At 33.0% G+C, this 72,089-nt stretch overlaps 2 protein-coding genes and 1 long non-coding RNA gene across 5 annotated transcripts; all 3 read right to left on the bottom strand.

The window, feature by feature from the left end:
- Nucleotides 1-5,415: 5,415 nt before the first annotated feature.
- LOC133190070 (uncharacterized) lies at nt 5,416-8,281 on the bottom strand. Of its 3 annotated transcripts, none has more exons than XR_009721561.1 (5): nt 7,858-8,224; nt 7,279-7,487; nt 6,619-6,980; nt 6,074-6,222; nt 5,421-5,495 (listed from the first exon to the last, which is right to left on the bottom strand). It is a non-coding gene; the product is annotated as an uncharacterized LOC133190070 (long non-coding RNA). The 3 variants fall into 3 exon arrangements; XR_009721562.1 differs by lacking the exon at nt 5,421-5,495 and adding an exon at nt 8,247-8,281 and having other exon boundaries at nt 6,070-6,222; nt 7,858-8,141; XR_009721563.1 differs by lacking the exon at nt 6,074-6,222 and having other exon boundaries at nt 5,416-5,495; nt 7,858-8,220.
- A 10,655-nt stretch (nt 8,282-18,936) lies between these two features.
- LOC133189942 (translation initiation factor eIF-2B subunit delta-like) lies at nt 18,937-25,216 on the bottom strand. Its single transcript, XM_061325382.1, has 11 exons — nt 25,177-25,216; nt 24,521-24,749; nt 23,903-24,195; nt 23,655-23,769; nt 22,517-22,593; nt 22,046-22,148; nt 21,757-21,890; nt 21,458-21,549; nt 21,229-21,314; nt 20,679-20,859; nt 18,937-20,106 (listed from the first exon to the last, which is right to left on the bottom strand). Exons 2-11 carry the CDS (start codon nt 24,728-24,730, stop codon nt 19,898-19,900), a joined length of 1,500 nt encoding a protein of 499 aa, XP_061181366.1. The 5' UTR covers nt 24,731-24,749; nt 25,177-25,216; the 3' UTR covers nt 18,937-19,897.
- A 28,868-nt stretch (nt 25,217-54,084) lies between these two features.
- On the bottom strand, nt 54,085-67,031 carry LOC133190069 (uncharacterized). The gene is made up of 4 exons (XM_061325542.1): nt 66,965-67,031; nt 63,986-64,119; nt 59,171-59,504; nt 54,085-54,400 (listed from the first exon to the last, which is right to left on the bottom strand). The coding sequence occupies exons 2-4, from the start codon at nt 64,079-64,081 to the stop codon at nt 54,354-54,356; spliced, it is 477 nt and encodes a 158-aa protein (XP_061181526.1). The 5' UTR covers nt 64,082-64,119; nt 66,965-67,031; the 3' UTR covers nt 54,085-54,353.
- Between the last annotated feature and the right edge of the window lie 5,058 nt (nt 67,032-72,089).

Here is a 72,089-nt window from a genome sequence, read left to right as displayed (position 1 = left end):
CATAATAATATCTTGAAAAAATATTAAAATACAAAAAAGTTAAAAATTGACCTAACACAAGTTCACTTCCGGTTCGGACAGGAAGTACCGGAAACACAGGAAAACAACTTCGAAACAAAGAGAATGTCATGATCTAATATTCCTGTAAATTTCACATCTTTACCTCAAACCGTTTCCGAGAAAAACACCGGACAAAAGTCCATTTTAAAATTGGAAATTCGGCCATAACTTCGGACCGGAAGTGAATTTTTCAAAAAACGGAATTTTATATAAACTTCATATATCAGCCTACTATCGTGTGAAAAATTGTGAAAATCTATCCAACCATCTCTGAGTAATCGCGCTCACAAAATTTGGGAGGAATAATAATAATAATAATAATAACTAGACTCCTGTTGCCATGGCAACAAAAAAGTCTTTCGTTCTTCTAAATCTGTAAGAATTTGCTTTTTTCTGTGTAAAAAACATACATATCATATTTACTGTGAAAGAAAAAAATAACTGGAAAAAAAGTCCTTTCAGTACTTAAGGTACTTTGATTTTCATTATCAATCTTGTATAATACATTTGGCACCTATAAGAGATATACGTATATCATTAGCAATTAAAAAAAAAATGTTTGCAATCATTTCTAAGACAAACAAACAGACGAACGAACACCGTACTATCATGTATGTTTTGGGATAATTGTGTATGGTGTTATAAAAAAATATAATGAATTAAGTTAGTATCACATTAAACGTAAAGTCACTGAGTTTTGTAAAGTTGTAATATCAAGATTTGACAGCATACCTATAAGACAGATTATTCAATTACAGTAATTCTTCAGCAATCGATTGATTGATTATACGTATGTTGTTTAACGTCCCTCTCCAGAATTTTTCACTCACATGGAGACGACACCACTCTCCGGTGGAGACTGTAAATTTTTGTCCTATACTTTGGCACTTACCACAATTTAGCAGAGGGGAATCTTTTTTATGCCAGCACTTTCTGCGACAAGGGACCTCGATTTATACGATCTCATCCAAAGGACCGGTCTCCACGTCCCACAATCGAAGTTCATAATACCGAGATATTTTTTTTTTATTTTATTCTATTTTTTCACAAGTTTGTTGCATCAGATTTACTTAAAAATCATACTTCAAGATCATTTCGAACTCAGGCTACTTAATTGCAGTGCATACAGCGTCAAGTGATTTTGATTGACAGGTCAACACAGAGGCACTTCGTGTGATACTTTTTAAGCTGAAAAATATACAGGATGTGACCATGACTGACTATGAAATCAGAAAACATTTAATAAAGAATGGGTGTGACCGATATAGAACTAATTTTTAGTCTATGTAAATGGATAGGAGGATCGGGATTAAGAGGGAATCTCTCTCTCTCCTCTCTCTCTCTCTCTCAGACGTAAATTGAACATTTCATAATGACAAATCTACCATTATAGAATATGAAATTCTGTATACATGTAAATGGTAATTATATTCACATGTTCCAGATTTAAATCTAAAACGAATATATAATTCAAATGCCTAGCTGCACGAATGTCTCCAAATATTAATCAAGACGCGGGGGGGGGGGAGGCTTCAAAGGAATTAGATAGTTTTATGTTTTATGAATTATAAGGAAAGGTACGGACATCAGTTGCATGTACATAATTATATATCATTGCATAAAATTGTGTTCATTCAGGTATACTTATCCCACATATCAAGAGACCTGTGCAATTTTTTTTATCATGTTTTTTTTTTTTCAAAAGAAACATATAGCATAGCATTATTTCACACAGAATCGCGTTTTCACATATTTTTTTTTAACTCTTTGAGTATTTCACAAGAATCCAAGAATCGTCTTTTCACATCTTTTATAATTTCTTGGGTATATAGAGTATAGATCATGTGTCATAAATAATTTAACTTTTTTATCAAATATACATGTACTAACCAAATCTAATCTATAGATTGATTTTCTTTCTTTTAAGTGGCAGATATAAATTTATTTATAAAGGCTTAAAGCCTTTAAAACAGTATTGTATTACTGTAACAAATTTCTATCGCTCAATTCCTTTTTGAGTGTATGTAATATTTTTTAATATCGAAAATAAAACTCGGAAATCGGGAAAATTTCGCATTCAAATCATAGAGAATGATAATTCGTCTACATTATGGAAGGCTTATAACTATCGTATTCTGAACTTACTATACGAGATAGATAAATTGCATGCCTGCCCATCACTATAAATGTATATTCAGTGCTTATAGTATATTTACTTGAATTAGCTACCTAGCATATATATTAATTTTTTTTAGATATATTCATGTGTAAATCAATTAACTGTCAATACAGACTTACACTACACTGGCAACTTTAAACTATACATGCACTGGAAGCGGTAACCAACGTACTCTTACATTTAGAAGAGTGCATATGGAACGTCTAAATATTTTTGATATGGAGAGTGTATATGTCTCTGACGTCATCGATACTATTTCCGCCTTTATCTCGAAAGTTCTATTCTCACTTACAAGTCAGAGTTATCTTTCTTTGCCCATTGTATACACACTAGGTAAATGGGGAAAATGACGGTACCTAATATCTAGAAAATGCGAAATCCAATTTTAAAACAATTTATATGTTTAGTATTTGTAGAATAACCTCTGTTATACATAATAATTTCTTGAAAAAATATTAAAAAACAAAAAAGTTGAAAATTGACCAAACACAAGTTCACTTCCGGTTCGGACAGGAAGTACCGGAAACACACGAAAACAACTTCGAAACAAAGAGAATGTCATGATCTAATACTCCTGTAAATTTCACATCTTTACCTCAAACCGTTTCCGAGAAAAATTCCGGACAAAAGTCCATTTAAAAATTGGAAATTCGGCCGTAACTTCGGACCGGAAGTGAATTTTTCAAAAAACGGAATTTTATATAAACTTCATATATCAGCCTACTATCATGTGAAAAATTGTGAAAATCTATCCAACCGTCTCTGAGTAATCGAGCTCACAAAATTTGGGAGGAATAATAATAATAATAACTAGACTCTTGTTGCCATGGCAACAAAAAAGTCTTCCGTTCTTCTAAATCTGTAAGAATTTGCTTTTTTCTGTGTAAAAAACATACATATCATATTTACTGTGAAAGAAAAAAATAACTGGAAAAAAAGTCCTTTCAGTACTTAAGGTACTTTGATTTTCATTATCAATCTTGTATAATACATTTGGCACCTATAAGAGATATACGTATATCATTAGCAATTTAAAAAAAAATTGTTTGCAATCATTTCTAAGACAAACAAACAGACGAACGAACACCGTACCATCATGTATGTTTTGGCATAATTGTGTATGGTGTTATAAAAAAATATAATGAATTAAGTTAGTATCACATTAAACGTAAAGTCACTGAGTTTTGTAATGTTATAATATCAAGATTTGACAGCATACCTATAAGACAGATTATTCAATTACAGTAATTCTTCAGCAATCGATTGATTGATTATACGTATGTTGTTTAACGTCCCTCTCCAGAATTTTTCACTTACATGGAGACGACACCACTCTGCGGTGGAGACTGCAAATTTTTGTCCTATACTTTGGCACTTATCGCAATTGAGCAGAGGGGAATCTTTTTTATGCCAGCACCTTCTGCGACAAGGGACCTCGATTTATACGATCTCATCCAAAGGACCGGTCTCCACGTCCCACAATCGAAGTTCATAATACCGAGATATTTTATTTTTTTATTTTATTCTATTTTTTCACAAGTTTGTTTCATCAGATTTACTTAAAGATCATACTTCAAGATCATTTCAAACTCAGGCTACTTAATTGCAGTGCATACAGCGTCAAGTGATTTTGATTGACAGGTCAACACAGGTGCACTTCGTGTGATACTTTTTAAGCTGAAAAATATACAGAATGTGACCATGACTATGAAATCAGAAAACATTTAATAAAGAATGGGTGTGACCGATATAGAACTAATTTTTGGTCTATGTAAATGGATAGGAGGATCGGGATTAAGAGGGAATCTCTCTCTCTCCTCTCTCTCTCTCTCTCTCTCTCTCAGACGTAAATTGAACATTTCATAATGACAAATCTACCATTATAGAATATGAAATTCTGTATACATGTAAATGGTAATTATATTCACATGTTCCAGATTTAAATCTAAACCGAATATATAATTCAAATGCCTAGCTGCACGAACGTCTCCAAATATTAATCAAGACGGGGGGGAGGGGAGGGGGAGGAGGCTTCAAAGGAATTAGATAGTTTTATGTTTTATGAATTATAAGGAAAAGTACGGACGTCAGTTGCATGTACATAATTATATATCACTGCATAAAATTGTGTTCATTCAGGTATACTTATCCCACATATCAAGAGACCTGTGCAATTTTTTTTATCATGGTTTTTTTTTCAAAAGAAACATATAGCGTAGCATTATTTCACACAGAATCGCGTTTTCACATATTTTTTTAACTCTTTGAGTATTTCACAAGAATCCAAGAATCGTCTTTTCACATCTTTTATAATTTCTTGGGTATATAGAGTATAGATCATGTGTCATAAATAATTTAACTTTTTATCAAATATACATGTAATAACCAAATCTAATCTATGGATTGATTTTCTTTCTTTTAAGTGGCAGATATCAATTTATTTATAAAGGCTTTAAAACAGTACTGTATTACAATTTTCTATCGCTCAATTCCTTTTTGAGTGTATGTAATATTTTTTTAATATCGAAATTAAAACTCGGAAATCGGGATAATTTCGCATTCAAATCATAGAGAATAATAAATCGTCTACATTATGGGAAAAGAGTACCAATTAATTTCCCATAGAACTCAATACAAATCTTTGGCCCTCTCAGTACTTACCTATGGTAATTTCAGACAAATCCTTGGTATCATTTGAAACTTTGTTCTAAGCACTTACAAAATATACTTAAAAAAATATAGGGTCCCATGGCGTTTGTAGGTCAAAATTGCCCTTGTTTACAACTTACAGCGATCGGCAGTAAATGACACTCTACATCAAAAATCAACCCCCACTCCTACAACTTCCCCTGCTATTTCTATACTTTCTATAATATTTCCTCATTCCATCATTTATTTCAAACATTAATATTTTTACTTTAAAATGAAGATAATTACATACCTGAATTCAGCCAATCAGGTAATGCCTACCCATTCAGTACTCTGCTCTACTTAGTGTAACAAACAAAACCACATGTTCATCCGGGGATTTGGTACTCTCATTCCTATACTTACATTCTTACCTACCTTGGAATTAGTCACTTTTGTAATTTTCAAAGACTTTACACTTACCCGAGTACATGTATGAAATTGGAGTCCTGCAATCTCAGCGTCTCGGATACTGTGACCATGTGAACATGTGACCGTACTGCGGCCAATGGTGTTAGACAGAGTGAATGACTTTCAGACTTGTGATCACATTTGGATATATTGAGGACTGTAATGAATAAAATAGTTATAAACTGCCATGTTTCTGTTGTTTAATGAAAATAAAATGATATTAAATCACAATTGAGTCATTTTTTTCATAAGGGTGGATTCCACCCAGAATTTGAAAATAGCTGTAAAATTTAATGCAAATCTAGCAAATAATGCAAAATTTCAAGGTTTCAAATAGACTAATTAGCAAACTTTTTGATGATTATGAAAAGTCATTCATTAATGTTTCTAGTATACTAAATGATCTTTATCTGGTCCTCCCTGCTGATTAAGTATGTGCGAAAAGTTTCACTACCCCCCTATCTAATGCAACTTTGAGAAGTAGCAGGTGCCCCCCATCTTCTTTGTTTATAATTAATATAGGCAAGAGAAAATCCCCAATTTTGATAACACATTACAGTTCAGTCTCTGTAGCTTTAAACAGCACTGACCATTTATCAATTTCTTGGGATAAGAAGTTTAAAAAAGGAGAATTCAAAACCATGCCAAAGTTTAAAAAAGGTCATAATTATGGTTTCAAACCACAAAATGTACCTCATAATAAGGGAGTGGAAAATAATGATGTGAAAATTTTACCTGCACCGTATAACAGACTGTCCCCGCAGATGCATCAAATGGTTTCGGAGACTCCGACAGCTGCAGAAGGACATGAAATGCTCCTGCGGCCCATGTGCCACCATCTCCTTAGGCCGAGGAGACCGAGAGATGAAAGCTCTCCACAGTGTCTAAATAAAAATGAATCAGAACAGTAAGTCAAATTTTGTATAAAACAATAAGAATAGAGCAATAGTTCTTAAATATTCTTGCAAATCAAGTCTTACTTACCTTTTACATAACTAAATATAAAAAAAATGGACCCTACTAGGGTGGGGTACATGTTACATACTATTACATGTAAATACATGTAAATACATGCAAGGTCAAATGTAATACATGCAGTTGAAAGTCATATAGGTATTTAAGAAAAAGAATCAGAAGCATTCATTCCAAAGAATTAAATTTACAATATGTTAAAATTTTCTATGTCTTGTCAGATAGTCTAAGGGAAGTAACTCTAATATCTGCTCTCATGCACTGTCTACAGTCAACTGTTTTAAGCAAATGAAAAATTGTATATTTACCTAGATTGGCCAATCAAAATTCCCATCGATTGCTACATCTTAGGAAAACAGCAGAAATGTGGAATGAGGTGATCTCTCTCCACCAGCAAGCGATACCGGGGTGCGATGGACCGCTGGAGTGGGATCTGGCCTCCGAAGAGAGGCGCGGCCTGGGAAGCAGAATGGGCCTTCGATGTACCAAGTGTCTATATGTATCGAGGCGGTACAATTTGTACGAGGAGGTAGAGACCAAATCCCCGGGTAGGAAAGCTGCCACTGTAAACTATGGGCTTCAAGTTGGCCTTAGTCAAACCCCTATAGGCAATGATGGGATGAGGAAAATCCTTCTCTCTACCAACACTCCCCCTCCTACTCGCAAGTCTCTACAAAAAACATCAAACAAAATTATGCCAATTATTGAGAACCTAAATGAGGCTGACATGAGTAACAGGTGTCGCCAGCTGGTGGATGTCAACACTCTTAGGGGAAGTGACTCCCCACGTGCCATCCCTGTACAATGTGATGGCATGTACAATAACCCCTTGTACTCGGGGGTGGGTGAGACACCCTTTCAGCCGGCGACACAGACTGTATACTCATTTGCCGAGAATGTCACTTCAAAACATCAAGTAATTAAAATGGTTACTAAAAACAAAATTTGTTCTAAGCATGGGCACTTACTGGATGAGGGCACTGCTAACCACCACTGCAGTCCCAGGGTTTGTGGGGCAAATCTACCAATGCACCATACTATTGGGGATGAGTTCACTTGGGCTAGGGAGGGGATGGCGGAACTCCTCTGCAAAGATGGCCTCGAGGTAAGGGAGGTAACCACTGACCCGGACAGCTCTGCCGGTCGAGCTGCAGATTCCCTCTACAAGGACGGTCTGCTGCAAAACATCCCAGTTCACTATATTGACACTCGACACTTGTCCGAGTCAATCAGAAAGGCAATTAAAAAAGATCAAAAACTTTTAGAGGTCATGCCAAAGAGAACCAAGGCAGAAAAAACCAAACTTTTGCATAACTTTGCCCTTGATGCTGTTGACAGATGTACAGCTGAGATAAATCAAGCTCATGCAGTATACGCTGGAGATGCAGCTAAATTAAAAAACAAGCTCTCATATGCCAAACATGCAATAGTGAAATGTTACATGGGAGATCATGCATCATGCAGAAAACACTCTCTGGTGTGCAAAGGGAAAGTAAATAATAATTGGGTTAGCAAGAGTTCCTATTTAGGTAAAGATTTTACAATACCATCTTCCGCCGAGAACGAAGCAAGGCTCCATGCCTGCATCTCAAAGAGGTTGTCTCCAGCTGTACTGGACAGGACAATCAAAAATAGCAATTCACAAAAGGTCGAAAGCTTCAACAGAACTCTGCGACGATCCCTTCCCCGTAATGTCACTTTCACAAGGAACTTTTCCGGTCGGGCGCACAGTGCAGCTCACTCATCAAATCATGGTCCGGGCAGCTCTCTCCGAAACCTCTGTGCAGGGGTTGGTGCCCCTATCCCCACTGGTGGCCAAGTTGACCAAACCCTAGATAAAATACAAAATGATCATGAATTAAATAAATCATATCAGAAATCTCAATCGTACAAAACAAAAAGGGTAATTAAACGTAGAAAATTGTATAAACTTTACGAAAAACATCAGGAAGAAGTTAAATATAAGAAAAACATGATGTTAGCTGAATCTCGAGCCCGAGGCAATAAAAAAAAGCTCCCTGAACACAACTATTCAAAACCAAGAAATTAACATTTTAATATTCATGAAAATTTTTTATGGGTTACTTTAAAAAATGCATTTTGGGTGGTGACCCTCACAGCAAAACCCCTGGATATTGCAGTGGATCCGCTCCTGGTTGGTTGCATGCGACTCTAGAGTAAGGTGCATCGGGTTGATGCATAACTTATTGTGGCAGAGATGACTGACCTCCAGGCCTGCACCTGGAAACTGTGACTTAGTCAGCCTCATCTCTACCATAAGGGCTACCCGATGCACCTTCTCAACTGCACTGCCCTCCTCTAGCCAATGTACCCTTATCACCCCATACCCACTGCTAGCTATCCCCCCTCTCCAAAGCAAGCAACCCCCCACTTTTTCACTTTTTAAAGCTAATTTTTCTTTGAGAATCTGAAATATGTCTGTCATCTTCCTTAACTTTGTCAAACTCTTTGACTGGATTGAATAAAACAACTATTTTGGTCTTTAAAGTCACATGACATTTCAAAAAGGGGTTCTCTATAGGGAAAAGAGTACCAATTAATTTCCCATAGAACTCAATACAAATCTTTGGCCCTCTCAGTACTTACCTATGGTAATTTCAGACAAATCCTTGGTATCATTTGAAACTTTGTTCTAAGCACTTACAAAATATACTTAAAAAAATATAGGGTCCCATGGCGTTTGTAGGTCAAAATTGCCCTTGTTTACAACTTACAGCGATCGGCAGTAAATGACACTCTACATCAAAAATCAACCCCCACTCCTACAACTTCCCCTGCTATTTCTATACTTTCTATAATATTTCCTCATTCCATCATTTATTTCAAACATTAATATTTTTACTTTAAAATGAAGATAATTACATACCTGAATTCAGCCAATCAGGTAATGCCTACCCATTCAGTACTCTGCTCTACTTAGTGTAACAAACAAAACCACATGTTCATCCGGGGATTTGGTACTCTCATTCCTATATAGAAGGCTTATAACTATCGTATTCTGAACTTACTATACGAGATAGATAAAATTGCATGCCTGTCCATCACTATAAATGTATATTCAGTGCTTATAATATATTTACTTGAATTAGCTACCTAGCACATATATTAATTTTTTTTAGATATATTCATGTGTAAATCAATTAACTGTCAATACAGACTTATACTGCACTGGCAACTTCAAACTTTACATGCACTGGAAGCGGTAACCAACGTACTCTTAAATTTTGAAGAGTGAATATAGAACGTCTAAATATTTTGATATGGAGAGTGTATATGTCTCTGACGTCATCGATACTATTTCCGCCTTTATCTCGAAAGTTCTATTCTCACTTACAAGTCAGAGTTATCTTTCTTTGCCCATTGTCTACACACTAGGTAAATAGGGAAAATGCGGTACCGAAAATCTACAAAATGTGGAATCTGATTTCAAAACAAATTATATATTTAGTATTTGTAGAATAACCTCTGTTATACATAATAATATCTTGAAAAAATATTAAAAAACAAAAAAGTTGAAAATTGACCAAACACAAGTTCACTTCCGGTTCGGACAGGAAGTACCGGAAACACACGAAAACAATTTCGAAACAAAGAGAATGTCATGATCTAATACCCCTGTAAATTTCACATCTTTATCTCAAACCGTTTCCGAGAAAAATTCCGGACAAAAGTCCATTTAAAAATTGGAAATTCGGCCGTAACTTCGGACCGGAAGTGAATTTTTCAAAAAAGGGAATTTTATATAAACTTCATATATCAGCCTACTATCATGTGAAAAATTGTGAAAATCTATCCAACCATCTCTGAGTAATCGCGCTCACAAAATTTGGGAGGAATAATAATAATAATAATAACTAGACTCTTGTTGCCATGGCAACAAAAAAGTCTTCCGTTCTTCTAAATCTGTAAGAATTAGCTTTTTTTTCTGTGTAAAAAACATACATATCATATTTACTGTGAAAGAAAAAAATAACTGGTAAAAAGTCCTTTCAGTACATAAGGTACTTTGATTTTCATTATCAATCTTGTATACATTTGGCACCTATAAGAGATATACGTATATCATTAGCAATTAAAAAAAATTGTTTGCAAACATTTCTAAGACAAACAAACAGACGAACGAACATCGTACTATCATAAACTTCACTGTGTGTATCTTTTGGCATAATTGTGTTGGTGTTATAAAAAATATAATGAATTAAGTTAGTATCACATTAAACGTAAAGTCACTGAGTTTTCTAAAGTTATAATATCAAGATTTGACATCATACCTATAAGACAGATTATTCAATTACAGTAATTCTTCAGCAATCGATTGATTGATTGATTGATTATACGTATGTTGTTTAACGTCCCTCTCCAGAATTTTTCATCCACATGGAGACGCCACCACTCGCCGGTGGAGACTGCAAATTTTTGGCCTGTGCTTTGGCACTTAGGCCTATCGCAATTGAGCAGTGGGGAATCTTTTTTTATGCCAGCACCTTCTGTGGCAAGGGACCTCGATTTATACGATCTCATCCAAAGGACCGGTCTCCACGTCCCACAATCGAAGTTCATAATACCGAGATATTTTATTTTTTATTTTATTCTATTTTTTCACAAGTTTGTTGCATCAGATTTACTTAAAGATCATACTTCAAGATCACTTCGAACTCAGGCTACTTAATTGCAGTGCATGCAGCGTCAAGTGATTTTGATTGACAGGTCAACACACGTGCACTTCGTGTGATACTTTTTAAGCTGAAAAATATACAGGATGTGACCATGACTGACTATGAAATCAGAAAACATTTAATAAAGAATAGGTGTGACCGATATAGAACTAATTTTTGGTCTATGTAAATGGATAGGAGGATCAAGAGGGAATCTCTCTCTCTCTCTCTCTCTCTCTCTCTCTCAGACGTAAATTGAACATTTCATAATGACAAATCTACCATTATAGAATATGAAATTCTGTATACATGTAAATGGTAATTATATTCACATGTTCCAGATTTAAATCTAAAACGAATATATAATTCAAATGCCTAGCTGCACGAATGTCTCCAAATATTAATCAAGACGGGGGGGGGGGGGGGGGCTTCAAAGGAATTAGATAGTTTTATGAATTATAAGGAAAAGTACGGACGTCAGTTGCATGAACATAATTATATATCATTGCATAAAATTGTGTTCTTTCAGGTATACTTATCCCACATATCAACAGACCTGTGCAATTTTTTTTTCATGTTTTTTTTTCAAAAGAAACATATAGCGTACCATTATTTCACACAGAATCGCGTTTTCACATATTTTTTTTAACTCTTTGAGTATTTCACGAGAATCCAAGAATCGTCTTTTCACATCTTTTATAATTCCTTGGGTATATAGAGTATAGATCATGTGTCATAAATAATTTAACTTTTTATCAAATATACATGTAATAACCAAATCTAATCTATAGATTGATTTTCTTTCTTTTAAGTGGCAGATATCAATTTATTTATACAGGCTTTAAAACAGTACTGTATTACAATTTTCTATCGCTCAATTCCTGTTTGAGTGTATGTAATATTTTTTAATATCGAAAATAAAACTCGGAAATCGGGATAATTTCGCAATCAAATCATAGAGAATAATAAATCGTCTGCATTATAGAAGGCTTATAACTATCGTATTCTGAACTTACTATACGAGATAGATAAAATTGCATGCATGTCCATCACTATAAATGTATATTCAGTGCTTATAATATATTTACTTGAATTAGGTACCTGGCATATATATTATTTTTTTTTTAGATATATTCATGTGTAAATCAATTAACTGTCAATACAGACTTACACTACACTGGCAACTTTAAACTATACATGCACTGGAAGCGGTAACCAACGTAGTCTTACATTTAGAAGAGTGAATATGGAACGTCTAAATATTTTGATATGGAGAGTGTATATGTCTCTGACGTCATCGATACTATTTCCGCCTTTATCTCGAAAGTTCTATTCTCACTTACAAGTCAGAGTTATCTTTCTTTGCCCATTGTTTACACACTTGGTAAATAGGAAAAATGACGGTACCGAAAATCTGCAAAATGTGGAATCTGATTTCAAAACAAATTGTATATTTAGTAGTTGTAAAATAACCTCTGTTATACATAATAATATCTTGAAAAAATATTAAAAAACAAAAAAGTTGAAAATTGATTAAACACAAATTCACTTCCGGTTCGGACAGGAAGTACCGGAAACACACGAAAACAACTTCGAAACAAAGAGAATGTCATGATCTAATACTCCTGTAAATTTCACATCTTTACCTCAAACCGTTTCCGAGAAAAATTCCGGACAAAAGTCCATTTAAAAATTGGAAATTCGGCCGTAACTTCGGACCGGAAGTGAATTTTTCAAAAAAGGGAATTTTATATAAACTTCATATATCAGCCTACTATCATGTGAAAAATTGTGAAAATCTATCCAACCATCTCTGAGTAATCGCGCTCACAAAATTTGGGAGGAATAATAATAATAATAACTAGACTCTTGTTGCCATGGCAACAAAAAAGTCTTCCGTTCTTCTAAATCTGTAAGAATTTGCTTTTTTTCTGTGTAAAAAACATACATATCATATTTACTGTGAAAGAAAAAAATAACTGGAAAAAAGTCCTTTCAGTACTTAAGGTACTTTGATTTTCATTATCAATCCTGTATAAAACATTTGGCACTTATAAGAGATATACGTATATCATTAGCAATTTAAAAAAAAAAATTGTTTGCAATCATTTCTAAGACAAACAATCCGTACTATCATAAACTTCACTGTGTGTATGTTTTGGCATAATTGTGATGGTGTTATAAAAAAATATAATGAATTAAGTTAGTATCACATTAAACGTAAAGTCACTGAGTTTTGTAAAGTTATAATATCAAGATTTGACAGCATACCTATAAGACAGATTATTCAATTACAGTAATTCTTCAGCAATCGATTGATTGATTATACGTATGTTGTTTAACGTTCCTCTCCAGAATTTTTCACTCACATGGAGACGCCACCACTCGCCGGTGGAGACTGCAAATTTTTGTCCTCTACTTTGGCACTTATCGCAATTGAGCAGAGGGGAATCTTTTCTATGCCAGCACCTTCTGCGACAAGGGACCTCGATTTATACGATCTCATCCAAAGGACCGATCTCCACGTCCCACAATCGAAGTTCATAATACCGAGATATTTTATTTTTTATTTTATTCTATTTTTTCACAAGTTTGTTGCATCAGATTTACTTAAAGATCATACTTCAAGATCATTTCGAACTCAGGCTACTTAATTGCAGTGCATACAGCGTCAAGTGATTTTGATTGACAGGTCAACACAGGTGCACTTCGTGTGATACTTTTTAAGCTGAAAAATATACAGGATATGACCATGACTGACTATGAAATCAGAAAACATTTAATAAAGAATGGGTGTGACCGATATAGAACTAAATTTTGGTCTATGTAAATGGATAGGAGGATCGGGATTAAGAGGGAATCTCTCTCTCCCCCCCTCTCTCTCTCTCAGACGTAAATTGAACATTTCATAATGACAAATCTACCATTATAGAATATGAAATTCTGCATACATGTAAATGGTAATTATATTCACATGTTCCAGATTTAAATCTAAAACGAATATATAATTCAAATGCATAGCTGCACGAACGTCTCCAAATATTAATCAAGACGGGGGTGGGGGTGGGGGCTCCAAAGGAATTAGATAGTTTTATGTTTTATGAATTATAAGGAAAAGTACGGACGTCAGTTGCATGTACATAATTATATATCACTGCATAAAATTGTGTTCATTCAGGTATACTTATCCCACATATCAACAGACCTGTGCAATTTTTTTTTCATGTTTTTTTTTCCAAAAGAAACATATAGCGTACCATTATTTCACACAGAATCGCGTTTTCACATATTTTTTTTTTAACTCTTCGAGTATTTCCCAAGATTCCATGCCCAAGAATCGTCTTTTCACATCTTTTATAATTCCTTGGGTATATAGAGTATAGATTATGTGTCATAAATAATTTAACTTTTTATCAAATATACATGTAATAACCAAATCTAATCTATAGATTGATTTTCTTTCTTTTAAGTGGCAGATATCAATTTATTTATAAAGGCTTTAAAACAGTACTGTATTACAATTTTCTATCGCACAATTCCTTTTTGAGTGTATGTAATATTTTTTTAATATCGAAAATAAAACTCGGAAATCGGGATAATTTCGCATTCAAATCATAGAGAATAATAAATCGTCTGCATTATAGAAGGCTTATAACTATCGTATTCTGAACTTACTATACGAGATAGATAAAACTGCATTCCTGTCCATCACTATAAATGTATACTCAGTGCTTATAATATACTTACTTGAATTAGGTACCTAGCATATATATTAATTTTTTTTTTTTTTAGATATATTCATGTGTAAATAAATTAACTGTCAATACAGACTTACACTACACTGGCAACTTTAAACTATACATGCATTGGAAGTGGTAACTAACGTACTCTTATATTTAGAAGAGTGAATATGGAACGTCTAAATATTTTGATATGGAGAGTGTATATGTCTCTTACGTCATCGATACTATTTCCGCCTTTATCTCGAAAGTTCTATTCTCACTTACAAGTCAGAGTTATCTTTCTTTGCCCATTGTTTACACACTAGGTAAATAGGGAAAATGAGGGTACCGAAAATCTGCAAAATGTGGAATCTGATTTCAAAACAAATTATATATTTGATATTTGTAGAATAACCTCTGTTATACATAATAATATCTTGAAAAAATATTAAAAAACAAAAAAGTTGAAAATTGACCAAACACAAGTTCACTTCCGGTTCGGACAGGAAGTACCGGAAACACACGAAAACAACTTCGAAACAAAGAGAATGTCATGATCTAATACTCCTGTAAATTTCACATCTTTACCTCAAACCGTTTCCGAGAAAAATTCCGGACAAAAGTGCATTTAAAAATTGGAAATTCGGCCGTAACTTCGGACCGGAAGTGAATTTTTCAAAAAAGGGAATTTTATATAAACTTCATATATCAGCCTACTATCATGTGAAAAATTGTGAAAATCTATCCAACCATCTCTGAGTAATCGCGCTCACAAAATTTGGGAGGAATAATAATAATAATAATAATAATAATAACTAGACTCTTGTTGCCATGGCAACAAAAGGGTCTTCCGTTCTTCTAAATCTGTAAGAATTTGCTTTTTTCTGTGTAAAAAACATACATATCATATTTACTGTGAAAGAAAAAAATAACTGGAAAAAAGTCCTTTCAGTACTTAAGGTACTTTGATTTTCATTATCAATCTTGTATAATACATTTGGCACCTATAAGAGATATACGTATATCATTAGCAATTTAAAAAAAAAATGTTTGCAATCATTTCTAAGACAAACAAACAGACGAACGAACACCGTACTATCATAAACTTCACTGTGTGTATGTTTTGGCATAATTGTGATGGTGTTATAAAAAAATATAATGAATTAAGTTAGTATCACATTAAACATAAAGTCACTGAGTTTTGTAAAGTTATAATATCAAGATTTGACAACATACCTATAAGACAGATTATTCAATTACAGTAATTCTTCAGCAATCGATTGATTGATTGATTGATTGATTATACGTATGTTGTTTAACGTCCCTCTCCAGAATTTTTCACTCACATGGAGACGCCTCCACTCGCCGGTGGAGACTGTAAATTTTTGTCCTATACTTTGGCACTTATCGCAATTGAGCAGTGGGGAATCTTTTTTATGCCAGCATCTTCTGCGACAAGGGACCTCGATTTATACGATCTCATCCAAAGGACCGGTCTCCACGTCCCACAGTCGAAGTTCATAATACCGAGATATTTTATTTTTTTATTTTATTCTATTTTTTCACAAGTTTGTTGCAGCAGATTTACTTAAAGATCATACTTCAAGATCATTTCGAACTCAGGCTACTTAATTGCAGTGCATACAGCGTCAAGTGATTTTGATTGACAGGTCAACACACGTGCACTTCGTGTGATACTTTTTAAGCTAAAAAATATACAGGATGTGACCATGACTGACTATGAAATCAGAAAACATCTAATAAAGAATGGGTGTGACCGATAAAGAACTAATTTTTGGTTTGGATCGGGATTAAGAGGGAATCTCTCCTCTCTCTCTCTCTCTCTCTCTCTCTCTCTCTCTCTCAGACATGTAAATTGAACATTTCATAATTATAAAATATGAAATTCTGTATACATGTAAATGGTAATGTTATTCACATGTTCCAGATTTAAATCTAAAACGAATATATAATTTTATGAATTATAAGGAAAAGTACGGACGTCAGTTGCATGTACATGATTATATATCATTGCATAAAATTGTGTTCATTCAGATATACTTATCCCACATATCAACTGACCTGTACAATTTTTTTATCATGTTTTTTTTTCAAAAGAAACATATAGCGTACCATTATTTCACACACTCTTTAACTCTTTGAGTATTTCATAAGAATCCAAGAATCGCCTTTTCACATCTTTTATAATTCCTTGGGTATATAGAGTATAGATCATGTGTCATAAATAATTTAACCTTTTATCAAATATACATGTAATAACCAAATCTAATCTATAGATTGATTTTCTTTCTTTTCAGTGGCAGATATCAGTTTATTTATAAAGGCTTTAAAACAGTACTGTATTGCAATTTTCTATCGCTTAATTCCTTTTTTGAGTGTATGTAATATTTTTTAATATAAAGTAAAACTTGGAAATCGGGATAATTTCGCATTCAAATCATAGAGAATAATAAATCTCTGCATTATAGAAGGCTTATAACTATCGTATTCTGAACTTAATATACGAAATAGATAAAACTGCATGCCTGTCCATCACTATAAATGTATATTCAGTGCTTATAATACATTTAATTGAATTAGCTACCTAGCATATATATTTTTTTTTTTAGATATATTCATGTGTAAATCAATTAACTGTCAATACAGACTTACACTACACTGGCAACTTCAAACTTTACATGCACTGGAAGCGGTAACCAACGTACTCTTAGATTTTGAAGAGTGAATATAGAACGTCTAAATATTTTGATATGGAGACTGTATATGTCTCTGACGTCATCGATACTATTTCCGCCTTTATCTCGAAAGTTCTATTCTCACTTACAAGTCAGAGTTATCTTTCTTTGCCCATTGTCTACACACTAGGTAAATAGGGAAAATGACGGTACCGAAAATCTGCAAAATGTGGAATCTGATTTCAAAACAAATTATATATTTAGTATTTGTAGAATAACGTCTGTTATACATAATAATATCTTGAAAAAATATTAAAAAACAAAAAAGTTGAAAATTGACCAAACACAAGTTCACTTCCGGTTCGGACAGGAAGTACCGGAAACACACGAAAACAACTTCGAAACAAAGAGAATGTCATGATCTAATACCCTTGTAAATTTCACATCTTTACCTCAAACCGTTTCCGAGAAAAATTCCGGACAAAAGTCCATTTAAAAATTGGAAATTCGGCCGTAACTTCGGACCGGAAGTGAATTTTTCAAAAAAGGGAATTTTATATAAACTTCATATATCAGCCTACTATCATGTGAAAAATTGTGAAAATCTATCCAACCATCTCTGAGTAATCGCGCTCACAAAATTTGGGAGGAATAATAATAATAATAATAAAAAGAAACAATACAATCACTATAAGTCTTCCGTTGTGAACGGAAGACTTAATAATAAAAAGAAACAATACAATCACTATAAGTCTTCCGTTGTGAACGGAAGACTTAATAAAAAGAAACAATACAATCACTATAAGTCTTCCGTTGTGAACGGAAGACTTAATAATAATAAAAAGAAACAATACAATCACTATAAGTCTTCCGTTGTGAACGGAAGACTTAATAATAATAAAAAGAAACAATACAATCACTATAAGTCTTCCGTTGTGAACGGAAGACTTAATAATAATAAAAAGAAACAATACAATCACTATAAGTCTTCCGTTGTGAACGGAAGACTTAATAATAATAAAAAGAAACAATACAATCACTATAAGTCTTCCGTTGTGAACGGAAGACTTAATAATAATAAAAAGAAACAATACAATCACTATAAGTCTTCCGTTGTGAACGGAAGACTTAATAAAAAGAAACAATACAATCACTATAAGTCTTCCGTTGTGAACGGAAGACTTAATAAAAAGAAACAATACAATCACTATAAGTCTTCCGTTGTGAACGGAAGACTTAATAATAAAAAGAAACAATACAATCACTATAAGTCTTCCGTTGTGAACGGAAGACTTAAAAAGAAACAATACAATCACTATAAGTCTTCCGTTGTGAACGGAAGACTTAATAATAATAATAAGAAGAAACCGAGTAAAAACAATATGTTCCCAAACTCCGTTTGGGGAACATAATCAAGAAACGAATACTAGAAAACAACAGGTAAATGTGATCTAAAACAATGATGTTCAATTTGATTACTAGATTCACAATTATAAACTGCTTCAGACCCATGTTATAACTGAGAGTACATGAAAAGCTGGTTATTTATTATGATGTTCAATTTGATTACTAGATTCACAATTATAAACTGCTTCAGACCCATGTTATAACTGAGAGTACATGAAAAGCTGGTTATTTATTATGATGTTCAATTTGATTACTAGATTCACAATTATAAACTGCTTCAGACCCATGTTATAACTGAGAGTACATGAAAAGCTGGTTATTTATTATGATGTTCAATTTGATTACTAGATTCACAATTATAAACTGCTTCAGACCCATGTTATAACTGAGAGTACATGAAAAGCTGGTTATTTATTATGATGTTCAATTTGATTACTAGATTCACAATTATAAACTGCTTCAGACCCATGTTATAACTGAGAGTACATGAAAAGCTGGTTATTTATTATGATGTTCAATTTGATTACTAGATTCACAATTATAAACTGCTTCAGACCCATGTTATAACTGAGAGTACATGAAAAGCTGGTTATTTATTATGATGTTCAATTTGATTACTAGATTCACAATTATAAACTGCTTCAGACCCATGTTATAACTGAGAGTACATGAAAAGCTGGTTATTTATTATGATGTTCAATTTGATTACTAGATTCACAATTATAAACTGCTTCAGACCCATGTTATAACTGAGAGTACATGAAAAGCTGGGTATTTATTAGTTTTATTTTTTCCAGCATTCTGAAAATGTGATCTGTAATTGCTTATAAAAACAAAACAGAATTTGTAATTTATATGGAAATCCTCAATTACTGAAAGTTAGACAACTCACAAAGTAGGACCCAGTATGCCTTATTTCGTTAAATAGTGTAACCTTGCAATAATCATTGTAAAAGTTGATCTTGGGGTTTAATATTTTCAAAACAAATCAGTCAAATAAATTTGAATGCATTAAATATACATGTATTACAATCTGTAAATGAAAACAAAAGTTTATGACTGTAACATAATTTTAATTTGTAATTCTCAGGTTTCATTTGTTTCTGCTTGCTTCATACGGAGCACAACAGGAACAGAGGTACAGGGAATAAGTCCAAGTTCAGTTATCACCAAGGAGATGAACTCTGGAGGGGTCACATCATACACAAGGTTAAGCAGGGTCAGGGGGCTGTAGTCTCTCCAGTCATTCAGATAGGGAGTCTTGTTTCCAATGGATACCAGGTCATCAGGGTCACCTACAGACACAAATATGAAATCTACATGTATTAAACATCTATATAACAAAGTACATGTACACAGAGGAAATGCTATAAAACATCTTAATATACATACATGGACTGAATAAAATATCTACCTGTATAATAATCTGCAATGTAAAATAACTGAATGATATATCTAACATTTGAACAAACATATTTTGTCATTTCTAACAACAGGTATGCATTTTAGGGTTTATTTAAGGGTTGAGTAATGCCAGTTAGTGTAATTGTTTAAATTTAGTGGGATGGATTGTTAATTTAATTTTAATTCTCTACAAATGGGATAAAAATTAACAACCCATGGAAAAAAAATTACGATACACCTGTATAGATGTAGAGCCAAAGTATTTTTCTCAGAAATTGAATTGCTGCACATTCATATTTCTCTTGGATGTTAGTGTGTTTATGTGCATATGTTGTTGGGAGTGGAGGCTCATTTTGTTCTCTGAATGGTTATAGGTGTAGTGCCCCTTTTCCAACACATATAATTTTTACCGGAATAGCCACAAAGATGTTTGTTGACAGATGGAGCCTTAATGCATACTCACCCAATTCATTATAAACAAAGGAGTCAGTCTGCCCTCGCTCACAAAACTTGTATGTCTCACAGCACACTAGGACTGGTACATTACAAGCTTTTGCTATAAGTGCTATCTGAGAGGTTCCTACTCTAGACATGACACAGCCATTAGCCAGCAGGGCATGCGCACCTAGCATCACCTTAGTTGCCTGTGAAAACAAATTTAAAATATATGTACCTCAATGATACTCAAAGGCATGTATCTATTTTTTTTCTTATTGTTTATTTTTGTTTAGGTGTTGTAATACATGTACATTGTATAATGTGTCATGTCAATATAACATATGCACCAGCAACTGCCTTTAATATCAGAGAGGATATGTGAAAAAAATTATTAACAAATAGCTCAAATATCTAAAATCATTCAAATGTACTACATCTGCATGTATTTATTATCATTTCTGCATAGTTTCCTCAATTCCCAAAATACCAGAGTAGTATCAATCATGGCTAAATTGCTATTTAATATTAAATGCTTTATTAAAGCATGCAAAAAAATAGGGTAAATGACATCTAACCTCTTGCATTGCGTATGAAGCAGCATTGATCATGATGTAAGAGCATGGAATACCAGCTCTCACAAGTCTCCTTAACATCTCCTTACCTAAACAAAAACACACATTATCTATTTGCAATCTGTCTAATTATACAAAACATATTTTACATGCTATTTACTCTTTACTTGACACTTTACAAAATGATTCATATTTTCCCTCTTTTTGCTTCATTGAAAATTACTGCCTGTACCTTCCATTTTTGGTCTAGCATCTACAACGATGACCTTGAATTTCTTTCCTTGATTCCAAGCATCACAGAGCACTCTACGAACAATTGAAGAACTGAAAAATATATTAATTATGTTTTATATTGATGAAATTCTATTTCAATCAACTTGATGTGATTATGATATCCATTTTTAAATGTCTCAAGAGATTTCTGATGACTAATATGAATAAATGACCTTGAAAAGCAAAGGAGACATATAAACTACTTTCATCTTTTTTCAGCAGCATCATTCCAATTTCTTTGCTTTGAGTGGGACTTACCACGAATACACAAGGATAACATCATCAGTTTTTATCTTCTCCTCATCCTTGACATACTTTGAAATTGCTTCCGCTGAGAGAAGAATTCTCTCCTTTATATAATTATCAATAGTATCCAGTAGTCTGTCTTTAGCCTGAAAATAAAATAACTTATAATTTAAGGATTAAGTATTAATATATTTCCTTAACTGCCATGACTGAAGTATTACATTGTAGCACTAGTGTTATTTAACTACAACTAGAAATTCCATCAGAATAACATATGAATATAAGAAGTGTGAACTCTGACCTCACGATCCTGTAGATTATTGGGCATGTGTGTGATGTGGTGTTTCAGATGTTTGACAGCATTTCCCATGCTGACTGACATCAAGCGACACTGGTTCAGGAAGCTGTTGAAGAGTTCCACATTTTTTTTTTATTTTTGCTATTTAAACTGTTACCTTAAAATTTCATTGTACTTTCACACTTAATATAAATTGCACTGCAATCTCAAAATATGGATTACTAAGCCAAGGAGATTTGTCTTCTAAGTACATTTAGTAAAGTAAACCAACTTGTAATTGCATGTGAGAGTTTCACAACTTATACTCATGAATATTTCTTGTGAACCATTAAGAAGAAAGTTTCCTCATTTGCAAAAATTATTAATAGTGGATTGATATCAAACAGCCTTTTTTCAAATAAAATTGTTACAAATAATTGTTGGTTTACAGTATTTGAAATTTTGATGAAAATTTAAACAAAAAAATGTTTTTACGTGATGCATGGCTTTAGCTTGGCTTCTAGATCTCTTGAAAGTTCTTTTTGAGGTGGAGTTGTATAGTCTTGAATAACCTAAACAAAAAAATATTAATATGAATGGAAATTTCCTATCTCATTAGTCATTATAATAAAATATTGTCTATTAATTGTGATGAAAAATAACTAAATGCCATACATTAGATGGATATGTAAATCTGTTAAAAGTTCAACATTTATTAAGGACTTCGAGGAAATTTGTTAAGAAAAAAATTTAAAAGAATGTTTGCTTGCACTCTCCCAACTAAGGATAATAAAGAGATTGGTAAGTAGGGAAAATATATTTTTAATATGGGCTTGTACAGAGTAGTGTTAATGATCAAGTAATTAAAATAGTTGTTGACTTGACAAGATGATAAAATTCCAGAATGATCAAAAAAATCTTTTCTAGGAGGTTTAAAAAGAGTTTTGAGTTGCACCAATTTTAGTCAGTCGATTGGGAGGATAAACAAACTATTTTTAAAGATGGCCTAACCAATAATTAGTGAGGGGAAATCGGAATTTTTTTTCATAATCGATTATTGGAATAATCGGATGCACTACAATCGATTAATAATCGATCAATTTCAAACATTAAATTTATTCATTTTTGAATGAAAAATAAATTGGTTAAAAATTCTGGAGTGATTTCTAGAATACATTTTTGATATATTTTGTATCATTGGATTCATTTATTAGATCATTATTTAGGATTTAGTTTAATTCAAAGAAGAATGAATCAAAAATCAAAGAATTTTTTTTGCTTTTAACAGATATTTTGAGTAATTGATTATCAAAATTATAATTGATTACATGTATCTATAATCGGAGACCATTTCGATTAGATAATCGATTTAATGTATGTATAAGTTGCTTGCAAATCATTGATTTTGACCCTTGACCAAATGACCCACATGGATGTCTCCTTTGGATAATTTTGTGTACATTTTTAGTAAATATATATCAGGGTTTTACCTACAGGAATAACATTAACTAATGTCTAACAATGTTTACATTATTTTCTTGACTGAGAACACACATAAATGTTACCCAAAAAGTTTAGTACTTTTGACAGTTAGATGTGGGACTTGAATAAAAGAGAATTCAATCAATCATACCTGTTTGAATGCTGCCAACATGGCCAGACAACGAGCATTAGACCCACATATAACTCCCTCTGCATACTGCAGTCCCAGTTTGATGATAACAGGATGTATACCCACAGAGGAAAAACTTCAAAAAACAAAGGAACTTCTCTTAAATCTAATATAATACTGGATGAACTACACTAAAATTGCTATGACAAAAAAAATACTAAGTAATGTTGAAATCTTGCATTTGGAGTGAATACGAAAAAAATTCTTACGAAAATGATTGTGTCAGAGAGACTTCTCTTTCGTACTGATGGAGGTGGTTAAAAAGACGAACTTTACGCTGAGCAACAGTCCGCTGAGGGAGACGCTGTTTTTCAAGCTTTTTTGCGACTCTTTTCTGAGTTTCTGCATCGTCAGCTTTCAGATGATCAGGGACTCTCTTAGGTTCCTTTTTAACAGCGGAAGCTGCAGAGGATTCTTTTCCTGAGGAGGATGAAGGAGCATCCTTTTTACTTCCTGCTCCAGCAGCTTCCATTTTCTCTTGTTTGGCAGCTCGTTGAGCTTCCTTGGACAATGGAAATCAAAGTAATAAAAATGTACAATAATAGGGGTTGTTACAATGCAAAATGAGTACTGTGCACAAATGCTGAGTAGAATCTAAAATGGTATAGTAAAACGTTTCAAGGGCTGTAATGGAAATAAGTACTCTGGATAATTTTCGAATTTGGAAATTCTTTTCTTTATTTCAATCAATTTGAAAGTTACCTCATGTACAAGTTGCATTTTATGCCATATAATGGAATTATATGAGTAATCATTTAATCTTTCTAAAAATATAATGAGATCAATAAAAATCACCAGAAAAGGCTTCTTTAATGCATTAATCTCACTTGTTTTGCACGTCTTTCTGCCTTGAGTTCTGCTTTACTTTTCTGAGGTTGATTGGGGTCGACTTTGTCAGCCTTATCCTTTTGATGTCCCTCCTTTCCATCTTTCTTAACTTTCTTATCTTTCTTAGCCTTTTTATCAAGTTTCTCAGCAGGAATTGATTTCCCACCTTTATGTTCTGTGGGAAGTACCCCCTCTTGTTTCTCAGCCATGACTTTGTCTATTTCCAACCTGTAAAGTGAAAATTCAACAAACCTTAAGTGTCTATTTTTTTTTTCACTTGATAAGACAAGTAAATAATTTGATAAAATCCTTTTGTAACATATTTATTGAGTACATACTGACACTGGTGGCTAGAACGTCCCAAAGTGAAATTATTGAAGGGGGGGGGGGGCTAACTGAAAAATGCCGCAATAATACCGAACTAAAATTTATTGCTGGATTGGTTCTCAGTTATCCTCAAGTATTAAAACTTTTTAATGAATTATTCAGTTATTTATTTACGATTGGCCTCGATCTGAGATAATTCGAACCCAAATGCAATACTTGATGTTTCTTGCGACACTGACTCAAGATTAATACAGATATTGATAGTCAGGTTTGGCATATTGAAAAGGTTTAAGAATATGAGAAAATTAGATTAATTACGTTTTCTTACCGTTGTGAAATTTATTTTTACAAAATTTCCATCTGTTCTCTGTTCCCGATATTTGTTCATCGGTCTAATTTTATTCGTATTTTTAGTTAAGTCGATCGTTTAAAAATTCGTTCTTTTAAAAATTCGTTCTTCATCCTTTTCTCTGAAAATGAAAAAGGTGATGATAACGAACAGTGATCGATCAAAAAAAATCTATAGCAATGCAAGTCTTTGAACAGGGCATAAAACATGGATTCCTGGAAATTCCACTGGAGGTGGGATCAGTTGACTAGGAAGAGTAAGCATCCTCTGATGACCCACCTATGCCTATGTATTGATCAGGTAGACGGAACATTCCGTAATCAAATTCAGTATGAAACAAAGGCCTTGTATGAAACACGTCAGCCAAAATACCACCCAATGATAGGTTATATTTGTTAACAAGGTCATTATAACGGCCATAGAATTTACGAAATGATGACTTTAAACGAGGTTGTTGAAATCCTTGTACCATCAACTTATCTATCAGCAGCCTTAGCCTGCCTCGGTTTAAAAATTGATCGTACTCGGAGCATGATCTTGAGTATCGAATAAGCTGTGAGATGTAAACATGCACCATATGAAGGTGATAGCGGGATACTACTACACGAATAAGGAAATTCATGTAAATATATAAATGTAATTTATAAGGAAAGTTCACGATGGAAAAGGTGACGTCATCTCGTTTGTCATACAATTTAGTTATTAGTTGCCTCATCAAAGGAGTGAAAAAAGGGGGTATTAAAGTGTCAAAAAATGTGTCAGGTACAGTGACGTAGCATCGTTTTTGAAAGTGGAGGGGCCAACCCGAGGAAAAAAAATTCAAGACTTACCTGAAAAAACTTGACAAGCAAAAAAAAAAAAAAAAAGAAAAGGAAATGTGTGCAAACTCGAAAATCCTATTTCGGGGGGGGGGGGGGGGGGAGGGGGAGGGGAGGGGGGTCCAACTTCTTTAAGTACCAATTATTTTACTTAAACACTGCATTCCCCTTATATTACCTATATTTGACAATACTGCAACCAAAGGGGGGGGGGGGCATTCGGACTTTCAATGAACATTTCCTATAGAAAAACTTATGTCTGGAAAAAAGTACGGGGGACAGGCCCCCCTGCTTCCCCCCCCCCTCCCCGACACTACGTGCCTGAGGTACGATTACTAGTCTTCAATAAAATTAGGCATTTGATTTTTCAATAAAATAAAGCATACTCACTCATTTATTAACAAATGAAATTCATCTAAAGAAACGATAGTGTAACATTGGTTGATATTAACTTAGCGATCAAAAGACTTTTTAAAATCAATTCAACTTTTTATATCGGCCTATAACACCAAAATTAACGTAACTGAGCATAATGTAAGTAAAGAACCGTGATTTCTGGTATTTATACTTCATTGTGTTGTACATGTTATATATAAAAATAATTCAATACATATATTTCCTGTTTTCCCACAACTAAATATTTTCTATCATGATTGTCTCCCTACACCAAAATCATTCGGACTGCGAATTTTGAATGATGTTTTATTTTTTATCAGAAAATGGTTAGCCTAGTCACTCTATATTACTGTACTGTGTGTAAATGGTAGTAATCTCTCTTGATACCTCTCTTTGTATTCACATGGTTAGTCTTGAATCTCTCACGATTACCACTCTTTGTACATGTACATGGCTAGCCTCATCTCTCTTGGTTTCCTTTGTTCGTATACATGTATTTGATTCCCTAATCTCCCTTGGTTCCTTGTCTTAGTTTGTCTGTGAATGATAAACTTACCTCCCTTAATTCAATTAATGTCTTCCTGTTTTTGTCTGTGAATGGAAAATTTACTCTCCCTTGGTTCCCTGACTTTGTGAATGGTAAATCTACTCTCCCTTGGTTCCCTGTCTTTGTGAATGATAGATTTACTCTCCCTTGGTTCCCTTTATTTGTCTGTGAATGATAGATCTACTCTCCCTTGGTTCTCTGACTTTGTGAATGGTAAATTTACTCTCCCTTGGTTCCCTTTATTTGTCTGTGAATGATAGATCTACTCTCCCTTGGTTCCCTGTCTTTGTGAATGGTAAATTTACTCTCCCTTGGTTCCCTTTATTTGTCTGTGAATGATAGATCTACTCTTCCTTGGTTCCCTGTCTTTATTTGTCTGTGAATGATAGATCTACTCTTCCTTGGTTACCTGTCTTTATTTGTCTGTGAATGATAGATCTACTCTTCCTTGGTTACCTGTCTTTCTTTGTCTGTGAATGATGGATCTACTCTTCCTTGGTTACCTGTCTTTCTTTGTGAATGATAGATCTACTCTTCCTTGGTTCCCTGTCTTTGTGAATGGTAAATTTACTCTCCCTTGGTCCCCTGTCTTTGTCTGTGAATGATAGATCTACTCTTCCTTGGTTACCTGTCTTTGTCTGTGAATGATGGATCTACTCTTCCTTGGTTCCCTGTCTTTATTTGTCTGTGAATGATAGATCCACTCTTCCTTGGTTCCCTGTCTCGGTCCCGATCTTTGTCAATCTAAATTGTTAGTATATTATTATCTCCCTTGATAACATTTCTTTGTACATGGTTTGTCTAATCTCAGTTTTCCTTCTTTGACTGTAAATGATTATAGCCAAAACCTTTCCTGATTACCTGTACAATGGTTACCATTATCTTTGTTTCTTTTGAAATGTTACGACAGATTTTGAATTTACGACTTTCTTAAGAATTTTTGTGAAAACGATTTTTACCATAAGTTTTAACTTAAGATAAAAGTATGTCGTAAGATTTTTTTGTGAAAAGATCCACTGGACTTCAATTTATCGTGGGGAATGGTTGTATATACAAATACATGTATATAAATTTGAAAAGTCGTAAGTTTTTATGTTGTTGATTTTGGTAAAATATTGTGATTTCAAAAGAGACAAAGATAATGGCAAGGCCATAAACTGAGAATAGACTTAAGTAAAAATTTTGATTCTCAGTATCTTGACTTTTATTTTACGTATGTGTTTCGAAATTTGCATGTTTGTTAACTATCTTAATACAAACAAATAATGAAAATTTCGTTTGATTATCAAAATTATTTCAGAAGTTATATTCATTTAAAATTCTGACTTAAGTCTGTTCTCAGTTTATGGTCTTGAGGCCAGGTCTTCCAACAATCTATTGAAATTCCAATGGGTACCAATAGCACCCTGTTATTAGCAGACCTATTTTTGTATTCTTTTAAGGCAAAATTCGTTCAAAATCTTATAGTGAAAAGAAAACACTTGCTGTGGCTCTTAATTAACTCGACATTTGGGTATTGTTAATTAACAATGGTTATTTCCATTCTTATGTCGATATATGATTATCCCGGTGAGTTTGAAATAAAAGATACCACAGAATCTGACACATTTGTTTCATATTTGGATATTTTACTAGAAAAAGACGTTAATGGTAATCTAACAACCAAGCTTTATGATAAACGTGATGACTTTAACTTTTCAATCTTCAATTTCCCTTACCTATGCAGCAATATACCTTCATCACTTGCATACGGGGTTTATATCTCTCAGCTGATTCGATACACAAGAGCATGCTCTACGTATAAACAATTTCTGAAACGAGGTTTTGTTTGTTTGTATGTTGTTTAACGTCCCTCTCGAAAATTTTTCACTCATATGGAGACGCCACCACTTGCCGGTGGAGAGCTGCAAAGTTTGTCCTATACTCGGCACTTACGGCCATTGAGCAGTGAGGGATCTTTTTCGTCCTAGCACCTATTGCGACACGGGACCTCGGTTTATACGGTCTCATCCGAAGGACCGGTCTCCACGTCCCACAGTGGGATTCGAACCCGCGACGTAAGGATCAACTCCTTACTCTGCGACTCTAGAGCAGACACTCTAACCACTGCGCCACGCGGGCGACTCTGAAACGAGGTAAGTTATTGACAAACAAGTTGATGAAACAAGATATGGAAGGGAATTACCGCCAAAAGTCTATTTATCTTGCTTTTATTCTTCCTACTTCTTTATTCTTTGTTATTATTGTAACTATATGTCACTTTATTGTTTTCATATTCGTCTTTATTACATTTTACTTTGAACTTTTTTCATTCTTCATTTTGTCCTTAATTCTATGTTGCTTTATTCTTGTAAATACGTTCTTTTTTCTTTTAAATTGAAACAGTTTCTTTAATAAATAATTATGATAATTTCTGTTACAAATGTAAATTCATTCACGCAAACCATGAAGCGCATTCAACGAAGAAGAATGCAAGTAGTTTGAATTTAATGCGGCATTATAACGCTAGGAGGCAGGGTGTTCGCTGCGAGTGTTGGTAAAATTAGGTAAGCAAACCCGGGCCGGGGTTATTCGTGATTTTTCAATTTTCTGCCGTAATACTTTATCAATCGAACCCAATTTTTCAAATGATGTATGTTATAGGTTCAGGCATGTACCTGTACAATGTTTTTATACTAACGTTTTCAGTATTTGGATAAAAGTTCTCCATCCTCTATGAATGAATAAATAAATCTATGAATAAATGATTAAAACATTTTAATAGTGCTTTTTATGATTAAAACATCTTAACCATGCAGGTAAACATAGGTAAACTGCACGTTTCTACGGGTAATGACCTCTTTACTGTTAAACTAATTATGTCTTTTTTCTTTTGATAAGAATCGTCTCGGAACAATACAATAATCTGCTGTGCACGATAAATTTTATATATATATATATATATATATATATATATATATATATATATATATATATATATATATATATATATAAGATCATTACCTAAATATGCAATATATACATCGTCGATGTAAATAAAATCCAAACCAAACACGGAAGGGGGAGTCTCACTATGGTCGTTTAGGGCGGAAGGCTCACTATATAGTCATTGCCCCCCCCCCCCCCCGAGAGGAAGTCTCACTTTATAGCCAGACTTCCGGGGGAGGACTCACTATGGGGGAAGTCTTACTATATGACACCGATAGCAGTGGGGGGGGGGGGGGAGGGGCTGGCCACCAAACATTTTTCTAGCCATAACTTTTTACTACTGAAAATGTTCAATGAAAGTCTGATTCCCCCCCCCCCCCCTTCCCACTTTTTGTTGCAGTTTAGTCAAATAAGGGCAATGTACGTAGTGATGTATGAGTAAAATTTGGTATTGAAAGAAGTTGGACCCCACCCCACCCCACCCTACCACCAATAAAATTTTCGAGTTTGAAGAATTTTCCTCTTTTTTTGTTTGTTTGTTTGTATGTTTGTTTTTTGCTTGTCAAGATTTTTAGGTAAGTTATTTTTTTTCTTTGCCTGCCCCTTTCAAAATCAATGCTACGTCTCTAAGTTTTATCTGTATTCGCTATAAAAATTGCCAATATTTATATTCATGTATTTATATTTTGAAAATCTCAATATTTTAGATTATTTTTGGCGATTTTTTATTTCCAATTTGCTAAGATGGGTAGGCAATATCAAGCCGACATTTTACGCATTTTTTGCCAAACGAGACATCGACAAAATAATTTTTTGAGTTATTCTAATGTCAAACACTGTGTGCTTACTAGAGATATTTACTTCTTTATTGAAAAGTGCTATTTCTATACAAAAAAAAAAAAAAAAAAAAAAAAATACATATTTTCATAAAAACCGGGGGAAGTTTCTAGTATGCCCCGGTCTAGCCTGGTGCCGGCCACGCCTACCCATGACGTTCCGCACTACTTTGCAGAGCATTATGGGTTGACCGAAACCAGACTAGCCCCGGTCCCCAGAATCAGGCGAATGCGCATGAACAGTTATTATTCTGAAAGAAAGAAATGTCAGTTCAGTGGAAGAATATATAGGGGTCCTGAAAAACAACTCAATTTATAAGGGTAATTTGGGTATACTAGTAATTATCAAAATATTTAATATTTTTTATATCAATAAAACTGAAATTCAATCATCCAACAAAAAACTTGAATAGAGTTATATTTTTCAGGTGACAGAAAATACACAATTATTTTGGAGTTTTCCTCATTGGTCCGGTTTTAATGACCCAGATTTTCTTAAAACGTGTTATTTAAAGCAACAAAAACACATTTGAAAGAAGAAATCCTTATAAATAGTTAAAATATAATGTTTAACACCAGAATAATTTATAAATTTATTGGCTTTTCGTAAAAAAAAAAACAAAAAAAAAAAAAACACTTAAAATGCCAGCTTGATACTGCCTTTCCATTTTACCAACTTGGTAATCAAATATCTTCGAGAAAATCTAAGATATTGAGCATTTCGGGGCAATTTAACGCGTATACAAATAAACCTATATCTAAGATAACTTGAAAGGGTTCGATTGATAAAGTATTAAGGCAGAAAATTGAAAAATCACGAATAACCCCGGCCCGGGTTTGTGTACCTAATTTTACCAACACTCGCAGCGAACACCCTGCCTCCTAGCGTTATAATGCCGCATTAAATTCACACTACTTGTATTCGTCTTCGTTGAATGCGCTTCATGGTTTGCGTGAATGAATTTACATTTGTAATAGAAATTATCATAATTATCTTTTAAAGAAACTGTATCAATTTAAAAGAAAGAAGAACGAATTTACAAGAATAAAGCAACATAGAATTAAGGACAAAATGAAGAATGAAAAAAGTTCAAAGTGAAATGTAATAAAGACGAATATGAAAACAATAAAGTGACATGTAGTAATAATAATAACAAAGAATAAAGAAGAAGGCAGAATAAGAATAAAAGCAAGATAAATAGACTTTTGGCGGTAATTCCCTTCCATAACAAGAATATCAGCAGTCTCGTTTAAAGTCGTCATTTCGTAAGTTCTGTGGTCGATACAATGACCTTGTCAGCAAATACAATTTAACATTAAGTCAAATGCTGACTGACGTTTTTCATACTAATTGTTAGGCCATTATTTACACACTGAATTGTCTGCGGATTTTTCCGTTATTTCCCGACCATGACAAGGAGAACACGACGGGTGTGACCAATCGGCAGGGGATGCTCAGTCCTCCATGGCACCTGATCCCATCTCTGATGTTTAGAGGTCCGTGTTTGCTCTGCTCAAAAATTTGTATTGTTTAATGGACTTTTGAGCTTCAATACTGTTCGTTATCTCCATATATTTCTTTACATTCCTTTGAAGTTGGTTAGTTTAATCTCTTTTTTTCTTTTCTCTGGCCAAGGGCGATAACCTGCTTCTCTCCTCTTTTCACTATAATATATCAAGGTTGACGATCCTCTCCTCTATTCACTGGCAAGGGTGACTGTTCAACTAAATTCATTCTTGGATACTAGTACATTTCTGCTTAAATGGTCAGCCAAATTTATTCTTGATTGTTATTCGTTGTAAATGGTTAGTCTAATCTCTCTTGGTTACTTTGTCTCTAAATGGTTATAGTCCTTATCTCTCTGCATTTCCTTTGTTCATACATTGTTAGCTTATATGTCCTTGTATGTTTTTAGCTTATTCCTCACTTTGATGGTTATTCTAACCATTCGTAAATGCTTTTCTTTGATTAAATATGGTTAGTCGTTACATGTACTTCTCTTGGTAAAATTTCTTTGTCATTAAATGGTTATTGTAATCTCTGTTGTAACCTTTCCTCACCATATAAATGGTTAGTCTCATGATTCAATTCAACGGTGGACACAAAATCAAATGTTGAAGATAACGAATAGTGCATGATCAAGCTCAAAATCTTATAAAAATAATATATACAGTGTATTGATACGGATCCTTGGAAACGTCAGAAGTCTTATTGTCTTATTGCTACACTAATATTGTCAAAGGTGAAGATTGTGAACAGTGTTTAATCTTATAAATCTTAAAAAAAAATTAAAAAAATCGCGGACATGGCAAAAACACGGACAAGAGATGGGAAAAGGTGCCTAGGAGGAGTTAACATCTTCCGCCTTTAAACCCTCGGTATTGATCAGTTAGACGGAGTAATTCGTACTCAAATTAAGTATGAAACAATGACCTAACATATGGTATGAAACATGTCAGACAAAATACATGTACGACCCAACGATAGGTTATTTGCTAACGAAGTCATTATAACGACCATAGAATTTGCCAAATATTAATGCTGACATCAAAGACATTGTTGAAATCCCCGTAATAGCAACTAATTTGTCAGTAGCTTACATCAGTTTAAAAATTGACCGTATTCAGAGCATGTTCTTGGTATCAAATCAGTTGGGAGACATAAACACCATATGCAGGTGATAATGGAATGTTACTACATAAAATAAGGGAAGTTGACGATGGAAAAGCTGAAGATATCCCGTTTGTCATTTAGTTTAGCTTTTAGTTGGCCATTAGTATTTACAGTCAATAAAAATCCAAATATGAAACATATGTAGCCGACTCTGTGGTGTCTTATAAATCAAGTTCTCTGGGATATATGGAGTCAACATGAATGAAAGTTGCTATTGTTAATTGATAAAACGCCGTCGATATACCTAAATGTTGAGTTGAAGGTCACAGAGAGATGTTTTCTTCTATTGAAGTTTTTTTAAATAAATTCTGCTGCAAAGGCATGCCGATACATAAAAACAGGTTTGCTAATAAATGAGCACAATTAGTGCCATCGAAAATCCAACAGATTGCTGGAAGACCTTCAAAGGCTACCTAGATATTGTCAATGAGGAACTCCAGCATATTTTCAATATTTTCAATATACACTTTACAGTACACTGCATGTACTTGTGTGTAGACTGTTGAATCAGAATGATTTTTTAACAAAGTAATTTTGTACATGACCAATCACAAGATATGAAAATTTACAAGTTCCATTTTTATTAAGGACGGAATTACAAATTGTCTATCTTGTCAAAAAGCCCGCTAATTAATTTATTGTGAGGAATCGTTGTAAAAAGCGTTGAAAAGTTTACATTTTTCGATGTTATTGATTCTTGAAAAGTTTGATGATTTTAAACTTCCAAAATGTTCTTTGGTGATGTTGAGAGTCACCATGAAATTAGTGAAGATAATGAAAGTGATCTATCTCAAAAAACCTATAAACAATACAACAAATCTGTGAACATAGCATAAACACAGACCCCTGGAAATTCCAGAGGGTGGATCAGATACCTAGGAGCAGTAAGCATCTCCTGCGACACCGGTCACACCCACCACGATGCCTTTGTATAGATAACTTGAATTATACCGCCTGTTGAATCCGGTGTTGTACAGTACGTCTCCTTCACAGCAGATAATATTTTTGGTAGGGGCTTGGTTGAACATTAACTGGACCCTGCAATATACCTTTATAAGGATTTTTATACTGGATATTGCTAATTGATAATTGCTGTCGATACATTGAAATGTCAAATTGAAAGCCACAGCAAAATATGTCGATCTTCTTTTAAGGTGAAATTTTTTAAGTCAAATTCTACATCATGAGAATATAAAAATAGGTCAGCTAAAGGAGCATAATGAATATTTATATTTACATGATACGTATATTTCAGAATGCCATTTTATAGAAGACGAAGCAGTTATCACAATACAAACAGTTTCTTTTCAGTTTATCATATGGACAGATTGTATCTAAATTTGATTAACACCACTTCTTGAATATGTTATAGTATAGCATTTATGGAGTTCCTCCTTCACCACTGTTATTATTTTCATGGGGAGAAACGGGGGAGGGGAGCTTGGTAGCATATTAATTAGATCCAGCTGAATATCTTTGAAAGAATTTTTATGAAGGTTTGGAATCGAGTATAGCTATGGTTACTTTAGATTAATTGAGGTATTGGTATAAGTTGGACTACCAGTTGCAGAATTAAAACAAGGTTTCTTTTAAATGACATTGTCACAAGTACTTTAGATTCACTAACAGATCGACAGATGGTCAAAATTTTGGACTAGCATTAAGAACTGTATGCGGAAGAAATATGATACACAACTCATGCTGTATTTCGCATCAAGGAAGGTCTATAGAGGACACACTTGTCGTTGCATTTCAACTCCACTGAGTCCATTAAGTCTCAACACACCGCACTATTGCCAACTGATATACAGACAGTTCCTACTTTAAAAGTATTGAGACATTATTAATTGCTAGAGAGAGAAAGAGAGAGAGATAGATAAGGATATAACGATATCCTAGTAATTATACTAATTCTAATAATTTGCAAATTTTCAGTGCCTTAGTATTACTCGATAAGTAGCAATCCAGTATGTTGCAGTAAGTGGAGGAGTCTCGAGATGTTTACAATACAATGTACCGGGGGCTTTCCGCTGAAAAGCATGGGCATGCAAAGATGTTACAGAGACGACTATTTCAAATGCACATAAAATTCTGCTGCTCCATTTTAATGTTTATAAAATCATGGCAGTGACACTGTTAACTTTTCAATCACTTTAAACAGATGTAAGTAAATCTATGACGTCTTTTCAAAGAAATTTCTACACATTTTTCACGGATTAAAATAATTACAATAATGAATGACGTGAAAAATAATAAATTAGCATTTTCTTCCTACAGGGGGTGCTTACTTCTTCCTACAGGGGATGCTTACTCCTCCCAGGCACCTGATCCCACCTCCGGAATTTCCAGGTGTCCGTGTTTTATGCCCTATTCACAGATTTGTTTATTTGAAGTTTTTTTGTCATCGGTCACTGTTCGTTTTCTTCAACTTTTTCATTATATACCCTCTTAAATGTTATTTGGAAATATTTTATGAAGACTGCTTTTCTTTACAGTGTACTCATGGGTACTCTTATCAAATGCACTTTACACAACAATTATTACGTAGTTGCTTGAGATTTGTCTTGAGACTTCATCACATTCCAAAGTAAACTACTGTTTTTAAAAATGTAGGAGGAGTTCTGGGGAAATGGTTTTTGTAGAAAAACGACGGCCCCTAGTTGGCTTGTTGGAAGAAAATGAAAATTTGAAATCTTAATGCAAATCTAAAGGCCATCATTATATCAGTTTTTCGAATTTTCATTTTCACCCTAGCGTCCAATTGTTGATCGAAAAATATTTTTTCTACAAAAACCTGGTCTCCTAAACTCCTCTTACATTCCTCATACATTTTAATGCAGTATTCAATTCATCTTTTGGAATATGAATGTGCTGTGCTATAGATGTAGAATATGGATCTGGATTCTATTTTTTTTTCTTAAAGACTTATTAGGGGTCTAAATTTTAAAACGCCTTTTTTGTTACACATATTTAAATCTTTCAAAATTTCTTTTTAAAACTAAATTTATGCTTCATTAAATTCGTTGATTTCGTACTCATAAAATGTGTATTACATTTATTAAATGAAATACAAATAAAGTGTTCCAAGAAATTATAGAGAATTTTTTTTATACAACATTTTTTTTTAAAATAATGGATTAATAACATATAATATTATTTCGTTATTTTTATTTTATGACCCTTACTCTCTTATGATACATGTAGTTTTCATGATAACCTCCAATTAATTTCTTATACTTCTGTTGTCTGCTGATGTTCGGATTACTGCTTTTGAAAATGCGAAGGCTATATAAGCTATGTATCAGTAAGGGAAATATTGTTAAAGCTGATGATATTTCTGAAACACAACGTATTTCATTGTCTACTTTATATTGTGTTGTACAAAATATTAAAAAAGAAGAGGAATGCAGTCGAGGAAAAGAGTTTGTAGACCTAGTAATCTAACATTTACAGATCAAAGAAGGCTTGGGTATTTGCCCAGAAAGGAAAACACTAAGCATAGAAAAATAGGGTTTCATTCCTAGCCATACCAGATTTTTTCCTTGGCCGAATTCCTTTCCATTTCTTGACATTTATCCCAAGTGAAACAGTAGTGGAGAGTGCAATACTCACTGTTTCAGAAATATTGCTTTTTTTTTCTTTTTCTTTTTTTTCAATTCTTTGATAATAAACATCTACAAGAGGCTTTCTTTTTTTCAAAAGCACTCAATATGAACATAAGCAATCGACCGGAAGTATGTAAAACGGTCAGTTATTCATGAAAATTGATATAAAATAAGAAAGAAGCAAGTATTATCATTTGATTAAAAAAAAACTATATGCAATATTATAAACAGATCCTCATCTAAACATTCTTTCTGACACCCACGCAAACGTCTCCTAAATTGTTTTTTTAATTATCGTCCATTGTAAATATACTTTTTTCAATGGTTGTCATATTATCTTGGAATGTAAAGGGGCAATTTCATTAACGATGAGCTTATTTAAACTTTTAGACGATTCGGGTTGTAATTTAACCGTTATTTCTGAACATAAACTCAAAGATAGCAGTCCTTGTAAAAACTTATCTTAATTCTGTACATAGAGACTATTCAAGTTTTGGTAAAGTAGGTACTGATGTTGAGTTATACACCTCTTTACAATTTGTTGGCAAAGCTATAAATACTTTATTTTTAAAATATTTGGGAAAAAACATTTCACGAAAATATTCTCAATAATTCTATAACATTAAACATGATACCTTATTGGTTTCTCTGTTAGGTGGCGTATACATACGTAACGGTATTAATGTCTTACGACATCATCTTGTAGGAAACTACGTAATTGAGAAATCAAGAATTTTGAAAGATCAACATTCTACATAGCGAACGTCACCTTTACAAAACAATGTTGCAATAAATTATTTTGCTTTAGATTTTGAATTTACACCTACTCTTACTGATTGAGACAGTGATGATGTTAACACACAAGCTTAAGCTTATAGACGGAATGAAAGCTATATGTAATCACTTAGCGACAAAGCTTTTTTTTTCAGATAAATTAAAAAATATTGACCTCATTTAGAGTTATTGTTGTGTGTGAAAACAATTTGTATTACATTTTCACACATACAGATGTAACATGAATGTTTGATAACGTGCACGAGAATAAATTATTATTGACAATTCTCTGTTCTATTTAATATTTGTCTTATCTGATGATGCCATTTGGCTTAAAAAATGAATAATCTTAAAAACTGATCTGAGAATAACAATGAAACTGATAACAAATTCCATTATATAAATATATATATTTTAAATGAATTTTAAGGTCACCTGAGTCACTCACCAATTCCATTTTGTTTTTGTCTGTCATTGTCCATAGTGCTTTGTGCTTTGTGCGTTAACATTTGAGTATCTGAAACTGCTGAACCAATTTCAACCACTTTTGGTATATAGCATTTATCGGTGAAGAGGAACAAATACTTTTAATTTCGGTAGTGGGGGCTGAAGAATGGGGCTAAAACCATCAAAGTTAACGTAATCTTTAAAACCTTCAAACATCTTCTTCTCTACTCCAGGGCATCAAGCAGTGAAACTGTTATTTCAACAAACATTAATTATTGAGCCCTCTACTAAAATTGTGAATTTTATATCTTCAGGGACGGGATATCTGGTGTGAGGATGGGGCTCTCTTGATCATTTAGTCACATACATAAATTCTTTAAAAAATTTCTTCTCTCACACTGTATATTAAAAAAACATACTAAGTTCATAGATATGATTAGCAAGGGCACCTCTTCCAAAATTGTGAAATTCATGGCCCAAGGTCAGGGGTCCTGGAGTAAAGGTAAGGGATCTATTATGATCAAAAAAAAAAAATTACTCTGCTGTAACAGAATAAATTCCTTTTTGTTATTCACCTCTGTTTTATTAATCACTGTAAATAACGTAATAGGTAGGTAAAATGATATATGCAAAATCATTTAAGGTATTATGCAAAAAGCACTTTCATAGTTTTTGGTATTCAGATATATTTATATATAATAGATGAATAATAATGAGACAAAATTCCATAATTTTTTATGTACATTAATTGAATATTATTCAAAGACCAAGAGAGGCAAATGGTATGGTGATCATGGTAGGTGTATTATGTGAATACTGTGTTTTAATTATGCCTAAGCACAACTGTCTTGTAACGTTTGGTACTAGTGATAGAGTGTATATGGCGCTGACATGCACATAAAGTTTCTGAGTTATTACTATGTAACAATTGCTCAAAGGAAATTGTAAGAAAATGGTTTACTTAAATTTTTCTTTGCAATGGAATATAGCTTCGATCATGTCATTTTAGATCATGTCATATTATTATGAAAATAAATATTTCTATTTTATCACTAAGTATCAATTACTTTTCATCAGATATATGTAATATTTACGCAGCCACTTTATATGTGAGAATATGGACCAACATTTCTTTATAAAAGGCGAAACACCGGAGGATTCCTACTTTTAAAATGAAATGGTTACAGTAACTACAGATGTTGGTATAGAAAAGAAACCTGGATAAAACATTGTACTATGATGAAAAGGGTAAAAATAACAAGCAGTGATCATTCTACGAAAAAAACCCACAAACAATACAAATCTGTAAACAAGGCCTAAAATACAGAAATTCCGGAGGTGGGATCAGGTGCGTAGGAGGAGTAAGCGTCCCCTATCACACCCGCCGTGAGCCCTAAGTATTAATAAGGACAATTAGTATGAAAAACGTCAGCTTTAATACGACCCAATTGATCTAATTTTCAATGAAAGAAGAATTTTTAGAGCAATGTCTGTTCTTCTTTGTCTAGTATTTGTTAGGAATATACCTACACCATTGTTTTGTTTCTTGAAGACTGGATCAGAGACTTCAGAAGACTATTTAAGGGAACGTAATCTAAACTTTACTTTAGTGAAATATGAAGATAACGAACAGTATTCAATCTCGAAAGTCCAATGAAATGACTTTTTTGTCCTCAATTTTCATTTTACAGAAATGTAAAGTCATTCTTTTAAGGATTATTAGAGTATTAGATAATGTTGAAAAAAGGGGACATTTAATACACTTGTATGAAAATGCGTTTATTTGCAAATGCTTATTAACGTTTTTGCATTATCTTTTTTAATAATTGAACACGATTTAAGTTTATGCACTCCCTTTTAACACAAATGATTTCAGCATACCAATAGTTCGAGAGAGTTAAATAATAGAAAAATCTATTAGTAGTCACAAGGCATTTTCTCATTGTCATGACACAGGTTAAGATTAAATACAAGGATTTACGTCATAAAGAAATGAGTTTTGTGTATCTTTCACCAAAAATATTACATTAACAATTGATATCGTTTTGTAGGTTCTCTATCGTCTTTTTACAGTGTTCGCATCACCAGGGGATTTAAAAGAGAATTATAATTTTACTATTTTTGTATTACAAAGTCTTTTTTTAATTAATTTGAAATTAATATAATAAAATAACAATGATAGTAGAAACCATTTATATTTAAATACTAAAAAGATTCCTTTACTATATTTGCATAAGGTGCCTTCAAATCTCTATTATGAACACAAAAATTATATTAAGTAATTTTTTATATGAAATGTTTCATCTTGGCAGGATTAATTTCGCTAAAACAAGTTTAAAAAATCTTATATTATAGAAAAGATTTTTCTAATGTTCCTCTTTCAAATTTAACATGGTTTTGAATACCTTACAGAGTTTTTTTTAAATCAAAAATGATAATATAAAATACACGACTTTGAAACTTGTATCTCAGGTTTACACTGCTGATTAAAATAGCTTACAATGATTATTAACTTTATTTTTGGAGGATGAAGTTTGAAAAGCATACCGGTACTTTTGCTATACCTAATGAACTCGAGGTGACAACTTGGGATCAAGGGTATTCATTTAAGACATACCTTTGTCGTTTGTTCTTACCTTCTGTACCACCACTAAATGATCACATTAAACTTTAAAAAAACATTTCTTATATTTAGATTATACATGTTTAATACACCAAAAAATATACTCAGTGTTTGAATGTGTATCATTAGTTAGACTAATGTTTATGATTATTATTCTTCCACGATATTCAGTCCACTCTGGCGGATTTTTTTTTTCAATGACTAAGAATTAATGACGATGGAATCTGGGTCGAGACAAGGCTTCCTTTGCATCAGCATGGTGCACAGAAAAATGGAGTTAAAAGATATTTGTCATAGAAAATACTGTATTGCAGAATTCAGCACAGAGTAATTTACCAAGAAACACTAGTCAATCTCGCTTGAAAGGATTTCTGTTCTGAATGCATATTTTCTCATAACAAGGATTTACAATAGAAGAAAAGTTTCCAGAGAAATGCTTTCTTTTTTACCTTACCAATTCGCATAACATAGGATTTATAACATATGAATGTGAACATGGAACTTGTATGAATATTAGAAATAGATTTTCTGCACTACATTTATTCAGTATTAACCCTCAGTATTACTTGCTAAAAGTAATATTTTACCGAGTATTCAAACTAAGCTCTTTTATGTATCGGCAAACTGCACATTTGCAGTCCAATTTCATATACTATATACATGTAGTAAATTGTTTGTTTGTTTATTGTTGTTTAACGTCCCTCTTGAGAATTTTTCACTCTCATGGAGGCGCCACCACTTGCCGGTGGAGAGCTGCAAATTTTGTCCTATACTCGGCACTCAGGGCCATTGAGCAGTGCGGGATCTTTTTCGTCCTAGCACCTATTGCGACACGGGACCTCGGTTTATACGGTCTCATCCGAAGGACCGATCTCCACGTCCCACAGTGGGATTTGAACCCGCGACGTAAGGATCAATTCCTTACTCCGCGACTCTTAGAGCAAACGCTCTAACCACTTCGCAATGCGGGCGACTACATGTAGTAAAAACAAAACATCCCTATAAAAGGTCACAAAATCTATAAATATATCACCAATTGTCCCATGTAAAAGGATATGCTTTGGAGTCTTTTTGTTTTGTGAGTTTAACATACCTGGATTCTTGAATACTTCTGATGCACAAATAGTCCAACTCAAGGAATTTCGACAGATAAATGTTTTCTTTCACATAGAGACATTATCCCAAAATCACGAGTATGACACACGAATCTGCACTTTTAAGCATCTATGAATTAAAATGATTTTACAGCAGAAAATATGCTTCTGTGCTTGTTATATACCCGGTATAAGGTTTACAATTTCTATTCTTGCAGCATATAAAGTTCTACGGAAGGCTAGAATCTTATTCATTAAGAATTGTAAGGACATGGTCGAACAACGTGTGGGGAAATGCTTACAGCTTCAAGTGTGTAAAACTAAAATTCTATTTTTGAACTTTGTATTTAAAGCAAAATTCTTATTATTGAAAGGTACGATGCTTTTGATCTATTCTTTCAGACGTTTAAGTGACCATAATTAGGATATCGTAATAGAATAATCCGACACACTTTTCTAGTAGAAATTCTCACTAGTATAAACGTTGGAGACGCTGAGAAGCTACAAAGGTCCATACAATTGATCAGTGATCCGAATAGAGCCGAAGCCGTTCAGTTGTTTGGTATGAAGTGTGGTAAGTCATAAGCCAGAGTTCTGACGATTTTCAGGGAAGGAGCCAAGGTAAGGGGTATACCCAAGACAGGGATACTTAAAAAACAATATGAGTCTAATTAGTGATTGAAAAAATTTGTTTGCTATTTTATCATTTTAATCAAAGTAAGCCTACAAACTCAATTACACATTAGAAGGGGCATAAAATTATAACAAATAAAACTAAAAAAAAACGATTTTCTTGGGGTTTTAAATAAAATATGAAGATAATGAACAATGATCATGCTCAAAAGTCCATTTAAACAGTACAAATTGTGAGCAGAGCCAACACGGATCCCTGAAAACAGAGGTGGGATCAGGTGCCTTGCAGGAATAAGCATCCACCACGGACCAGTCACACCCATTGTGTGCCCCTTTTCATGATCGGGTAAAGAAAAAATCTGAAGAGAATTCATATTGAAAATAATAGCCAAGCAATTTGTATGAAAGACGTCAGTCAACATTCGTCTTGACGATAGATTGTATTTGCAAACAAGAACACTGTATCAACCATTGACTTTGTGAAATATTGACTTCAAAAGAGATTGTTGATATCGTATCATCAACTTTCTTTTCAATAGCCTGCCTCGTTTTAGAAATTGTTTGTACGTAGAACATGCTCTTGAATGGGAGACATAAACTCCATATACAGGTGATAATGGTATATATTGCTACATAAAATAAGGGAAGTTAAAGTCATCTCGTTTTTTCATAAAGTATAGTTGAGTTGCCGGTTTGCCATCAAAGTCTCTCACTATAAAATATAATAAACAAGATGTGTTTGTGAAACACTGATGCCCCCGTATGGCAGCTTATGGCGAAGGTTAACGTTTCTCAAATGCAAGTCAAGATGAAAAATGTTGGTACCCAAAGAAAGGTCTTGTCTCGAGGAATATACCTGTAAAATTTGAAAGCCCTAGCTGCAACTGTTCAAAAGTTACTTTTAATCACGTTATTTGCCAGAACTTTATTTTCGCGTAATTACTAGTACCCGAGACCATCTGCTTACAAACATTTCTTTCTCACGTATATCTTCATAAGTATATATTGCGTACAACAATAATCAAAATTTGTAAAAGTTAAGTCTTGCATATAAATACCGAGTACCTATCTCGCGGAAATAGGGTCTCGCAAAAATTAAACGATCTACAGTATATCTAAATGTTGAACAAAAGGTCACAACAAGAAACTTCATCCTCTCACATGCATGAAGAATTGTTTCAACAAGTTCTACTTCATATTCATAAACAAGATGTGTTTGTGAAACACTGATGCCCCCGTATGGCAGCTTATGGCGAAGGTTAAAGTTTCTTCAAATGCAAGTCAAAATCCAGGCCAAAAGATAAAAAATGTTGATACCCAAAGAAAGTCTTGTCTCGAGGAATACACCTGTGAAATTTGAAAGACCTAGATACAACTGTTCAAAAGTTATGGCGAAGGTTAAAGTTTTTAAAATAAAAGTCAAGGTCAAGGTCAAAGTGGTTGGTATCCAAAGGAAGATTTTGTCACAAGGATTACATATGTGAAGTATGAAAGCCCTAGCTCCAACCATTCAAAAGTTATGGCCAAGGTTAAAGTTTTTCAAAAGTAGGTCAAACTCCTAGGTCAAAGTCAAAGGGTCAAAGTGGTTGGTATCCAAAGGAAGGTCTTGTCACAAGGATTATATATGTGAAGTATGAAAGCCCTAGCTCCAACCATTCAAAAGTTATGGCCAAGGTTAAAGTTTTTCAAAAGTAGGTCAAACTCCTAGGTCAAGGTCAAAGGGTCAAAGTGGTTGATATCCAGAGGAAGGTCTTGTCACAAGGAATACACATGTGAAGTTTGAAACCCTAAGCACCAACTGTTCAAAAGTTATGGCCAAGATTAAAGTTTTTCAAAAGTAGGTCAAACTCCTAGGTCAAAGTCAAAGGGTCAAAGTGGTTGGTATCCAAAGGAAGGTCTTGTCACAAGGATTATATATGTGAAGTATGAAAGCCCTAGCATCAACCATTCAAAAGTTTTGGCCAAGGTTAAAGTTTTTCAAAAGTAGGTCAAACTCCTAGGTCAAGGTCAAAAGGTCAAAGTGGTGATTGGTATCCAAAGGAAGGTCTTGTCGTAAGGATTACATATGTGAAGTATGAAAGCCCTAGCTCCAACCATTCAAAAGTTATGGCCAAGGTTAAAGTTTTTCAAAAGTAGGTCAAACTCCTAGGTCAAGGTCAAAGGGTCAAAGTGGTTGATATCCAGAGGAAGGTCTTGTCACAAGGAATACACATGTGAAGTTTGAAACCCTAAGCACCAACTGTTCAAAAGTTATGGCCAAGATTAAAGTTTTTCAAAAGTAGGTCAAACTCCAAGGTCAAGGTCAAAAGGTCAAAGTTGTTGGTATCCAAAGGAAGGCCTTGTCACAAAGAATACACATGTGAAGTTTGAAACTCCAAGCACCAATTGTTCAGAAGTTATGGCCAAGGTTAAAGTCTCATAAAATTTTGCAAAAGTGGGTCAAACTCCAAGGTCAAGGTCAAAAGGTCAAATATGATGATACCCAAAGAAAGGTCTTGTCACAAGGAATACACATGTGAAATATGAAAGTCATAGCTCCAACCAATCAAAAGTTATGGGCAAGGTTAAAGTTGACAACAGACAGACAGACAGACAAACAGACAAACAGAGAAACGGACAAACAGACAAACAGACAAACGGACAAACAGACAAACAGATAAACAGACAAACAGACAGACAGGACAAAAACAATATACCCCCGGGATCTTTCGATCCAGGGGCATAAAAACAGATCTGCTAATTACAGGGCACAATTAGTACTCATGGGAATTCCAACAGATTGTTGGAAGACCTGGGGCCCGTTTCATCAAAGGTCGTACACCCAGACGTACATGTAGCGCTACGCCGGCGTAAAGTTGGGACTAGCACAAAGATTTGCGTTTCATTAAATAGCGTATCTTTACACCGGACTAAAGTTAGGCCACAATTTTACGTCTACTCATGGGTAGGCGTAAGTTCGAGCGTAAACATAAATTAAAGCGACTTTACTGATTTGAAAACGATTTAGCCATTCTTTAAGAAGAATAACGGTTCTGAAAAGTCTTTTTAATACAAACGATGCATAATTTAATTTAATTTAATTCACAAACTATGAAGATGGGGGGGGGGTACACCCACTCGGGGAGGTATTTACATAAGTTACTTAAATAAATTTCTTCATAAAAGATTGCCTTATAAGGGTGCCCATACCATTGACACATTAATATACAATTGAAAAGAAGAAATAAAGTATTTGTAAAATATTTTTTGCTTTTATTAAATTTTAGTTTTTGTCAAACGTATATGCAAATTTTCACCTAAAGACGTTCATTAGAAAGAATACACACAATGTCTCAATAATTTCCCTCGTACAAATCTAGAGTAAAGTAAGTGAGAAATGAAGTGACCTTGGACCCCTGTTAAAGAGTTAAGTTTACTTAGTACCTTGGTAGGAAGAACATATTTATGAAGTTCAGGAATTGAAGGGAAGAAACACCCCCTTCCCCCACATACACACACAATAAGATTTTCAAGTTTGAGAAAGAAAATTATGATTTTTAGCATGTCAACAAGTTTCTCAGATGGAATTTTTCCAGAAAAAGTTGTTAACGTTCAAAAGACGAAAAAGATTCCAGTTGATTACGTAAATATACTTAAAGTCATTTTCATTTTTTTTTCTGATATTGAATACAAATTAAAGAGGATTTCATTTTAGGGACAAGGGACTGGGGGCAAGAAATTTAGTCACTCGAAAGATTCTGAGAATCAGCTGTGAGAGAAACTTGACTCGGAAATGACTGTAATTTTACAATTATTACGCCCATGTATGACAATATATGAATGTTTAAACAATGAATGATAAATTTCTGAAAATTTCAAAATGAATATCGATGGTACGTACTTGCCTTTCTTTATCGGGTAAAATAAAAAGAATCCGCATTTTAGAAAAATAAATACTGCAATTTTTAGGAACATATGGAATGGCGTACAAGGTAATGTCATAGAAGAAAAGATAAAAAAGTCTTTATTTTGTCATGATGATGTATATTTTGTATTATTTTATCGATACTTAATAATTTAGTAGACTAATCCACCATATGCCCAGTTACATACATTTACAAGTATATACAATTGTAACGGATTCTCTCTCTCTCTCTCTCTCTCTCTCTCTCTCTCTCTCTCTGCACCAAATCGACGGGGTGAGGCGGGAGGGGAGGGGGGTAAATATTTAAGGAATAAATGTCTAATTTTTTGGATTCATGATGTGATCAATCGAGTGGCTTGCGTGATAATTTGCATAAACGCCGAAGGCGTTTATGCATAAAATTATCACGCAAGCCAATCGATTGATCATCGTCATGAATAAAAAAAATCTGACAGTTATTCCTTATATTTACATGCTCCTGATTCTGCAAATTCCCGTGCTAATAGCCCCGCTTCTGTCTCTATTTGTCACGCCCCGCACGTGATTTTTTTTAACCGCGCCTATCGATGAACCAGTAGATTTATGTAGAAATAAAGTATTTTTACAATTTGTAATTTTATCTCGGACAAAGAAATTGGAAATGTAAATATTCCAAAATAAATACATTTACAAGAACATTTATTTTTTTCTTAGACCTTTAATTTTGGAGTTTAATCAGGTGTTTTCAACAAGGTCCCTAAAAATTCATTTAATTATTCATTTAAGTTTATGCATGTGACCGTATTGTGTACAATGTATGTAGAACAACACTGTATGTTGCATTATACACAATACGTATGTTTATGTATTTTTGCGCATGTGCAATGCAGCGTTGTCAATGACTTAGTCCTGAGACTAAGCGTATTGTTTACGACTAGTCTTACGCTACTTCGTGAAACGCAAATTACGCCCGACTAAATTTTGGCGTAAGCCCCGGAAGTACACCCAAGTTAGGTCTTAAATTTACGACTTTTGATGAAACGGACCCCAGGTCTCCAAAAACCATATACATGTACATAGATATTGTCAATGTGAAACTTCAGCATCATTTTAATATCAACCTGGAAGTCCCTGTGTATACCGTCAGAATGTTTTTTTTTTTTTAAGAAAATGTTTGCAGATGACCGATGACTAGGTATGTAATTTTACGATTTCCATTTTTTTATTGAAGGTGTTATCTATAATGTCAAAAAGTCATTTATCTTGGGGAATGGTTGTATATATCTTTAAAAAGTCGAACGTTTTGATGTTATTGATTTTGATAAGATGTTGTGATTTCATATTTTCTAAAAGTCCCTTGAAATTTTTAAGTATAATTGTCTTATTGATACAACTTCATTAATATCTTGTTGTACAATACTCCCGAAGTTTCTCCTTTACTGCTGATAATAGTTTGTGAAGAAGAAAGAAAGAAGCTTGGAAGAACATTTACTAAAGCCCTTATGTATCTTTGTAAGGGATTTATGGAAGTTTACGAATTCAATATAGATGTGGTAATTCAAATATCCAAGCGATAAAAATCCTGAATATCTTCTTCTTCTTTTTTTTTTGAGAATGACATGTTTACCACTTTAACACACAATTCATAACAGGGATAGTGGAATTTAATTCTCGTTTGTGATGCCGATATGACCTGCGATTAACTGGACATCCACCACTATTTCTGGGGGGAAATACGAATGTTCTCTCATTAAAGTGTATTTTTATGTTATATATGGTTCTTTTTTTAAATTAAAAAAATGTATATTATACGGAATCCCATTGAGGCCAGTTCAGAAAAAGAAATATTTTTTATTGCGTTTAAACGCAATAAGTATTGCGTTTAAACGCAAAACATTGCGTTTAATCGCAATAATCATTGCGTTTAAACGTAAAAGATTCCGTTTAATCGCAATGTATATTGCGTTTAAACGCAAAACACTTTGCGTTTAATCGCAAAAAATTGCGATTAAACGCAATCTTTTGCGTTTAAACGCAATAACTTTGCGATTAAACGCAAATGTTTTTGCGTTTAAACGCAATAATATTTTTGCGATTAAACGCACTGATATTTGCGATTAAACGCAATAGTTTTTGCGTTTAAACGCAATAATATTGCGATTAAACGCAATACTTTTGCGATTAAACGCAATGATTTTTGCGATTAAACGCAATAATATTGCGATTAAACGCAATACTTTTGCGATTAAACGCAATGATTTTTGCGATTAAACGCAATAGTTTTTGCGTTTAAACGCAATACTTTTGCGTTTAAACGCAATAATCTTTTAGTTCAAAGGCAATAATCTTTGTGTTTAAAGGCAGTCATATGTATTAAACCTTGCAGAGTGCAGTGGGCCCACGCATACTTATATCTTTTATTTCTTTCTCTTTTTACTTATGAGGAAATTGCGTATTGTTTAGCTTTATAGAATCAGAATTATCCGAGCAAACGCTCTCTGAAAGGATAAATCACTAATAAGAATTTATAGAGGAGAAAAAATGTCGGGTTGTAAAAACAAAGGCAACCTAAGAACGGGACATGTCTTAAGCTTATTATTCTCTACATTCTTAATGATGTTTTGGTCAGTTGCTCTGTTAAAAAAAACTGTCCCGTACGTTGTGGTCACAAGTTTAACCAATGTATAAAGGGATTTTTTGAAAGGACTGAGGAAATGTTGATATTACGTACAACATGATGAAGTATTTAGACTTTAATGTACATTCATAACCCTTCCTATGGTTGCATATAGTAAACACAAGTACATATGTGATGGATTTATACATGTATGAGATCAAAATCAAAATCAAATGAAAACATATTGGTCGATGTGCACTACATGTATCAAACTGACAAGTGCTTTAAGGGCAGACGATACGTTCCTCAATAATATATAATTTTTTCTAAGATTTTGTCTTTGAAGTATTGCTACTTTAACATGTTTACTCACAAAAAATTGAGGTACCTTACCAGGCATTTGTTGAAATTACCAGAAGATGATGTTTCCTATATAATCCTTTTGGAGAAAACTTAATTAGCCAATAACACATTTTTTAATGTTTCAATTTTTGAAAGACAATTAGAAACCAGTTTAGAAATCAAAAGGTAATTAAAATTTTGGATATTTTCCACACTATACGAAGATATACAAAACAGATATTTGAGGAACGTATCGTCTGACCTTAATACCACTGAAACATTCTCTATAAGTTGTGATATACGTAAGAAATTGATCAGACACTTCATTAAGAGTTTTGGGTTCCAATACATTTAAGACATTCAGGTTGTTAGGATGCCATTGTTTTACCACAATTTTCAAAAACTGGAATATTTTGCAAAAAGACACAGAACAAATCGTATCTTCTTAAAGTTGAAGTGTCGAGTCCTAGTACATGTACATGTAATTATAAGCTTTGACTAATTCATGTTTGATTTTGAAACTACAGTATCATTCATTGTGTTTAAATGCAAAACAAATCCTTATAAGGAAGTATTATTGCGTTTAAACGTAAATATTATTGCGTTTAATCGCAAAAAATATTGCGTTTAATCGCAAAAGTATTGCGTTTAAACGTAAATATTATTGCGTTTAATCGCAAAAATTATTGCGTTTAAACGCAAAAATTATTGCATTTAAACGCAAAAATATTATTGCGTTTAAGCGCAAAACACTTTGTGTTTAAACGCAAAAGATTGCGTTTAATCGCAATCTTTTGCGTTTAAACGCAAAGTGTTTTGCGTTTTAACGCAATATACATTGCAATTAATCGCAATCTTTTGCGTTTAAACGCAATGATTATTGCGATTAAACGCAATAGTTATTGCGTTTAAACGCAATAAAATATATTTCTTTCTCTGAACTGGCCTCAACGGGCCTCCGTAATATTATATATATATATATATATATATATATATATATATATATATATATATATATATATATATATATATATATATATATATATATATATATATATATATATATATATATATATATATATATATATATTATATACTTTCAAACATATGGAGCGAAGACCCACTCATATGAGAAAATTGAGTTATAGTGTGAAGAAATGATCATTTGATCACTGTTCGTGATCTATACCTTTTACATCAAAGAAATTATTTGAAGATGAAAAGAAAATAAGATTTTCATGCTTCACTCTTAACTTTTACCAGAATTTGTTCAAACGTTTAAAGATTATGGAATTTATACGGGTTTAGTTCTTGAATAATAAAGGTTATTTCCGTGATTTCATTCTGTCTATAAATTTATCTCTTGAGAATTCCTTTGCTGGGTTAATCTTTAATAATAGCAATGATTCTTTCACTGATGCATTTTGTTAACAATTTAAGAAAAGTTCGTACTTTGATTTCTTGAAGACCAAGAATATTCATTACACTAGATTTTTATATAGCACATCAAATATCAATCCGGCCACTAGATAAGCGTTATGGCATTTCTTTCAATGTAACAAGTAAAACAAAAAGTTTTTCTTCAGATATACCCTGTTCACAGACACAGATTTTTATTGTTTATAGATTTTTATGAGATCAATCACTGTTCGTTATCTTGACCTTTTTTTTATAACAATAGCCTAAGCCATTGGTTACTGAGAACCAAATTGACCGTGTGAAATTATAGTAAAAATAATAATCGGTAGAACACATATGATACATGTATAGTCAAATAATTGTAAATTTCGTTTCTCCCCAAGACGGTTTTTACCTTGAGCATGATAAAACAGCTCACACCCACCAAATAATCTAAAAAGTAATTATCTTGAATTATTAGTCCCCTACCGGTGAAATTATCTTGAATTATTAGTCCCCAACCGGAGAAACCGGAGGGGACTATAGGTTTCCTCTGAGTCTGTCCGTCCGTCTGTCTGTCTGTCTGTCTGTCTGTCTGTCAGTATGTCCCACTTGGTTTTCCGCACTTTTTTCCTAAACGCTTACAGATATTGAGCTGATTTTTGGTATGTAAGTGTATCTTGATGAGTTACAGATCAAGTTTGCATTTCGTTCCGCTTCATTGATTTTTGACGGAATTACGGCCTTTTCAATTTTTAGGGGTTTTCCGCAATTTTCTTCTAAATGCTTGTAGATATTGAGCTGATTTTTGGTATGTGGCTTTACCTTGATTAGTTATAGATCAAGTTTGCATTTCGTCCCGCTTCATTAATTTTTGACGGAATTATGGCATTTTCAATTCTTAATGGGAGCGGAACCAGATTACACTTGCCGGTAGGGGACTAGTATTGCTAATGCAATACTCTCAGAATGCTTGTTTTTGAATATAATTTTATGGCCATTAAAGCAAAGATGTTCTCTCTATTACCTTGCTTTCATATGTGCCATATAATAAGACAAGACAGCCATTATTTGGTCATTCTGAGACAGTCACACACAAACAAAATATAATAAATTGATGACAAAAAAGATTGATGTAGGTTCTTAGTATACCCCCTTGTGGAAATGAGTAAAACAGATTCTTTGGGATTGTATTTCTTCATCTTAGAGCCTTGAACCTGATATTATCGGATTTGTCCAACCAATGACGTCCGTTTATACGGAAATTATCAGCTCTGGTTTGTGTCTGTCCTAATGTTACAGAGTTCTAATGAAATATATTATATACTAGATCTACAACTTTCCTCACTTTTACCAAATGACTTTTAGGACAGGTTTGTTTTATTAAGGACTACATGTATATATATATGTACAATAACAATGATATTCACGGTTATATACAAATTTCTGAGTACACCTTATAAAACAATGTATAGCAACAATTGTGCTTTGCATTATACACTTGTATCTTTAACGATTTTGTCAAATGTTTTAAATTATAATGGCATGGCCAATTTTCTTCTTTGGACTTATTACAGGATGGTGGCGATTCTTTTCGATTCCTGGTTTTGTTTCATCCCATTCCAGACATATGTCTGCACCGCCTAGAGTAAAATCCTCTTTATCCTCCTCCTCCACAAACAATTCATACATATTCCCATCCCACAGAAAACCGTGTCATTATTTCATGAAGAGTTCACCCACAAAAATCCTAGTGAAGCATCTTATCATAACCATTTCATAAATTGACCGTTACAAAGAAAACGTAAAATTTTAATTATAAGATTTAATACAATATCTCGAACTATGGTTAATATACAACTTGTGTCGCTATTTTCTAAAATTTAAAAGCATTTAAACATTTTTTGAGAACGTTTATTTGAGTGAAAGTAAGTATTGCACATGAATGTTTTAAAAAGAAAAGAAAACTTTTGATTCTTCTTACTTTTAACTAATGATCATTCCAAAACGCATATAAAGCTTATGTCCAAATATAAGGAATTTAAAATGGCGATAATCAGGAACTGGGAGAAGAAATAGCATCTTGATGATGAAATATGGAGATAACGAACAGTAATTAAGCCCTAAAGTCCACTGGAATACAAATTCAGAGAAGAGCAAACATGGACCCATAAAAATATCAGGCGGGATCAGTGACCATGGAAGAGTAAGAATCCCCTGTGGACCGGTCACACCCGCCGTGTGCTCCTTGTCATGTTCGGACAGATATAAAAATTTCGTAGACAATTCAGTGTGAAAATTGTTGCCAAACATTTGTATGAAAAGACGTCGTTCAACGTTCGACTTAACAAAGATTGTATTTACTATCAAGGTCATTGTATCGACCAAAGTATTTGCGAAAATGTTGACTTTAAACGAGACTGTTTTTATCCTTGTATCATGATCTTATTTGTCAATACCTTGTCTCGTTATAGAAATTGTTTAAAAACTATAGGACTCTATTGAGGAAAGACTGAGAATTATGTAATTTCCATCTTCGCTAGCCAAGGGTCTCTGATACGCTACTCTCCTCATAAGCCCTTGACATACGGTGTTAAAAAAAGTTGGGATTTTTTTTCCTCAAGCTGTGATTGGAGTTGATCGACATCATTCGACCAATCAGCAATTGTTTTTTGTAAATGATGATATTTGCGTTCGGGATATATCTTGACTCTTTAATATCGGGAATGAAAAACGCAAGTAAACAACGATCCGTAAGATAACATGCCATTCTATGAATAGCTATATGGTGTCACCCAATATCTTAAGCTACGTGCAAAATATGTGATTAAGAATCCATACTGAAGATGTAGATTTGGATTTTAACATGTTTAAATAGCAAATTAACATAACTCAATACCTTCTTGTTAATTATTCTTTAAAAACATATTTTCAAATTCGCTTTTTATTTCTGTCGATGACGAAATCTGTGCGTACCTGGTAAGAAGCGTGATCACGTGACGAAAACAATCCCGTCTTTTGTCAGCACCGTATGCCAAGGGTTTATGAGAGTAGCGCATCAGAAACCCTTGGCTAGCGAAGATGTGTAATTTCAAACCGATGCATTATCTGCAGGCTATGTTAAAACTTGAAATTTGCATAATGGACATGGCTCAAATTAAAAAAAAGGAACCACATTATCTCAGTTCAAAATTGCTGTTACCTAAATTGTTTATTACTATTGATTCATACATTACGTAAAGTTACATTATATTATAAAAAATAATGCATAGTAAGGGTGATGCTTTTATTTATTTTAAACAAAAAGAAATAACAACTTTGAATTAATTGTCTTTCAAATTGTCAATAATAAATGTACACAGAATTTTTCTTCAAAAAAAAGAGGACTACTTTAACTTAGAATTGAATGAATTTGTGAAGACACTTCGATGAACACATATATCAACTGTCTATAAAAGAAACAGATGTTAAATGCACCACGTCCTTAGTAAATAATTTGCAAAAATATCCATATCTGGCTTCTCTAGGCGTGATCTGACGTTCACCCTCTTAGAGCAGTAAAGCGGAATCGCTTTTCTGGACTGGAATCTGAAAAATAAAATAAAGAGGTGTACTCAGATTTTGTTTCTATAATTTTTGAGACAAAAGATATAAAGTAAGTATTACACATGTAAGGAGAGAGGCAAGAAAAAAATCATGTTATAAATTTTGAATTTACTGGATGGCAAAATTTACAACATCATAACTAATTTTTATATGTATGTTGTAAATTTTGCACTTACCTCCACCTAGTAAATTCAAAATTTACAACATGATAGAACATTGTTCACCCGAGACACTTTTAAGAGTGCTGCAGAGGCTATGTTAAGAAAAAAGTATCTACATATGAAATTAAAATAAGGAAAGTACCGAATGGCAGTGACGGTGATAATGTAATATCCATCCCAACTTATATGACAGTTGCAAAGCACTTTTTTTCAATTCAAACGAATAGCGATAGCATTAAATTGTAGTCAAGTCTAAGCTAGCATGTCCGTTGTTTTCGTTAAAAAAAATACGGGATCTCTAAACCATTTACTCTCAGTATATAAAAATCTTAATTTTCCGATATCTTTAAGGAAAATTTTAGCCAAGCTGCAGAATTTGCATTCCTTAATTATATCAAACCTGAATAATATAAGGTTCATTCATACATTTTTGCATTATATATGTCAATTTGCTAATCTACGTATAAAAAGAAAGAAAAAACTGTAGAGAGTAGTGGACACAGTGAACAGCAGACGTAAATATATTCAACAGCTTAAATCATTATTTAATACTTTAATTATTATCATGTAATACATATAAAGTTTTGAAAATTTCACCCGTGTATTCAAATTAGTTTCCCCTAGTTGAAAATAATCAAAAATGCGGGAAGAGCGTTATTGTTTCTCTTTATGTGTCGATGATGTTGAAAGATAAAGATTATTAGTATGAAGAAATTAAATATTATTTTGAATTAAGATTTTATTACTTGGACATTTAACCTGTTATGAGACGTAGTAGTATAATGAAAAGTCCACTCTTGAGTAACCTTGAATTTACCTTAAGTCGTGTATTTATTGAATGGGCACATCAAAGTTTGGATAATTTCTCTCATGTCGATGCCATCATAAATCGCACTACACTTAAATTTATGTTTTTCAATCCTAAACGGTAAAAATTGAATGTGTTGAACATGTCGACCACTTATGACGTGACTGTGAAATTACGTAGGTACTTTATGAGTACGATAATGTGACAAAACTGTTTATATGTATACAGGATTAAATACTCCTTGTTCAAATAGTGTTATAGAAGGGAAAACTTTGGAAATGTAAATGTAAGTCTTTAGATGGTCATTAAGGTTTCACTACTCTCATGCCAATACTTTAAGAAATATTTTTTAATAAAGTAAATAGGATTGGACAGCACAGCCTATTTAATTCTCTTCATATCTTGATTTTGAATACAAGAATTTCATTTGCTAACACATTAAACTTACTATTGTCCCGAAATGTTTAGTGGATGTATCTTTATGAATTTTTAACTTTGGTATTAAAATTGATTTATCTTTCCAGTTTCGTTTTTTGTGTACTTTCTATGACTATCATCATAGTGCCTGAACAAAATCAGGATAAAAGACAGTTAAAATGTCAAAAGAAATTAAAATATATAGCACTTTCCCTCAAAGAGGCATTCATCAACAGAATCCCCCTTCTTCCCCACTGTGAAAGAATTCCAACCACATAATAAATCAATTTGTTTTACTTAAAACCTACGAGAAAATAGGACATACAATGACACGACGATAGATTTTCATCAAAGTTAGTTTGTCAAAGACCTCGTGTGTTGCCTTTGAAATGTATGGCCTCTTTTATCATATATAAATTTACCCAATATTACATGTTCCACCCACTGTGTACACTGAATGAGCTAAAAATATTAGAAGGACTTCCTTGAACTTTTACATTGAACGCGCTTTTCACAACACAGCTTCAATATCACAAGCGACACTACATAATTATTCTGTTTACAAAGTATAATATTGATAGATAAAAATTGCTTAAATCGTAGCATTTAATTTATCCCACACCATCTCCTGATATCTATTACACTAGGCCTCAGGATGCAAATTACAACACAAGAACTTTTTTCATGTTCGCTGGTTGAAAGTCATGAAAAACTAAAAAGGGAATTTTTTACGCCATCTTACGGCGACAAGGTTGTGCTTTCCGCCCCTTCCTAACTTTTGTAGATTTCCCCTTTTTACACGTATTTAATGACTTGCAAGGTTTAAGCTGGTTGTTTCCTGGTTGTATACACATCAGTCTAAATACGAAGTCCAAACAACAGTTACCGGAAGTTACAGCCCGGGCGAATAATGAAACAGAATGTGTTGAAAAAACTCTATCTTTTGGGATCTTATAACACGAAATAAATCAAAAGAAATCGTATTCATTATGGAAATTCTCCTTGTAGAAGAAATGTTATACGCACGAATTTATAAATATCGGCACCCGTATTTCACGGATCTATTTCCAAGCTAATTGCAATTCTTGTTTATATCAGCCAAGCGCTAAATGAGATAAGACGCTGCTGTTTTACCGATATTTACGGTGAATCAATTTTCGTATCATATAATTGCTACATGCCGTAAATAAAGATATTTTTGTTGAAATTATTCTTTATTACTATTCTGAAAAGTGATTTTGTATCCGAAAAACCAAGGCAGCAATTATCTAATTTGGAAATTTGCATATCGGTATCCAAATCGTAGCGCTAATTGCGTCATCACTTGGAATGATACACGACTAGAGAAAGGAGAAAGTACCATTGTCTACTGTGCGATTAGCATTTTCTTCTCATAAATGTAATTCCTAACAGCATTACATAACAATATAACCCCAATAAAGCTGATAGAATTATAAAAAGAAAATGTCTTGAACCCACAATTTAAAGTTATGCCACTGAGATATTTATAAAAGAATGGAATGTTTACCGTTTACATCGAAGGAAACATTCTATTTAGATTGCTTTTCTGCCTTCATCAGAGTTTTGATCTGTCATTTATTGAAATGAGATTGGCATGTATACCAACCCATCGACCCCTAAATGTTCCTTATTGCTATGATTGCTAGTGCTATGCATAGTGCTATTATTATATGGGATAGCAAAGCTCTCTGAATTATTTGATATATATATTTTCCAGCTTTTCATGTAAACATCCTCTGACGAATGTAAGAAAATTAGATACTACAATCTTTAAAGATTTTATGATCTTCAAATGCTTCCTTTATGTCCCCTGGTCAGAAATGATTTGATGGATATATATTCATCTTGGGAAAAAGAAAGTACATCTGAATACCTGGTTAATCAGCTGGACTAATCTAGCGGAAGTAGTTGTGTGCTGTATCCACAAGATCGCTGGAAAGGGGCAGAAAAGGAAAGACTATTATACAGAAACCCTGGCCAGGCATAGAGCTCAACGGAGAATATAATTATTCAGTTCAAATTTATTTAAGTACATGTACTTCAGGTGAACCCTTGGTAACCAATGTCTGCAATCATTTGTTTGTTTTGATTGGTATACACATTATATTACACATAGATACAAGTATGTACGGTTACATACATACACTTTTGCACAATGACTTTTTTTTTTATAAAAGGGATCACATATGTTTTGCATAGACCTTTAAATAAACCTGAATGATACTAATTCGTCGACATTTGTATATACACATATTCAATTAAATTCGATTATATTCCATCGAGATTGTGGTGAGGTTGTGATTCGGGCTTCTGCTATTGTTAGTGATCAAAATGAGTATTACAAAAAACTTCATCAATAATGCATTGTTCGTAACTGGTGTAATGTACAAAGTCCCTTCAGAATAAAAAAAAATGGAATCTTCATATTGATTGTATTACACAGATTTTATGCCACTTGAATTTAATAATTCTATCATTATCCATCCTTTGATGAATAATTTTTTAGTCCTCCTAGAAACAGTGATGACTTTTGAAATTAATCGTTTAATAATATCTTTTGGTGTTCGATCCCACTACCAATCAATGCAAGGCCTGGGTGTTTCTCTAGTAAACAAAGGCGAAGCTATCTAGACTCAAGTTTATCAGTTTTCCTATTGGGTTATAGCAATCGTATAACGTGTCATAGTTATATTAATCTAGAAAGCATAATTTTCAATGTTGCGTTAATTGAATTCGTATCTGAAATGCTAAATTGACGGAATGATTGCATATTATCGCTAGATACCATCGTTTAATTACACATTGATTTGGGTGAATAGGGACAGGGTGAGTGTGTAAATATTTAATCAACCGTTAAAATGGGAAGACTGACTACGATTTTTTCTATATATTTGATGGATCTTTCACATCTGCCTCCCCCAGTATTAAAACTGCCTTTGATCTTAGGGACAATCAAAGATGTTGTTTGATTAGAATATGTTGTACTCTAACATGCTAGAGGTGAGTCGTTATTTGTGTTCGGTAAATTCGGCTTCCCAGAAAACTTGCAATGCGTACATTAGATTAGAAGTACTCAGAATAGAGATTACAATAGGTCGATGAGAGGATAGAATTATCAATTATCTAAATGATATTTGTCCATGAAAAGGTTTCCATTTTGAAAAAGTTCTTGAAAGCTTTTTAAATTGTTGGGTTCGCCCTAATTCATCAAGTACATTAATATTTTGATCCCGTATCAAATACTCCATCCTCAAACAATTTTGTTCATTGTACATGCATATTTACAGAAACTTTTTCTTTTGAGTCGATTGAATTTACAGAAATAGAAAAAAGCTCAATACCGACCTGCATCGTTTGAATTCGTTGAAAAATCATAGGCATCGTTCAATAGTTTTCCAAGAATATTTTTAAATTCTTCGTCTGAAAGCTTGTGTCGAAGATTTGGAACTCTTTTCCCACGGAGTCCGAAAAAGCGAGCACGTTTACTGTTCCTCACTATTGGACTTTCCAAATCGTTGTAGAACTTCTTTCCCCTCATGGCTGCAAATCCATATCTTTTTTCAGCAATTGATGCTGGAATGCCTGCACTTTCAAGACCATTACGGGTAATTAAAAAGTTTAGTAAAGGTTTGTCAATTCTTTCTACACTGTCTTCTGAATCTTCCATGTCTGTTGATTCCTAGAACAAAAGACATAAATTGAAGGTATTATTGTCAGAGAGTCAAAATAGTGCAATATTCTAAACATTAAACACATCGTTGATAACTTAAAAATCAAACAAGCTTCAGGGAAAGAGAAAATACACAAATTCTGTGACAAAAATGAGTGTACACGATTAAGGCAACATATTTTGGAATTGATCCTTATAATCATTAAATCATTGAATGTAAAGAAGTTCAGTAATTTTGTGTGACAACCATTTAAACAAAAGGAAACAATATCTGAAGTCAACAAAATGACCCAAAACAAATGTGGAAGGAAGAAAAAACAGCTTTCTTTTATGTATCGCTTAACTGTACGGACAATTCACATTGACATTCTTATACAAGTATACTAGATGTGGAAAATGTACTTAGGGTTGCCAAGCAAGTCGATTCATCTTAAATATCTGATTCTGTTTTCGTTTTTGTTCCTTGTATCTTACAAACTTCGTGTTTCAGATTGTTATCAAAAATTGTTCCATGATACTGTCTAAATTCTACTAAAAGGACCAAATTTGATCAAACTGATTTGATAAATTGTTGTAAAAGCGTTAATATAGAATAATTTGGTAAAATGGATATTTCTTCCCGAGTCTCAGATGAAATTTGACACATGGGTCACCACAGATAAATCTTCTGGTTAACCAGAAATGTCTGAAACTTATTATAACCATTTTCTTACAAATATAACGAGCGTAGAAGAAAATATCAGTGGTCATTTAACTATTTAGTAAGGGGTTTGATTTACTGCTTCAATACCATGCCAAAATGCCACATCTGTCTTTGTTCCATAGAGAAACATTAAGAGTTAACATTTTTTCTGGGCAAAGAAATATCAGAGCTCTTTTGACAACTGATTTACTTATTTTCTCAGATGGTAAAAAGTATTCAACATCCATCACTGCAACAAAAAATATGCAGCGGTCTCTAGTCTATCTATATCACTGCCTGTATCTCTCGCCATTTTGCCTTTGGTCCTAATGCATCGCTTAATTTAGTTCTGTGTTAAGCTTCCTAATTAGAGACCCCCTGCGTCCACTTAGTTTACGATCTGACCAAGTAATTCCTTATTTATTAAATTAAAAATAATAATTCGGGATTAGTAAAGTGTTAACAAAGCTTCAGGACAGATAAAGGCTTGAAAGAGTTTACAAGATTTCCTAGAAGAGACGTTCAGCATTTCCTCCTCTTTTGGAAGCACTACTTTAAGGATAACAGCTGTTTTTCGCCAATTACAGGGTTCGGCATGTTACATAGATTTTTATCGACTGTTACAGATACCAGTAAATGAAACTTTATGTCTGTACTTTAAAACTCAATTTCTGACTAAAATAATTACTCTGAAGCACTCAGTAGATCCTATATTGTGCAATTTATTGAAGAAACTTTAAAACACTTTTGAATCTTTTATTGAACTTTATATATCAAATAGAGAAATCACATACGTAAGCATTTTCTTACGGGTACATTAAATAAATATGCTTATTCCCATTTGAGTGGCTTCTATACACAGTTTTTAAACACCACAGTGTGCAAAATCTTGAAAAGTGAGGTCGGGTTTAAAGTGGTCACGTCGTCGAACCACAGTGGACCTGCGGGTAATAGACGAATTTGCAAACCGAAGCAAAATCAAATCAAGGCTTCGGACTTGAGATAACGTTAGTGTGATTGTCACGTGTAAAAATTTAATTTGTGCAGCAATAAGAGAATCTTTAACGCTTTTATTTTCGCCTAAAAACCACATGGGACACTAAACTCCTGAAAAAGGGTTGTTAGATCGTGGCTTGTGTCGCTCCTTGCTCGACTTTTATTATATTTCACGCCCCCTTTACACAGAATTAAATGAAAGAAAAAGGAAGAAATAATTTGATAAAAGTAATTGACTGATAATTCTTGAATGGTCTTCGTCTTATACAGATACATGTAGATATCTCAATAGATTAGAGATGTGTCCTTCCAGTTTCTAATATTAAGAAGACGAGACGTAATATTTTCACAAATGAATATTTTACTCGAAGTAGTCAATACATGTATCCTTAAAGTTTGTTTCACGGATTTATCACAATGTATATGCATTATTTACCTTGTTCAAAAATCTGTAGGATATATTAAGGTTTATCTTATTTTAAGTTGCCTTGATTCAAGTATCCTCTCAAAGAGATCGGTCATAAATCGTTTTATAATTCAAAGTTATAAAGTATATATTCTTTATTTGTTTAAGATAATTTCCGATACTAGCTATCCGGTAAGCAATTTTAAAACCACAAAAACCTTTTTATCCTTATTTTGTACAGAAAACCACAAACTTGTGTGAAAGTATATATATATATACACATGTATATATATATATATATATATATATATATATATATATATATATATATATATATATATATATATATATATATATATATATATATATATATATATATATATATATATATACACGTGTTACAGTTCATACCTACAATAGCTTTAAAACACACACTGCTGTGATCCTTTAACTATTTTTGCTTCATTTTTAATATTGAACTTCCAGAGACACAGTTATCAGATGCCGCTCATAATTCGAGAGTTTAGTATCAAATACATGATTAAATAATAATTGCTGAAAATTTTATAAGATGGAAAACAATCATAGATATCTAAATATCCTGATATGCATAAAAGACATAGAACAAAAAAAAGGTAGTAGTAAGCCATCACATTACGTTGTCTTTAATATGGAAATTCGCCAATTACTAACGAATAAAAATTATTGCAACTCGTCAATTTCTAATGATTTAGTAGATAACATTCACATTCAATAACAGTCGCCCGCGTGGCGCAGTGGTAGAGCCACAATGCGTCTGCTCAAGAGTCGCGGAGTAAGGAGTTGATGATTAAGTCGAGGGTTAGAATCCCACTGTGGGACGTGGAGACCGGTCCTTTGGATGAGACCGTATAAACCGAGGTCCCGTTTCGCAGTAGATCCTGGCACGAAAAAGATCCCTCACTGCGAAATGGCCCTGAGTGCCGAGCATAGGTCAAAATTTGCAGCTCTCCACCAGCAAGTGGCGGCGTCTCCATATGAGTGAAAAATTCTCGAGAGGGACGTTAAACAATAAACCAAAAAAAATCAATAAGATCAATGCGCGGATTCAATAATCCATGTTTAAAACGGTTGAAATCGTCTTTAACACATTTTCAAAAAACTTGATATACGTTTAGATATTCTTAGGACCTTATGATCAGGAAATCTCGTCATTTTTTATCAGAACTCGCTGATAGCTCTAATGGGCTTACAAATATGCTGCAATAATGAAAACACTAAAATGTGTTTTAAATTTTTGAATTTCAACAAATTAGAATTTGTACGTTGAAAAGTCACAATTAGAATCTTTCAGAAATAATCACTCAAGGCGTAAGTCACATTGGAATTTAAAATTGATCATTGCAAAATCTATTGAAGATGTTGCCAGTAAACCAAATAAATTTGTCTCAATCAAATATTAACTGGACTAATTTTATACTTATTAAATCATAAGTGTTTGATTATGAATATTTACAAAGTAATCCAAATTCAGTGACCAAAAAAACCCATACATTTTATTTTATGAATCTAGCAAAAGTTATCCTTTTTGTCACTCATCAAAAATGATAGTTAAGACAACTCAGACTAAGAGGTATTGTACTTTTTTCCATTAACTTGTAAAGGAGAACAAAATGTTTAATTATCAACAAAGAGATCTATTTGTGTCCATCAAATTCATTATTTTACAAAAGATTTTGGAAGAGTTATCCTACTGGCCCAGCGGAAAAATCTCTACCATTGTAACAACCCAGATAAAATCGTGTCTAACAAAAAGATGTTATATACTGAATTCAGTATAAGAGTTATTCATGGATCTAGTCTAACGAAGAGACCAAACTTCGAACATGAATAAAAAGGTTGTTTGTCTTTGCAGCTAGCGGAGACATAAAAAGAAGGATCAGTTGGACTTTGATACAGATGCTTGAAGACTTGGACCTTTTCAAATCTGTATACTAGTACCTTGGAAACAGGGTCAATATAAAAGGAAAAGAGGAAAGTGATATTCAAGCATGCATTTCAGAAGTCAGATTACCATTTGTCTTACTAAAAAACATCTGGAGGTCGAAGGTCAACACAAACACCAATTAAAAAATAGGAATCCTTCTATATGGAGCAGAATCTTGGAAACAACAAAGATGGCTTCTGTTTTAGGACAGCCTGTAAGTTTGTCCCCATGTAAGTTACAGATTTTAGCGAACATCCAGTATTTGTTCTAAAATCTTTATTTCAAATATTTGCTTTACTATGGACGAAGGCTTTGAAAAAATGATGACAATTGGTAAGTTTAATTAATTTTCAAATATTTCAATACATATGATATTTTTTTTTCAATCCATTCCTAGCCTACAATGTTATCTATCCCCTCTAAATCCTTTCGTTACTTACCGCTGCTGAATTCCAAAGAGGATCAGGGGTTGCTGACGTCACAGAATACGAAATGAGGAACAAAAGAGAGAACAGGGCTCGCTGTAAATTCACCATTATACAGGTTTCTTTTTCTCTAACTTTGAATTGAGAAACTGTAAAGAAAGAAATTGTAATTAAACCCATTTTTTTACTTAGACAAAGGAAATCCAATAAAAAGGCTTCGCTCATATGTGTGACATTGAAACTCTTTCCAAGGAATTTTACGTATATTACAAGTACCATTGTGAATCAGGAGGAAAAGAGTATTTGACTTTTAAAAGCTTTTCTGGAATGAGATTCTAAGGCCATTCATCACCAGAAAAGAATCTATTTTACCACATTATAATTAATTTTTCAAGAAAGGTTAACGAATGCATTAATAAGCAATTGATTTAACTCCAATTCTTTAATTTCGGTTGCAAGTTTCGTTCTATATTAAAAGTATACGCAACTAGCAACACAACAATTTTATCCAACATGGAATTTTTTTTTTAATTTGGTAACAACATACGCTTGTATAATATCTATGTAAGATGCATGCATTTCAGGAACTTCTTGTATAAATGCAAATTTAAATCCTTTGATATAAGGGGGAAAATGATTCCTCTATATATTTTTTTTTATAGAAATACCATGTTCAATTTAGTGTCTGGAGATATTTATGAGAATGGTTATACGAAAAGAAGATTTTATTATTTGATAAAACAGAGTAGATTCTATAGCAATTTACTACATGTATTACCAAGTCTCTTTTTACTACAAACAACGCATGCTTGATTGTTGCAGTTTAATGTAAGCTGTCGGGTCTTACTGACGTTCGAGGGAAATTCTTTGTATCCAGTACAGAAGTGCTCGATTACGTTATACGCGCAAGTTACACAATTAAGTCATTACTAGTATTTGAACCCACGCACCCCTGGGATGTCAGATATATATGAATTGGTGTTAACTTTGAGACCCAGGGACCAAAAAAATCATTTCAGGCCATTACTTAAATTTGTCTTATCAGATCACGCAGAGAAAATCATAGATGATATTATAATTGGTGTCTATGATGGATCTTATTAATGACGAAAGTGTACAAATCACACATATGGATTTCTCAAACCACATTGCACAGGAAATATTTATATCCCCATCATTGATTTCATTTGAACTAAGGAATTCTATTACTATTATAGTGTTATACTAACCCGGGAGGTACCAGCAATGTGTTACGTGAACGGAAATAGACAAGGACTCCGCCATCAGTTAATACGAGTAACAACTCTACAGCTGTAATCAATGATGTAAAAGACCCTCCATTAATCCCAAACTAAGAGATGAAAGTTACACTTTGGTACTTGAAAAGGCGTTTTTAGTTAAGAAAGTACACGTATACAAAAATAGTGTACTGTGATCCATTAAGAAAATCCAATGGGGAGGAAACCTGGGCGCTTTGGGGCAGTGGTCAGCATGAAAGGAGATCAAAAAAAGATTTTTGAGTTTATGATTTTATTACGAGCGAAACCTATAAAAACGTTGTAGTCAGCCTAGCCAAAGTCTATGTTTCCTAAAAACGAGAAAATAAATTAAAAAGACAAAACAGTTTTTAAAATGTGTCTTGTTCTAGCCTTATTAGAAGTGCATGTCTCGCAGAGACCGTCTCTGATTTAAATTATAGTCTGGTAAAGGGTAATCTTAAGAACTGTTGTGAAACTGGAAATCTGCTGGGAACAGATGCAAAAAATTGATTAAATCAAGGTATGATGAATCATTTCTCATCAGAGTTTTTAAACAAGCATTTTAAATGTCATAATGGAACTTCCAAAACATTAAGAGATTCTGCAAAATCAATTGTAAAGCACATTTTATTTTCCTTTTTCAATTACTTTTGCTTATGATTAAAACATAATTTAAGCATGTTTTAGGCAAATGCCGTAATATGCTCATTTTTGTCATTCTGATTTAACATTGTTCTTAGCTCTATAAAGCACATCCATTGAATCAAAGGAGTTCTAAATTTATGGGATGTGTTAAACCTGTAGGAGGAGAAATAAATTCATCGCGGATATTACACATACTTTTTATACAAAAAAGTCATATGATTTCTAGCTTCTGAAATTTAGTTTATAGGAGAAGTGCCAATCAAAAAAAAAAAAAAAGAATTATTATCGTAAGTAAATGAAGGTCTCTTCGACTAGCGGAATCAATATAAAGGTACAGGTTAATGCACAACTACTATGAAGTTATTATATGTCGTAGATGTCATGAATTTACAATCTTAATGAAAAATGAAATGGAATCTTCAATGGAATGCTCACATAAAAGTCTCTATTTTTTAAAAACATTCTTTCGAAACCATGCTTAAAGAAAAAAGTAAAAATTTAAAAATCCATGAAATTTGGTGCCCATTACAATTATAAATTTCATAACAACTCGAAAGGGTTGTTTCAAAAACTGTTGATATTTTTTAATGTATCTATTTCTCACTTTTGAATAAAGTGTTGATATTGTTTAAACACGACAATGCGTCATGAAAGCTCATACCAATGTGTTATTAAACGATTGAAATACTGAATCTTTTTTACTTTTCATATACCTAAAAAATAAACTTAGATTCCGATTATTGTGTAAATGTGTCCAATAAAGAGAAAATACAAGTAATTAATATCGAGCATTGCAGGTTAATAACTACGTTAATGTTTGAAAAGTTCGAAGTCGCTTTATATCGGTAAAGATAAATAAGTTTACATGAGTGATTCTGTTTCATAAAATGTATTGATTGAGACTTATGTTTCAAAAAAAATATCTACAAAGAATACAAAAATATTTATATCTGTTCTTAAAAGTATTAAAAACTTTTGGTGAAATTTTCAATTAAATTATCTTCTCGATTTCAAAAAAGGAGATATACATCTCAATTGACAGTCTCATTTACATTTAAAGGCATTTAATCTCAGTTCATATTTCACTTACCTTTTAAACTAAGTAATATCTCTTCTTTAAAAAAAACTAGCAATAAACTTTCTGATTCTCGTTTATATCTGAATTCGAAGACAGCATAGTTTGCGCACGGATTTCACTGCGTAGGGCGCGTCACGAAAGGTGCCATTATTGATAAATATTAATGAAATCGAATGATTGGTCAACACTTAGGCGGCAGAACAATAACCGGAATCTCTGAGAAGTGTGATTGATTTCCAAGTATAAAAATGGTCTCTGAAGTGGCGCTTTTCTTCCTGTATTGATACAAAATAAACTGTCCTGTTATTTATACAAATAAAAAAAATAAATAAGAGTTAAAAAGAATATAAGTTAAGGATTTATTTTAAAAATTACAATTTCTGCCGATCACATTCAGTTAAGTACTCCCTAGCATGTTAAGAACTTTTGTGTAACTTATAAATAGGTTTAACGAAACCAGATTCATGCCAGCAATTATCATAAAGTTACATAATTTTATCTACACAGATCTCGAAATTAAAATTGAAAGCGTCAAATTGTAAACATGTTTCACTTCTAAATGGGTTTTACATTTATTGTCTCTTACAGGACATACCAAAAAAAATATCATGTGATTGAAAAAAAAACTAATGTCTTGTTGCATGGAAATTAAAAAAGTGAAAAATATCAATTATAATTTACATAGTTACTCCCATCTTGTTAAAAAGAGATCAGAATTCCCAATAATTCTTTGTAAATTGATGATGTGATTTTTTATACCAATTTTAATGTTGGGTATAGGAAAACTGGCGAACTTTTTGCATTAAAGGGTAAGTTATATTCAACAGAATCCTCTTAGAACGATCAATTTTTAAACCAAGACAGACTACTAATAGAGTTGATGTTTCAGGGATTTAAACAACCACATTTAAAGTAAGCATTTCGTAAAATTTTTGGTCATTATAATGACTTTGTTAGCACATATAAACTATAAATAGGTTATAATTGACTAAGTATTTCATACCACTTGTTAGGCCTATGTTTTATGCTAAATTTGACTACGGAATATTCCGTCTACCTGATCAATATATATAGGGCACAACGGGTTTACCGGTCGACAGGGGATGCTTACACCTCATAGGCACCTGATCCCACACCTGGAATTTCCGAGGGTTCGTGTTTTATGCCCTGTTTACAGATTTGTTTTGTTTGGAAATTGTTTTTTTTTTAGATCGATCACTGTTCTTTTCTTCACCTTTTTATCATGTGGCCTTGGAAAGTGTAAGCTAAAGCTAGGAAACCTTGCTTGTGTATGAACTTCTATGTATTTCTGTATAATTGATCAATGACAACTTTGTATTGTAACTTAATCACTATAATAGATTTGACATTATATTGAATACTATTCACGTCGGAATAGTGTAATCTTATACTAGCTTTACTTTATCTCGATATAAATTGATAAAGATATAATTCGCAGATAAAATGTCATGTGGTTACCTCCTACATTTTCAGCTTTTGTCCCACAACCGAAGTAGCAAAGTAGTTATGTCTTTTCCTGTCTCTCTCTTACTAACTCCCTTTATACTTGTACTTCAATCGCATTTACACCTTGGCTACTCAGAATCCAACATTAATTATTACATGTAATTCCACACCCTAGCCAATTTTGGCTCCACCGAGACCAACATTGATTATAACAGTATTTCCATATCCTGGCCAATTTTGGCTCCACTGAGACCAACATTATTTATAACATGTATTTCCATACCCTGGACGATTTTGGCCCCACTGATGCCTACATTAATTAATATATTTTCTTGCTGTCTTGAACCCTTTTCAACCTTTTTTTTACTGGTTTTCCCGTAGATTTCCCAACATCAGCTCTTAACAGACACCTGTCTTACATCTTATTTTTGACCCCAAGCTGCCCCTTAACCATGGTCTCATTTTGTCTTTTACTGACTACTTTATTAGAATTCTTTATAACCTACAACTTTCAAACAATATCCTAGAATGGTTTGGTTATCCTTATATATGCAATAGACTTCTACTTTTATCACAAACTTTACGTATTTAAGAATTTTCCTTATCTTTTAAAACAGTTGTGAGCTTAGACAACAGAGCTGATAAGAAACGAATTCTGCTTTTATTATCCCCTAAGTCCAAAGAGGAGAAGAAGGACAGAAATTTTTAAACGATAAATCATCGACACAAAATAGCATCACCAATATCAGACTGACAGACTTAATCAGCCTTAATGCATAAGTACTTCTGACGGAGCAAACAAAAACCTCGGGTAAGACATTCCTAGGAACAGCCCATGACAAATTGTATCATGACTTTTTAGTGACCTACACACTATAATGATTGTTTGAACACTCATACGCTTTACAAGTGATACACTTGCACACCATTAGTAAATTGGTCGTTTTGCAGTGGAGATAATTGCTTGTTAGTTTTGCATCAGCTATTTTGACATACAAGTTGTATATTTCGTAATTCTTACTGTTTGGTCTATTTCTTGAGTATTAAAAAATGTATTATGAAAAACATTAATTCTATAAACTATTAATATTTATACTTATCTTTTCCGTCCAGTTTAGCGTGAGCTGGGTTGAAACACTCTTATCGTTCAAACTGGACAATTCAATATTGCATTGTTAATGGCCAATTGATAAAAATGAATTAGTTGCACATGAACAGATTTTACATCAAGTAGATAAACATGATAAGACCAATTTGTAAATATAGTTTTATGCTGAGTAAAATTTTGACTCTTTGAAACCTCTTTAACGAATAATGCACGGGAAATAAGATATATATGCATTACAAATAATGAAATAGTCTCAAAGTCCATTGAAACAATACAAATCGGGAGCAGAGCAAACACGGACATCCAAAAACATCAGAGATGGGATCAGGTGCCATGGAGGAGTGAGCATCCCCTGCCGACCGGTCACACCCGCCGTGTGCTCCTTGTCATGGTCGGGAAATAAAGGGAAAATCCGTAGATAATTCAGTGTGTAAATAATGGCCTAACAATAAATATGAAAAGCGTCAGTCAGCAAAAGACTTAATGATAGACTGTATTTGCTGACAAGGTCATGGTATCGACCATAGAACTTACGAAATGATGACTTCAAACGAGACTGTTGATATTATTGTTTCATCAACTTGTTTGTCAATAACTTACCTTGCTTTAGAAATTGTTCATATGTAGAGCGTGTTCTTGCGCATTGAATCAACTCAGAAATAAACACCCTTTATGCAGGTGATAAGGGTATATTGCTGCATAAGTAAGGGATGTTGACTATTGAAAAGTTAAAGTCATCACGTTTATCATAAAGCGTTGTTGTTAGATTACTATTAACGTCTTTTTCCAGTAAAATATCTAAATATGAAACAGATGCGTCAGACTCTGTGGTATCTTTTAATTCAAGCTCACTGGAATATATCGTGTCGACATATGAATAGAAAAACTTTTGTTAATTGACAATACGCCGTCGATATATCTAACTGTCGAGTTGAAGGCCACAGCAAGAGATTTCTTTTTCTCGTGTATAAGATTTTGAATAAATTCTGCTTCATATGAATACAAAAATAGGTCTGCTAGTAATGGGGCGCAATTGGTACCCATGGGAATTCCAACAGATTGTTGGAAGACCTGGTCTCCAAAAAAACCACATAGATATTGTCAATCAGAAACTCAAGCATCTTTTTAATATCAACTTCAGAGTACTCATGTGTAGAATCAGAATGTTTTTAACAAAATAATTTTGCAAAAGACCAATGACAACGTAAGTAAATTTACGAATTCCATTTTTATTGAAAAAACAGCTGTCAATGATGTCGAAAAGCCTGGACTTTAATTATCGTGGGGAATGGTTGTATATAGAGTCGAAAAGTCGTAAGTTTCTATGTTATTGATTTAGGTAAAAAAAATGATTTCAAATTTTCAAGAAGTTTCTTGGAATTTTTAACTAACCGCATCTGATTTAAACCACTTCTCGAATATATTGTTGCACAGTACTCCTGAAGCTTCTCCTTCAATATTTTGGTGACTCATCTAATTGTCGTCTCAATAGTTTTTTTTTTTTTTTTTTTTTTTTTGGGGGGGGGGGGGGTAATGTGGAGTGTTATTTAACTATTATTAAAAATATCCAAAGTTTTTTTTTTATTTAGTGCGATCAAAGACAAGATTCGGTCACAAACAATTCCCTGTATACATGATTTTTTTTTTAAATTTATAAACTGAAGTACTTTTAGTTTGGTATTGATACATAAATAGATGCAGTAGAAAATCAGGCTAAACGTACATGTAAGCAATTGTTCTATTTTTTTTTCAAGTAGTCAAGCATTATTTAACTAAGTAAGAGAGGACATTGCATATATAATTGTAATAAACACAAATGTGGGGGGAAAAGTCTACAGCTATGCGTGACATATGTATAAACAAGATACATGTTATTGTAATAATAAAAACGGTAAATAGGGGATAGAAAATAGCTTAATTTTAAATTCAAGTGTAAAGAGGTATAACAAGAAGTAGACCGCTGTGTGTTGTATGCCAATTTTCTTCGTGCTTTTGTAATTCGCCATTCCTGTTAAATAGTCTTTGATCTAATCATTCAGAGATTGGAATACACTAAGTAATAACTATTTTCAAGGTTATTTTCATATTTTTACCTGATGTGGGAGAATAAATTATATGCTGAGTCAGCTGTTTTGCACAAAACAAAATGTGATTTTATTTTCTACTTTGTTGTGATTCTTTTCGTACAATTATTGGAAGAAATTCTTTCTGGTTTGTAGAAATCCATATATTCACTGAAACAGGTTAATATAATGCAAAGATTTATTATGTAGAATTGGTATCTCTCTAAAAAGGATATTAAGTTATCAATTTTCGCTTATTAATAATTTCTAAATGACAGTTGCTAATTGTCGATTGCTAACTATTAGTTGTCAATCGCAGAATAGCAATAGCTTTAAGCTATTCGTTACGTGTGCATGTAAGTTGTTTCTAAATTTCAAGAAAATTTTAAAAAGACCAATAATAGGCAATTGGGAATTAACATAAAGCAGTTTGCAATTAGCAAAAAGCACTACACATCAACATGAATTAGAGAGGCTCCAAATAATGCTTACTGAAGAT

Source organism: Saccostrea echinata, unplaced genomic scaffold (genome assembly GCF_033153115.1).
Source record: "Saccostrea echinata isolate AGI-Se365-2 ecotype Australia unplaced genomic scaffold, CSIRO_AGI_Sech_v1 ptg000020l, whole genome shotgun sequence".
In the NCBI taxonomy this organism is placed as follows: Eukaryota; Metazoa; Mollusca; class Bivalvia; order Ostreida; family Ostreidae; genus Saccostrea; species Saccostrea echinata.
This window is presented reverse-complemented; position numbering and strand designations above follow the sequence as displayed.

Coding starts and splice junctions, on each gene's coding strand:
- LOC133189942 (XM_061325382.1), bottom strand. CDS start 24,730: ATGGCTGAGAAACAAGAGGGGGTACTTCCCACAGAACATAAAGGTGGG. Junction 23,770..23,902: donor TCTCTGACACAATCATTTTC/GTAAGAATTTTT, acceptor TGTTTTTTGAAG/TTTTTCCTCTGTGGGTATAC. Junction 22,594..23,654: donor TGTTGGCAGCATTCAAACAG/GTATGATTGATT, acceptor TTTTTTGTTTAG/GTTATTCAAGACTATACAAC.
- LOC133190069 (XM_061325542.1), bottom strand. CDS start 64,081: ATGGTGAATTTACAGCGAGCCCTGTTCTCTCTTTTGTTCCTCATTTCG. Junction 59,505..63,985: donor CTCTTTGGAATTCAGCAGCG/GTAAGTAACGAA, acceptor CTTTTGTTCTAG/GAATCAACAGACATGGAAGA. Junction 54,401..59,170: donor AACGAATTCAAACGATGCAG/GTCGGTATTGAG, acceptor TTTATTTTTCAG/ATTCCAGTCCAGAAAAGCGA.